The sequence below is a fragment of the Homo sapiens genome, chromosome 14 (assembly GCF_000001405.40).
Source record: "Homo sapiens chromosome 14, GRCh38.p14 Primary Assembly".
Classification (NCBI taxonomy): Eukaryota; Metazoa; Chordata; class Mammalia; order Primates; family Hominidae; genus Homo; species Homo sapiens.
The window spans coordinates 98,697,708-98,769,796 of NC_000014.9; the positions used below are offsets into that span (position 1 = coordinate 98,697,708).

At 42.3% G+C, this 72,089-nt stretch overlaps 1 long non-coding RNA gene across 3 annotated transcripts, besides 3 other annotated features; it reads left to right on the plus strand.

Moving 5' to 3' along the window:
• The first annotated feature begins 13,905 nt into the window (after positions 1–13,905).
• Positions 13,906–20,059, plus strand: LINC02914 (long intergenic non-protein coding RNA 2914). Of its 3 annotated transcripts, NR_161367.1 has the most exons (5): positions 13,906–14,079; positions 14,619–14,788; positions 17,294–17,425; positions 18,410–18,683; positions 19,389–20,059. It is a non-coding gene; the product is annotated as a long intergenic non-protein coding RNA 2914 (long non-coding RNA). The 3 variants fall into 3 exon arrangements; NR_161368.1 differs by lacking the exon at positions 17,294–17,425; NR_161369.1 differs by lacking the exons at positions 14,619–14,788; positions 17,294–17,425.
• Positions 39,461–39,960: an enhancer, noted in NCBI's record as "H3K4me1 hESC enhancer chr14:99203505-99204004 (GRCh37/hg19 assembly coordinates)". NCBI's record gives its function as "activates a minimal SCP1, AML or CMV promoter by ChIP-STARR-seq in naive H9 embryonic stem cells {active_cell/tissue: H9 hESC(naive)}" and the evidence as "EXISTENCE:reporter gene assay evidence [ECO:0000049][PMID:30033119]".
• Positions 42,755–43,255: an enhancer, noted in NCBI's record as "H3K4me1 hESC enhancer chr14:99206799-99207299 (GRCh37/hg19 assembly coordinates)". NCBI's record gives its function as "activates a minimal SCP1, AML or CMV promoter by ChIP-STARR-seq in primed H9 embryonic stem cells {active_cell/tissue: H9 hESC(primed)}" and the evidence as "EXISTENCE:reporter gene assay evidence [ECO:0000049][PMID:30033119]".
• Positions 66,036–66,205: an enhancer, noted in NCBI's record as "experimental_39017 CRE fragment used in MPRA reporter constructs". NCBI's record gives its function as "activates a minimal promoter by MPRAs in K562 erythroleukemia cells, with activity observed for the non-introgressed 14:99230165 variant allele {active_cell/tissue: K562}" and the evidence as "EXISTENCE:reporter gene assay evidence [ECO:0000049][PMID:34662402]".

Below are 72,089 nucleotides of genomic sequence, written 5' to 3' on the forward strand. Positions count from 1 at the left end.
CTGCAGGGTGCTTTGCTCACACCTTCTGAACTTCCTGTCACTCTCCTGACCCCATGGGGGTACACTGGTTTTATCTCCCTGACACAGGGAAATTCTCAACCATCCTACTTGCATTTTGGCTTGCTCACCATTTAATGTCCAGTCTGTAGCACACAGCCTACCACATAGAAATATGTAATGATAATTGAATGGATGGATGGATGGATGGATGGATGGATGGATGGATGGATGGAAGAATATTATAATGGGAATAGATTATTCCTGTTTTTCAGATGAAGAGAGCTCAGAGACGTTGTGTGACTAGTATGCAACCATGGACCAAGAAATCTGCAGAGGTGGAGTCAATAGACAAGTTATTTATTCATTTAATACTCCCTCTCACAGGCTTTGTTAATAGTGCTGCCCACTCTTCTGTCAGCTGGTAATAAAAAGACAGATAAGGCTTCCCACTGTCTTTAAGACACTTATCATGTGGAGAAATGAATCGGCTGGCAAATTTCAGAGTCCAAATTTTAGTAATTTTCCTAGTACATAAGATGAATTTGTGGAAGTTACAAGAATAAAGGTTTTGGTGAACACATAAAGAAGATGATTTTGACATTTCTCTTTCAATGCATGCTTGTTCTGTTGTTGGTGAGTTCCTCTTCTCTGGGAATATTCAAGGTGAGGCTGAATGATCCCTGGTCAGACCCAAGAGAGAGGGGACTCAAGCTCAGGGTAGCCTGTTAGATTGGGTGGGCAGTCAAGGGTAGGTCTCTGCCACCCCCAGGAGTCAAATGCAGTGCAAACCTGCATACCATTTCCCCATTCCCAGTGTGGCCGCTGGCATGGGGTCCTTGCTCTGATGGGCACTGAATATCTGAGCAGACCACTTTCTGAGCAAGCCCAGGGACTTCTGTATCTCCATGAATGGGCACCCTCACCTAGAAAGAGCAGTCAGGGAGCAATCTGGGACTGGGAGATTTCCAGCGTCACTGCAGCACACTCTCACTTTTTCCCTTGAGTGCAAAAATGCACAGGAACCCACGGAGACTTAGTGAGACTCTAAGTAGAACTTAGAGGTGTTGAGGACAACTTCTGTACACTTCATTCTAGAGAAAGAGCAAAAATCAGAAAAGCCCTCTGAAGGCCTCCAATTTCTCTGGTCCCACAGCCAGAAGAACACAGGGGCTGAAGCCAACACCTCCCGTGTGGGATGCCTGCTTCCTATCTCTCCAAAAGGTGACCCTTTAGTCCAGAATACCTGAACCACGGCTAGCATTCACGGTGTGCTTCCTCTAGGTCCACTGCAGACCAGGTGCTTTGGAAACATGAGCAAATGTTCTTCAAACAAATGGGAAGGTTGATCCTCATTTCACAGAAGAAACAACAGGTTCCACGAGGTGGGGTGTATTAGTCTCTTTTTACACTGCTGATAACGACATACCCGAGACTGGGAAGAAAAAGAGGTTTAATTGGACTGACAGTTCCACATGGCTGGGGAGGCCTCCAAATCATGGCAGGAGGCAAAAGGCACTTCTTACATGGTGGCAGCAAGATAAAAAGAGGAAGAAGCAAAAGCAGAAACCCTTGATAAACCCATCAGATCTCGTGAGAGTTATTCACTATCAAGAGAATATCACAGGAAAGACCAGCCTCCATGATTCAATTACCTCCCCCCGAGGTTCCACCCACAACAGATGGGAATTCTGGGAGATACAATTCAAGTTGAGATTTTGGTGGGGACATACACAAACCATATCAAGGGTAACCTGTTCATGGCCACCCAGGTTGTAAAGACAGAAGTCATCGTTATGAGTCTTTCTCCAGCCACTGACTCACTCTCTCACCTTGTTCTCACTATGTTTATGGAGGCCAAATAAAAGGGGCAACTTCAACTAACAGGCTAGAATGTCACTGGCCCTGTATTCTACAATATGAGATGGGCTAACCCATTTAGTCAGTGTGCACTTGGTGGAAATTTACCTGTCTATAAGTTTGTTTCTTCCAATAGACTTAGCTCTTTCATGGTAAGGAAAATAGTTAAGCCATGCTTCTATTTCTAGAACCTAGCTGGGACATGGAACTTAGCTGGCTCTCTGATATAGGCACCATGACATATGAGATGGTGGTTGCATAAATAATTAGCAGGGTCTCTAAACTCTAAATAATCTTCCCTTGCCTAGGCCAGTTCTATACCTCTAGGGCAGCCCTCAAAGCATGTCCAAGGTCATGTAGCTATTCAGTGGCAAAGGCAATATTCAAATTCTGTTCATTCCACTTCACATATCACTGCCTGGCATATCTGTATTATATACAAACCAATATGATAGCCTGAGCCACCCAATGTGCATTGATTGTGCACTTGCTGTATGTCAGTGAACAGTGTCCTAGACTGGAGAAAAGCTTCCCTTACTGACAACTAGAGGACCAGTATCCTAGCGTGGAAACAAGTTGACGGTTTCAACCAAGATGCTGTATTGGGGTGAATGCTGACTGCAAAATGCCAGCAGTGCACCAAATGAGGAAGATATGATATCATATGAACAAGGCCCTAAGGGAGGATGGTACTCCCCATCGTAAGCTGGTGTGACCCTTTGATGGTGTGTGGCCTGCAATGACTTGGTGCTGGAAACTCTGTATTTGCAAGGCCCAGAGAATGGGAAAGAAATTGATGCCTCAAGAGATGTTTCTAGGAGTACCCAAAAGCCCGCAAGTCCTAAGCTGAGTCCTGTGCACACTAAGGCTTGGTTTAGAAACAGAAAGAATACACTGCATAGCCCACTACTCAGAAACACTTAGAGAGACACGGTACAGAAGGACACATGCAGAGTGTTCACCGCTGGGGGCACTGGGAACAGCTTCCAGAGAAAGGTAACTGGAGTTGGATTTTAATGAGGGAATGAAATGCAGAGATGGAGGAAGGCCTTCCAAGTAGGGGGTCACTGCATGAGCAAAGATGTGATTTGTTCTAGGAAAACAAGTCTAGTCTCAGAAAACCTTGCTGAGCACCTGTCAATGCGAGACCTGTGTGAGGCTTGGAGGAGACAAGGAGGGGAGCAGTTCCAGCCTGTCCGGTCCTCCAAAATCTCCCAGTTCACTGGGCCAGGTAACGAGCTCCTCTCACATGACAGGATTAAGGCATATGGTTAAACAGACAAGTGAGAACCTGTAGGTGGAGCAAGATGAGAGTGTGAGGTCTTGAAGACCAAGTTTAGGATAATGATCTATATCAGGGCATCCTTCAGAGCTAGCAAAGTTATGCAATCACCCTATTCCCTAATTGAAAACAAAGGCAAACAACAATATGTATTTCCAAAGAAAAAACTTCTAAACAAATATATTGGGGAGACGGGATGCCAAGGAGCAAAGTTTGAAATAACCATTTGCTGCCCTCTTTGAATGACCTCAGATTTTTAAAATTCATTATCTTCCCTCTAAGGACATTGAACAGATGAAGTCAGCAGGGTGTCTCAGGGCGATTAGCACTATCTACTGAACCAAATTGTGTTTTGTGTTCAGAAGATCAGCTCTTCCGGAGAAACTCCTTTGACAAGCTGTCATGAACATCCATGTGGAGTTGAGAGAGCTTGGGGGAAAGAACAACACGTACACAGGGTATTTTATTTGGGGATTGTCAGGTTTCAATCAAATGCTGCATCTTCACCTGTGATTGATTTTCCTCTCTGTTTGAAGACAGAGATTTAAATCAAATGAGGGTATCATACTCCCTCACTTTCCTGCGCCATCTCAGCTGCCAAATGTGCGTCTCCTGCCTTGGAGCCTCCCTCTGAGCTCTGCACCTGATGCTTACCCTCTTCCCTTCTGGAGGCTGGTGGGCTCCTTACATCAGCAGTTCCAACTGGGAGCTGTCACCTCCCGTGGCCTCTGTCCCCTGTGGTTTGTGACTCTGCAGAGGATACCCATCCATCATGGCTCAGGATAGAAAGTCGGGCCTTTCTTCTGTCTCCTGCATTCCTAGCATCCTAAAGATTTTATCTCTACACTTTTCTTAACTCTAGTCCTTTCCCACTCCACTCCAACTACTGTTCACTCTCTTATCACCTCCCAGCGGCTCTTTTAAAAAAATAAATTTAAGGGGTGCAGGTGCAGTTTTGTTACATGGATATATTGCATGGTGGTGAAGTCCAAATTTTTAGGGTGTTCATTACCCTAATGTACAGTAATGTACATTGTGCCCATTAAGTAATATCTCATCCCCTATCCTCCTCCCCCATGCCACCTTCTGAGTCTCCAATGTCTATCCTTCTACACTCCATGTGTACACATTATTTAGCTCCCACTTTTAAGTGAGAACCTGCAGTATTTGACTTTCTGTTTCTAAGTTGTGTCACTTAGGATAGTGGCCTCCAGTTCCACCCATGTTGCTGATATGATTTCTTTCTTTTTAATAGCTGTATAGTATTCTATTGAATACACGCATACACACACACACACACCCCCCCCACACACATATATATATACCACATTTTCTTTATCCAGTCATCCATTTATGGATACTTAGGTCGATTCTATGAGATACCTGCCCTTGTATGGTTATTGCACCACTATTCACAATAGCAAAGATGTAGAATCAATCCTAGCAGTTCTTTTATTCTCCAATAAAGTCCTCTCAAACTCACTCTTCCTGAGATATGTATTTTCAATGCACATCTGATTCTATGGCCCTTTCTCCCTGCTTAGAGCTCTGCTAGGGTCACCCTGCACCAGTCCCATTCCTTAGCAAAATTTAGAAAGTCCTTCCCCACTTTGACCATGCCTTTCTCTGTGTCCTTGTCTCTTTCAACTTCAGCAACACCGAACAGCTTTCATCCCTCAGCTCAGACTGTACACCAGGCAGACTCGCACCTTTACCTCCTTAATTCATTCATGTCCTTGATGACTCATATCAGGTTTCAGCTCCTTCAGAGACTGCAGATTCCTCAAACCCCATCCCCATTCCAGGGGTTGGGGGCAGTCCCATTTCCCCATGGCTACAGCTTCCCTGGCTCTGCACTTCACTTTTGCACTCACCAAGTCTTGCATAAAATATCAGTTGGGTTTCTCTATCACCCATTGGACTGTGGACCCTTTGGGCTCAATCTCTGTCTACCCCAGCACCAACTTCAGTTCATGGTACTGTCAGTGTTGAAAAAGTGTCCAATAAATAAATAATTAATTAATTTTCTCCCTCAACAACAAACTGCACTCATAGCTCCACAGTCTTACAACTGGAGGAAAACTTCCCCCACCCCCACTTCACAGATGTAGAAACTGAGACCCAGAGAGGGGAAAGCTGTGTAGTGCCAAGCCAAGCCTGCATGAGCCCAGGACCCCAACACTGGTGCAGAACGCCTCTCCTAGCAACAGCACTCCTTTCCCTCCCGCTCTTCTCTGTTGATACTCACCCCGTCCAACCGGAAGTAGTGCTCATAAAACCCTAGCTTACTCTCAATCAGCTTCATTTGTACCAAGAATCGACCTCAGATAAAAGCAGAAACTTGGCTTATTGAGCTTGAAACTACAGTCAGAAAATGTCTACAGCTTTTTGAGACCCTTGCTGTCAGTGACTTCCAGAAGCCAGGACGTTAATTTGAAGCCCACTCAACTCTAAAACCTCATTCCACCCATTCTTATCAAATTCCAATTCTGTTACCTATGGGGGCAGAATTTGACTTACCCACTAGACTATAGGATCCTGGGGATCCCGTTTATCTACCTATCACCACCCCCCTACCTCGAGGCAAAAACCAAGCATACAGTAGGTACTCAGGAAATAGTGGATGAAAGAATTTAGTTCTGACCCTAAGAACAGAGGCAGATTAATGCCTCTAGCAGGCAGGAAGCACCAACCATGCAGCGCTTGGGTGCCTGCCACTGGCTAAGCCTTTAAATTCCATCTCATTTACTCCTCACCATCATCACAGGAAGGAGTCGCTGTTCCCATTTTAGAACTACAGAGACTGAGGCTGAAGGAGGCTGTGTAACCTGCCTAAGACCACCCAGCCATGATCATCAGAGAAAGAATTCAAGCTGAGATCTACTTGACCCCAAACCCTAAATTCTTACCCACCATGTGCTGATATAGTTACAGGTAAACCTGTGCTCCCTTTGCCCACGATTTGTCATTTCCAGGTGTCTCCTGGAGGAATGAGACCACATCATATTCAACCTCATGAGCTTATTTCTGTCAATCTGTGATTTAAAAAAATAAACCAAAAAACCCTGGAAGACAAGAAAGAGACATACCTGAAGCCAATGTGTGAGTTACCCAAGAGGGCAAGGGAGTTGAAGCCCAGGGATGGTGGCTGCAGAGATTTGGATTCCACTTGATTAAGACAAGTTCTTTTTCTCTTATTCTGTTTTTTTTTTTTTCCTTTTGTCGTGGCTGCACTATTGGCTTGTGCTGTCTAAAGAGAAAATAGTTAATTGGTTTATTTAGCCAACTATAGATGTATTCAGTATTATTCTTCATCGTGTGAATTATATTAAATAGTTTATTTACCCCCATGCAATCCATTCAGTTCATTTAATTTAATTTCATAGTTATAATATGGGGAACAAACTAACTAGATTTTTCCCTTTGGGATGGAAATGGGCAAATATTTTGGTTCTGAATTAACAAGCAGCAAAGCTGATATTTATAATAAATCATCCATTGTTAGCCATCCTGATAATTATTCTGTGAATGGTCTAAAACAGACATGGGCATGTAATAGACACATTGTTGGCTTTTACTGCAGTTTAGTTCTTTGTGTTAATGAACAATCTAAACTGAAAACTCAGAGATGATTCCAGAGCAAATAGGTTTGTTTCACAGACATGAATTGAACACCTACTCTGCTCCTGGCAAGGTGAAACAGCCACAAACACATCACACCAACCCCTGCTGAAAACGTGTCTGCGTTTCCTGTCTCCAACAGGAAGATGTCCCAGTCCCTGCAGGACCTCCCCTGACTTGGCCCCACTGGCTTCTCACTCTCAACTCCTCCCCCTTCCTTCCTGCTCCCCACTTGCCCCCAACTTGCTATAAGCTTTTGCAATGCTAAACCACGTGTAGTTGCATAAACATGCCAAGCAGCACAGTGATTATAGGTCTTTGCCTCCTCTGTCCCCTCTCCCTCCTTCTTCCAGCTCTCCCTGGTGAACTCTGACTCATTATTCAAGACTCAGTTTACTTTGCACCCCCTTCTGGGCAGGCTGCCCTAAAACATCACTGGTAGAGTTGATACCATCCTCCGTCGTGGGGTCCATTAAGTATGGCAAGCATCACACCCTAATGCAAGTGGCCTTATTGCCCACGCTAAGTGTGTGGCTTTGGCCATCCCCAGATCAGGGAATGAGCCTTCCCCTACCTCATACTCGCTCGCTCGCCTGCAACTCTCACATCCCTGAAATTGGGCTGATAATAATACCTTCCTCGTAGAGTTGTTTGTTTTGAGGATTAATTGAGGTTACAGTGTGTGAAGGACTAAATGGCAATGTGTGTAATAGTAAACCTCCAATAAATATTAATTATCACTATCTGTTTATATATCACACTGAGTTATGAATTGCTGGAGAATCAAGACTTTGTCCTTTTTTTAATCTCGGGATTCCCAGTGAATAGCACAATGCTTTGAAGATATTTTTTTCTTCCATAAATGCATATTTCATGATTTATGAAGAAGGTTAGAGAATTTCAGATGACAAATAAGGTGCAGCTGGTCAATGGAAAAGGGGAGGAGAAAAGGAAGAAAAGCTTTGTTATTTGAGGAGCACCAAAAATTGCAGAAAAGAGCTCCTTGACTTTTGGTAGATTCTGGAACCTGTCGGAGAGGACTGGCCAGGAATTAGGAAAATGGGTTGATTAGGGGAGCATAGGGAAAGCCTGCTGCCTGCAACTTATATCAGTCAGGAAGCTTTTGAGCAGACGTGCAAATTCCCACTGGAAAAAAAGTGCAAATCCCTGGAGTTACACAGTCTTTTAATCCCTCATCGTCTAATACTCTCCTGAGCAGTCCTTTTCAGGAAAAGGAGCAGACTCCTAAGACAGAGTCTAGGAGATGTTTTCTTTGAATGAGGGGAGCAGATCCAGAAAGAAAGGAAATTCAAAGCCTGATAGCTCTGTGTCTGCATCTCAGCTCTGTCTGTTACAAGGTGTGTCATCTGGGGCTGTTCACCACCTTCCCTGGGCTAATCCCTCACCTGTGAAATGGGGAGGGCAGCAGGAATGTGAAGGTGAGGAGGAGTGGATGGTGGGAAAGAGTCCTGGAGGGAAGAAGAGAATAAGCAGAAATGGCCGGGGTAGGGGGTGTGGTTCTTCCACCCTGGCCCTGCACACACAGTGCTGCGATACTGGCTCTCCAGGCATCACGCTTAGAGCTGCATATCAATTAGTCACAGGCCTTAAAGCTGAATGTAATTAATTCTATAATGCACTGCTGTTCCTGCTACATTCCAGTAAAATCACATCATGAAATTGGGGCATGATGAAGGATTTCTCACAAAGGGAAGGCAAATCTGAGTCAACCCTCCATACGTCCTTCATGTCAGGGTGGGATCCAGGACTGTCGAGCCAAGTGCCGGCCTGTGGGTGTCCTGCTGTGTGCACGAGAAAACAGGGCATCCTTAGCCACATCCCCACACCCCACTGTTCCCAGAGAATGCACACAGGGCAGAGGAAAAAAAATGGTAAGAGGCCAATGAGTGCCTAACAACTTGTCCCATTCCTCCTCAAAGTCCCATCCAATTATTTTTGCCTGCAGATATTGGGAAATATAATTTTAATAACTTTGTTATTGTGATAAAATATGCATAGTAGAAATTTACCATTTTAGTTATATTTAAATGTACAGTTCAGTGGCATTAAGTATATTCACAATGTTGTACAACCATCACTGTTACCCATCTCCAGAACTTTTTTACCATCCCAAACTGAAACTCCATGCCCATGAAATACTAAGTCCCACTGTCCCCCTTCCCCAGGCCCTGGGGACCACTATTCTACTTTCTGGTTCTATTAATTTGACTACACTAGGTACTGCATATAAGTAGAATCATACAGTGTTTGCCCTCTTGTACCTGGCTTATTTCACTTGGCTTGATGTCCTGAAGTTTCATTCATGTTGTAATGTGTGTCAGAATTCCCTTACTTTTTAAAGGCTGAATAATATTCCATTGAATTAATACACCACATTCTGTTTATTCTTTCTTCTATAGACAAATATTTAGGTTGTTTCTACATTTGGGCTACTGTGAATAATGATTCTATGAACACAGGTGTACAAATAGGTGTTTGAGTTGCTACTTTCAATATTTTGGATATATAGACCCAGTAGTGGGATTTCTGGATCATATGGCAATTCTATGTTTAATTGTTTAATTTTTTTTTTTTTTTGAGACAGAATCTTGCTCTGTCAGCCAGGCTGGAGTGCAGTGGCATGATCTCAGCTCACTGCAACCTCCATCTCCCGGGCTCAAGCAATTCTCCTGCCTCAGCCTCCTGAGTAGCTGGGATTACAAGCATGTGCCACCACACCCGGCTAATTTTTGTATTTTTAGTAGAGACGGTTTCACCATGTTAGCCAGGCTGGTCTCCAATTCCTGATCTCAGGTAATCTGCCCACCTTGGCATTCCAAAGTGCTGGGATTGCAGGCGTGAGCCACCATGCCCGGCCCTATGTTTAATTTTTTGAGGAACCTCCTCATACTGTTTTCCACTGGTGACCGAAACAGTTTATATTTCCATCAGCAATGCCCAAGGGTTCCACTTTCTTCACATCCTTACAACACTTGTTATTTTCTGTTTCTTGGAAGAAAATATAATTTCTAAGTTAGGCACATTGCTCCTTCCGATAATGTAGAGGTTATGTTAGTAAGAAGTGGCGAGTGGATCTTGGGAGGAAAGAATTTTTTTTAGTACCTAATAATACAATTCCCGAAACATAGAAAACAAGAGCTCGGCAAAACCACCACAAAAAAGGGACAAATCCTCAACACAAGCAAGAATCTCTAACACACTTGGCTCAGAAAATGACAGAACCGTCATAACACAAGTAAAACATATGATAGGACTGAATATCACTATTGAGACGCTGATGTACAGCGCATATACCAGGATGTGCAGGTAGTGTAACTGATAGATGCAGGAATGTGTACTATATGCTCTTTTTAAGTATGCATGGAAGAGTTATAGAAATTGATCCTGTACTAAGTCTAATCCTCCTCCCTCCTCCCAAAACGGGCATCATACAAACCATGGTCACAGCACAACTAGAAATCAACGACAACAAAATAACCAAAAAGCAAGGAAACTGCTATTGAGTGAGAAAATGCTGTGTCTGCAAGCACCAGAGGAGGATAAAGGGTGGTGGGGAACTGGGACTGCAACAGCAGCCTGTGCCCACCACCCCACATCATCTGTCTCAAGTCAAGTTTCATTCTCTGACCACCTCTGGGTTTCTATTTGGGGTTAGTTCTTGTTTTTATAAATGACAAAGGAGGATGTGCATGTAACAATTCCAGCTGGCTAAATCTTTTTGTTTTTTTTTTTAGTTTTTAAGTTTATTTTTTAATTTTTATTTTTTGTGGGTACATAGTAGGTATATATATTTATGGGATACATGAGATGTTTTGATACAGGCATGCAATGTGAAATAAGCAGTATCCATCCCATCAAGCATTTCTCCTTTGTGTTATAAACAATTCAATTACTCTCTTTTAGTTATTTTTAAATGTACAATTCAGTTATTACAGACTGTAGTCACCCTGTTATGCTATGAAACAGTAGGTCTTATTCATTCTAACTACTTTTCGTACCCATCAACCATCCCCATCTCCTCCCCAGCCCCCGACTACTCTTCCCAGCCTCTGGTAACCGTCCTTCTACTCTCTATGTCCATGAGTTCAATTGTTTTGATTTTTAGATCCCACAAATAAGTGGGAATATGCAATGTTCTGTGCCTGGCTTATTTCACTTATTCAGAAAGACAGCTGAGTGTCCTCTACACCCTTGCCCAAGCAACTGCTAGCTATTTATTTATTTATTTATTTATTTATTTATTTATTTATTCATATATTCATATTTATTTTTCTTTCCTTCCTTCCTTCTTTCTATGTTCTTTTTTCTTTTTCCCTTCTTCCTTTCTTTCTTCCTTCCTTCCTTCCTTTTTCTTTCTTTCTTTCTTCCTTTCTCTGTCTCTCCCTCCCTCCCTCTCTCCTTCCTTCCTTCCTTCTTTCCTTCCTTCCTTCTCTCTCTCTCTCTCCTTCTTTCTCTTTTTTCTTGTTTTCATTCTTCCTAGAATGAAGATTCTATTACTGAAGAAGCCACCACTTGCAACCCTGAGACAACCACGAGCAGAAGCTACTCAGATCCAGACCACAGGCTGTTTTTGTAAAGGCTGTCAGCTAAAATAGTTTCTACATTTTTAAAGGGCTCTGAAAGTTCATAACTTATACATTAGTCCTTTTATCAACAAGTAGCACTGTTGTCCCTTTTTCCCTTTTAATTCTCTTTTTTGGATGTTAATAATTGACACACCAGCCTTCTTTAGGTGAAAGTTTTGCTTGGATATCTCTTTCCATCCATTTTCAATCCTCGGAGTTATTTGTTTATATGTGTTTCCTATAAAGAGCATTTTGCCATATTTTAGTAGGTCTGGTTTTGATGAGTTTAACTTGTTTTATATTGGAATTATTAAAATTTTGGATTTATTTCTGCCTTCTTCATGTTTTCTACTCTACTTTCCCTTTTTTAAATATTTCCTCTTTCTTTCTGTTAGATGATTGAAATTTCATTTAAGAGGTTTTTTTTTATTTCTACTCATTTGGAAATTATGCATTTTCTTTATTTATTAATGGCTGTCAAAAAATTTAAATCACCTATTAAGTGCTTTTTCTGGAAGGCAGAGCTATCGTCAGTGTCTTGGCATCTTCCTGAGCAAGACAATCTTCAGAGTCCACTGCCTCCAAATAACTCTCCTCCCCATTTCATTGTTGTCTAAAATTTAGCTCCAGCTTGTTTTTACATTTTATTTTTATTAATCACTATTACATCATGTATCAAATAATAGACTCAATAAAAATTATTTACTTTCATTTTTAGCATCTAATTCCTTTCTCCTGGGTTCATATTTCTTTTTGCTAAAGTACATCCTTCAGGATTGGCAATTTTCTGGTTAAGGGCTAGATAATAAATAGTGCAAGTTTTGCCAAACATTTGGCATCTGTCGCAGCTTCTCAGCTCTGCCCTTGTATCAGGAAAGCAGCCACAGGCAACGGGGAAGCCAGAGGGCATGCTTATGTTCCAACAGAACTTTACTTATTGACACCAAAATTTGAATTTTATGTAACTTTCATTTGTCAGAAAATGTTAATACTTATTTGATTTCATTTCAATCATTTAAAAAATTAAATCCATTTTTAACCCACAGACCATACAAAAACAGGTGCTGGCTGGATTTGGCCCACGGGCCATGGTTTGACGATGGCTTTAGGTTGTGTTGTTCTTCCAGAGAGCGTCTGTGGTAATGTGCTGGTTTGTCTATGTCTTTAAATTTCTTTATTTTATATTATACTTACTCTTGGAAACTACCTGGAATGAGTAAAGTATTTATGACAGAAAACTGTTTTCTCTTTGAATATATTACTTAATTATTCTTCTGGCATCTAATATTCCTGATGAGAAAATGATGTTAATGTTCATTTTCATTCCTTTGCAGAAAATGTGTGTGTGTGTCTGTGTGTATCTGTGTGTGTTTGTGCGTGTGTTTCTGTGTATGTTGCGTGTGTCTGTGTGTATCTGTGTGTATCTGTGTGTGTGTCTGTGTGTAGCTGTGTTTCTGTGTGTATCTGTGTGTGTGTATGTGTGTGTCTGTGTGTATCTGTGTGTGTCTGTGTGTGTGTGTTTGTGTGTGTATGTGTGTGTCTGTATCTGTGTGTGTATCTATGTGTGTGTGTCTGTGTGTATCTGTGTGTGTGTGTCTGTGTGTGTCTGTGTGTATCTGTGTATGTGTGTGTGTGTGTTTTAATTTTCTCTCATAGCTTGTAGAATTTTCTTTTTACTCTTTATGTTTGGAGGTTTTTCTAGACGACATCAGCCAGTTCTTGGAATATCTAATTGGCACATTTGTAGAGGTCTCCTGTGCTCTCTTCTATTCATTTGCTTTTCCTAGAAACCCCACTGAACTTGTGTCACAGGGCCACCCATCTTCTATGTCTCCTAATTTTTCTAATGTGTTTTCTCTTTGTACTGCTATGGTCTTGGAGGTTTCATCTGTCCAGAACATCTTTAAAGGTACTTTTGTGATTTTCAAAAATTTATTTTTCTTTTTTTTTTTTTTTTTTTGAGACGGAGTCTTGCTCTGTCACCCAGGCTGGAGTGCAGTGGCGCGATCTCGGCTCACTGCAAGCTCCGCCTCCTGGGTTCACGCCATTCTGCCTCAGCCTCCCGAGTAGCTGGGACTACAGGTGCCTGCCACCAAACCCGGCTAATATTTTTTGTATTTTTAGTAGAGACACGGTTTCACCGTGTTAGCCAGGATGGTCTCGATCTCCTGACCTCGTGATCCGCCCTCCTTGGCCTCCCAAAGTGCTGGGATTACAGGCGTGAGCCACTGCGCCCACGCAAAAAATGTATTTTTATATATGGAATTTATCACTGCCTTCCCTAACTTTCTGTTATTATTTCAAGACTTCTTTTCCTCCAGAGCCTTCTTTCCTCCTGCCATGGTTGCTTTCTCTCCTTTCTTTCAGGATATTAAAAAATGTTTCACGTGTCTTTTCAGATTCTCTAAGTTCCCTTCTTTTCACCAGTTATATAGTCCTCTGTGCTGTGTTTTTGTTTGTCTCACTTGGGCTCTGTCTTCCTCCAGTGTTGTGTAATTCTTAGTTGTGAGGTCATCACCACCCTGGGTGATTTCCTTTCTTTGAATTCCAGGAACCCCCAAGATGCATTATCATGGCTGTAAACACAGGTTCTGCACGTGTCTAAGTTCAGCCCCAAACCCACATGAAGAACTTATTTCCAGACAGCTCCTACTCTTATGGTGGCTCCAGACCCTGCCCCATGCAGAAGGCACTTCTCAAGTTCCAGGACCAGGGCTTCAGCCACAGCACTCGGTAGGCAGACACAGAGCTGATACAGACTCTAGAAATGAGTGGGGGGTAGATTTTCAGTCCCCACTGCAGGTTTGCGGTCCTTTGCCACACCTAGATTGCCAGATGTGGTCCCCTGCCCCTCCTAGGACCTGAAACCCTCGACACAGCCTTGTGCATGGCTCTCAGCTCTTTTCCCGGCACCCTCTTGGGCCCTAGTGATTCAGCCCCTAGTAACCATCCCAAGCACCCTCCTTTTCAGGAAATATTTCCATTTCTGGTATCTGTAGATTGCCCATTCTTGTTTCAGGGCCCTGCTATGTAATTAGTATGGCTTACTAATATTATTCCTATCTTCCTTATGTGTTCAGAGAAGTGGGGGAAAGTTGTAGTATTTATTTGGTGCACCATTCTAAACTAAAATTCTCACTGCTTTTTGAATACAATGGAGTAATCATATCCATCTCTCAAGATGGCTTTAAGAACCATATGAGATAAATGCTTTGGAATCCATAAAGTGTCTAAAATATAACAAATATTCATTATTCCGTTTTACATTGCAGCAAAACCCCACAGATACAGTGCCAATGACAGAAATTAAGATTAACTGGGGGCGACACAGATTTCTGTGAATGCCAGTGCTGTCAGATGCTTCCTGATAGTACTTTCTAGAGTAAAAGAACTTCGGGAAAAGTAAAAGCAGCAAATGGTAACACCCTCATGGAGATCTCAGGTACATACCCGTGCATTACAGGATGCAAGAGGCCCTGCTATAAAGGCACTAACCTTACTTTGTTTAGTCATATTTCCAAAACACATTGATCATGAAAGCCTCTTTATGATGTGCAAGAATGAGCAAATCGGGGACTTATTAAAGAGTCTTGATTTTCTGAAAGACTGAATTATAGAAGAGTTCTAAATGGGGCTTTACTGAGGCACAATACAAGCGATAGACCTCACTCAAAGGCAGTCTCAAAATATCATATGAAGTGGTATATTGAAATAATTGCAATCCAAAATATTAGGTTGGTGCAAAAGTAATTGTGGTTTTCACCATTAAAAGAATGGCAAAATCACGATTACTTTTGCACCAACCTAGTAGCTCACTTTATTTAATAATGCGTCATAAGTAAGAACTTGTTTTACACTTAGGAATGACTTGAAGAATCAGTAAGTTGAAAGCCTACTATGGGAATTCTTATTGAGACTAGGGCCCTAAGATGAGCTACGTAGAATGAGCTAGTATTATAGATATGAGTATGAATAGTAATTCCAACTTCACTTAGCCTCAGTGTTATCTTCTATAAAATGAGAATGATTTTATTCTCACATACCAACCACTATGGCAAGTCACAAATATTTGGTCACTGAATAAATAAATGCATGTTTCCTTTTGCTGTGGCCACAGCACCCACCCCAGTGTAAAGAGTCTATTGAATGTGGCTGGGGGGCCATGGGTCATGGGAGCCTGTAATCCCAGCACTTTGAGAGTCCGAGGCAGGAGGATCCCTTGAGCTCAGGAGTTGGAGACCAGCCTGGACAACCGAGCAAAATTCCTTCTCTACAAGAAATACAAAAATTAGCCAGACATGGTGGTGCACTCCTATAATCCCAGCTACTTGGGAGGCTGAGGTGGGAGGACTGCTTGAGCCCAAGAGGTGGAGGTTGCAACCAGCCAAGATTGTGCCACTGTACTCCAGCCTGGATGACAGAACCAGACCCTGTATCAAATAATAATAATAATAATTTTATTTAAAAAGAATCAGCTGGGCTTGGTGGCTCATGCCTGTAATCCTAGCACTTTGGGAGGCCCAGGCAGGTGGATCACTTCAGGCCAGGAGTTCGAGACCAGACTTGCTAACACAGTGAAACCCCATCTCTACTAAAAATGCCAAAAAATAGCTGGGCGTGGTGGTGCATAACTGTAATCCCAGCTACTTGGGAAGCTGAGACACAAGAATCACTTAAACCCAGGAGGCAGAGTTTGCCATGAGCCGAGATTGCACCACTGCACTCCAGCCTAGGTGACAGAGCAAGACTCTGCTTCAAAAAAAAAAAAAGAAAGAAAGAAAAGAAAAAAAAGATTCTATTGAATGAGAACTGTGGGCATCATCCTGCAAAGTTATAACTATTAGTAGTAAAAGAAATAGTTTCTAAACCCATATTATGCCTTAAATCATACTAACAATTCTAGCTGATCTACCACAGATTTTTACAGCTAGAAGTAATCTAATGGGTCACTTAATTAAAGCCCCTAAATTTTGGATAAAGAGCCTGAGGTTCAGCGACAACCTAGGACTTGTTACAGGCGGTGGCAGGTGACAATGAGAACCTCATCTTGCTGGCTCCCCACCTAATGATTTTGCAGGACTCCACGATGCCTCTCTTTGGGTGAAACAAAAGTTTATTCGAGTTCAGGCAAGAAATCTAGGGTTTGAAAAAGGCAAGAGTGGCCGGGCGCGGTGGCTCACACCTGTAATCCCAGCACTTTGGGAGGCCGAGGAGGGCAGATCACGAGGTCAGGAGATCGAGACCACCCTGGCTAACACGGTGAAACCCCGTCTCTACTAAAAATACAAAAAATTAGCCAGGCATGGTGGCAGGCACCTATAGTCCCAGCTACTCGGGAGGCTGAGGCAGGAGAATGGTGTGAACCCAGGAGGCGGAGCTTGCAGTGAGCCGAGATCGCGCCACTGTACTCCAGCCTGGGCGATAGAGCAAGACTCCGTCCCAAAAAAAAAAAAAAGCAAGAGTTTCAACATTTTTTATTTCCTTGAGTAGATCTTAAAACACAAAAGAGAAGCATGAATCATATTCCACCTTTATTTACAACATCTTGTGTCTTCCAATTTCTACAAATAATTGAGAGTTCTGCAGCATTGAGAATGGTCAGCAAAAAGGGCAAATTTTTGCTCCATATCAAATGCTGCTGCCCCTTAACTAGGTGCCTGTCTGGAAGGCTGGCCCAGGAGTTCCCCACGCTGGTCCCAAGGAGGGGCACAAGCTCAGGGTTTGTTTCTGCCACCTGGAAGGCAATCGTCAGAGCCTGCCATGTGTGCATGTGGATGCCTCTGTGTATTTTTAGAACGTTTTTAAAAGGGAGGCAGCCAAAATATTTTTACTACACAGCAGGCACTGTTTCATGTTGGAGTGTTGGAAAGAAAAGCAAGAGAAAGAAAAGACAGGGAGGAGAAGATTTAAGACCAGCGCACAGATTGAAATGGTTAATGCCTTCTAGGGCTGCAGAACAAGCACTTTGAGTGCTGAAGACTTCTCCCATCTCCACGTCCCTAACTGTCCCCATGCAGATTCCAGGATCCACACATCAGAGGCATCTGCCACTGAGCTGGGTGTGAAATCTGAAGACCAGGTAGGGCTCAAATGCAAGACGATACTGGGAAGAGCATTTCAACCAAGGCAGGGGGAGAGCAAAGCCATGCGGCATGTGGGTTGGAATGTCATGTGGAAAGTCACAAGGGATGAGGTTTGGAAAGCAAACCGGGTCTCAGCTGGGGACAGACTCTAAAGCAGGCTCTGGGGTGTGGACACTGCCCATGGACAAAACAGTTATGATGAAATTTCATATTTTGAATAGCTCTGTGTATCTCAGAGTGCATTTTCATACCTCAAAGTCATTAGGTCCCCAAATAACCTCCTGGGTTTGCCCTGTTAACTCTATTGCACAGAGGAAGAGACTGAGGTTCAAGAGGATCACACAGCTAATAAGTATCAGAGTTGGGAATTGAATCCAGATCTTCTTAGACTACCTTCAGGGTGCCTTTTTTGCACACAGGGTGGCTTAAAGATTTTTAAGCAGGGTAGAGACAGGATGTGAGACCTTGGGTGGAATCAGGGTGAGACATTGAGGCTGGGCGAGAAGGTCAATATGAAGAATCGTCTAGAGCAGGCATCTGCAAACAGTATCTGTAAAGGGCTTTGCAGTTGGTCGTTGTTGCATATTCTTCTTTATTTTTGTCATGTGGTTGGTTTTTAACAACTCTTTAGAAATGTAGAAATATTCTTAGCTCAAGGGCTATGAAAACAGACTAAGGGCTGGATTTGACCACAGGCTGTCATGTGCTGACCCCTGCTCTAGAGCCTGGATGTAGGCAGCCATTCAGAAGGCTGTCAAATTACCCCACGTGAGGAGCAGGAAGGGCCCAGGCTGAGATGGAGAAGAAAGATCGAGAGCCCATTCTACAAGGAGCCTGCACGAGTTAGGGGCTGGTGGGGAGGTGCAGCAGGTGAGGGGCCCTTGGAGGAGCCGGTCCCTCCACAGTGCCTGCAACAGGCTGGGGGCCCAGCCCAACACTAGCTCCTCACTGAGCACCCCCTCCATGTCTTTCTTAACCAGGGTGTAGAGGCAAGCACTGAAGGCCCATGATCAGCCGTGGGAGCCACGGGAATCAATTGCTTCCAGTACGACTGGATGCATCGGAAAGAGCCTGGGGCAAGGCTGGAGGCCACAAGAGGAGCTGCCAGGCCACATAAGCAGGGAACAAAGCCGATGATCACACGCCCATCAGTGAGCCAACTTGGTGAAGGGAAATGCCCAAGTTCTCAGCACCTGCAGAGCCTAAGACATAACAAGCAGCATGCCCTGACGCTCACCAAGGCCAGGTGCTGTGGTAAGTATTTCCCATACATTGCCTTGCTTGTTAAAATTTCACTATATTCCTACATGGGACTAACTATGGCTTAGAAAGGCAACCACTGTGGTAGAGAGTGACAGAGACTTGCCAACTCTGCTGTCCCACAGCCTTTTCCCAGGAGTGGAGCCTCGGACAACAGGCTTACTCCACCCAGCCTCCTTTTCTGCCCCTGTAAAATCAAGACCATCATTGCAAAGTGAGGGAAAGGGGAAGAGTCAGCCAAACACTCCAACCAGCACCTGGCACCAGGTACATGATTGACGTTTGCAAGGATGTCATCGGGGTTCTTGTCCCGTATCACACAGCTAGCAAAGAGTAGAGCCACGACCTGAATCCTGATAAATCATTAATTGATCATAGGAAAAAAATGGACAATTCTAGGTTTCTAGATTTCCTCTATGGAAAATGAAGCTATGAGTCCTTTTGATCTTCAAGAGAGGATAAAATGAGATAAGCATTTGATAGAGCAATTTACCATAGCAAGGAGTGCTTCTGCCTGGTTCAAAGATGACTGTAGCATGTACCTGGGGGCAGGAGTGAGGTCACTGTCAGAGAGGAGCTGGCCCCTACGGATGCTAGAGGCAATGTGCACTTGGCAGAGAGGGAGGCGGGGAGGACGGTGAATATCCACAAGAGGCTTCCCTGTGTCCAGCACCAATGCATGTTTCAATCCCCCTCCAGGTGAGTGCTCTACCTGTTTCTGTACAGAAGAGAAATCAGAATGCCAGAGACATGAAGAAACTTCTCCAGGGTCATGTAATCACCAAATAATGTCTGCTTCGACCATCTCTGCATTTTGTGCTACACCAAGATTTAAGCAGCTGTTCAAAGGAACTGTAGAACAGATGTCACAGATGTAACTATTCTTGAAAGGAAGTCAGATTTCATAGATGGAAAGACTGCCCTTTTCCATTTGCCTCCTCCAGACCCATAACTTTGGATAGGGGGGTTTTATTGTCCGTGAGGCTTATGCATATGTCAGAAGAATGTCCAAGCAGAGGAATCTAAGTGGCAGACCCCCCAGGATAGGAAAGAAGAAGGACGCTCGTGCTGACACTTCCAGAACACTCTTCACGTTTTGTGACATATGTGCTTGTCGAGTGATCTTAAGACAGCTGGATGTCCGAACCATGCAGTAATAGCAGAGAACCTGCGGAAGGAGAAGCTTCCCAGGACGTTCTGAGGGCTTATGCCGGGTGCAGGCTTTCCTTCCCGCAACATCCCTGAGTCCAGAGAAGAAATAATCCCCTGCCCTGTGGGCCAAGCACTTACAGCAACAGCACTTTGAGTTTGCTGTGCTTAGATTCACTTGTGGAACTTGTTAAAAATATAAAATTCCAGACCCCACCTCCCAGGAATTCCCCAACTTTGCGTTTTTCTAAGGCTTACTGCCCAAGTGATTTGGAGCACATTTGAAGAGACATTGTCTCGGGACTCCATCGCATCCTAGAACTCATTAAACAATTGCAAGTGCCTAAAGAGCTCCTAAGAAAGAGTGGGGGGTGGTGTGGAAGTGTAGAACAAAGGGATGTATCAAGGGTAGGAAGTCGCAGAAACATCTTATGAGAAGGTCTCATTTCAGCTGACTCCTGAGCCAGGAACTGGGAACAGTCAGGGGAGAGTCTTCCAGGCAGTGGAGAGTCTGGTCCAGCGCAGGTTTGGAAGCAAAGGGGATCACAGCATATTAGAGAACCTGAAGGAACATAAAGTCGACTGAGTGCGGTGGTAATCCCAGTGCTTTGGGAGGCCGAGGTGGGCGGATCACCTGAGGTCAGGAGTTCAAGACCTGCTGTGCCAAAATGGGGAAACTACGTCTCTACTAAAAATACAAAAATTAGCCAGGCATGGTGTTGGGCACCTGTAATCCCAGGTACTCAGGAGCCTGACGCAGGGAGAATTGCTTGAACCTAAGAGGTGGAGGTTGCAGTGAGCTGAGATCGCACCACTGCACTCCAGCCTGGGTGACAGAGCAAGACTCCATCTCCAAAGAAAAGAAAAAATATATATAAAGTCTAGTGTGGAAAGGGCAGGAAGAGAAACTGGAGACATACCAGGGATGGAGGCAGGGGTCTGAACAGGGAGGCACCTTGGAAGCTGGTTAAGACATTGGATTCTATGCCGAAGTCCGTGGGAAGCCGCAGGAGTTTTGAGCAGGGGGATTACATGACCAGGCTTGTGTATTTAGTTATTCTCCATACTTTGTGGGATGTGGCTGGGGAAACGCGGCGTTCCACTGAAAGGCTTCCTGCCACAGTCACCCAGGTGAGAGAAGAGAGTGGTTTTAAATAGGATGGGCAGTAGAAACGGACAGAATAAACAGACATGAAGGTTATCTAGGAGGTAAAGTCCACGGGATGTGGGAGAAGTTTGTGTGCAGGAGAGGAAGGTGTCAACATGGCCTCTCAGCTATTTAACCTGTGCCGCAGTTATGTCACTGGGGACATTTACCCAGATGAGGAGTACAGGGGTAGACCAGGTGTGAGCACCACCAAGTCCAGACCAGGACCTCTCACTGCTGCCTCCTCCAAATCCTACAAAAGGCCCAGCACATGGGAGAGGCTGAACATGACTGTGAGAATGGTAAAGAAGAATCCAGAGATATGTGTAGGTAATGTTGCATTTGCGACCCCTGTGACATACCGTAGTGAAAATGTCAGGTGGAAGAGGTGTCTGGACAGGGGTACCTGGGTTACCTGTCTGTCCCAGAAGAGAGGGCTGGGGGGAGCTACAGGTCCCTTGGAGTCATCAGGATACATAGACGGTAACCTAAACCATGGAAGCACTTGAGATAATGAGGGAGTGTTTTGACTAAACTGTAGAGAGGAAGGGAAAAGAAGGGGAGGAGAAGGAAGAGGAAAGGAGGGGAGAGGAGGCCAGGGAAGGGAGGAGAAGAGAGCATAGACTCAGAGTTGAAAAAGCCAGAGATGGAGAATAAGCCTGGGAGGGAACAGAGAGTAAACAAACCAAATTCAAGGTGAGACTGGATCTTGGGACCCAAGAGAAGCCCAATTATCAGAACTGGACTCCATATCAAGATAAACCACAAAAAACTCTGTCAAGTTTGCATCTGGATGAAGCTACTATTTATTATAGAGCATCATCTACATTTTCCCTTAACTTTGCACATTGGAAAGGGCTAAGGGTAATTTATAGACGACCTACATGGTGCCAGGCACTTTAATAAATGTTATCTGTAAGTGAAACTTTGCAAGCCACTGTGCTAAGCATTTCACAACATTATCTGATTTAATCCTCACAGTCCTCCTGTATGGTGGGTATTATTATCCTCACTTTTCAGAGAAGGATGCAAAATGCGAGAGCGTTTAAGAGACTTGCCCAAGCTCACACAGCCGAGTGTTCCAGCCACAATTTCAACCTGGTTCCCCAGGTCCTTCACAACATGTCTGTCTTTGCAAATGTTTGTGAACAATAGAAAAGGAAAAATTTCCAATGATTAGAAAAAGAGAAACTCAACAGTGCAAAGGCAAAGTGTTCATTCTTTTGTGGATGAAGAAATGGAGCCTTCGAAAGCCCGTCCCTTTCTCCCACAGGTTGATATGAGCTCAGCCCTGCCAGGACCCCAAGTCTTCCTTCCTGGGCCTCTTCTGAGATCTGCATAATGCCTGCTCGGCTACCTGAGAGCTTTCTCTGCCTGATTTATGGGTGTGTTTCTTGTGCTTAGATCATAAATCTCCACCCCCAGGACATTTCAGTTCTGGTATTTATTGACCAAAGACATCTTGTGTTAAAAAATGTTTGAGATTTTGCCAGCTAATCACTATAGAATATTTAAGAAAACACCGTATCCTCTGGTAAATGAAATTCCACAAGTAGTTGATTTTGCTGCTGAGGCAAAATATCTTCCCTGTCTACTATTTTTCAACCTTGTTTTATTTTGTTTTGTTTTAATAGAACAGGCAGATTTTTCCTATGTGTCTCTTTACCTCCTCCCGAACTCATCAAGGGAGAACGGAGAAGAGGAATTGTCAAAAGACATTTCCCTTGGGGCCTAGAAGACTTTTTGATTCTTTTGAACCAGAACTTTTGGCCAAGTGCATCTCAGAAGCATTCAGGTGGCAAAACACCTGGAGAAGAACTGTGAAAGATAGATGCCTTCGATGTAAAAAAAAAAAAACCCAAAGATGTAAATGTGAGCCCAATCTGCTGCTGACGGCAGATTCTAGTATAGACAAGCTTAAGACTTTAAAGAACATTATTGGAGAAAACGTTCAGAAAACTCATCAATAAGCTTTGCTTAGCATGAGCACATGTGTGTCCTTGTGCATGGCTGTGAAGACTTGGAAAATACTGTCAATGGTCCATGTTAATGATGCTTTATCCACTTTAAAGAAAAATAGTGTTTCTACCTGGAACATAGTTGATAACCATTGCTTTAGATAAAGGTTTCAAAAATTCTCAAGGCTACAGGACTCAGGAAGGTAAGAGAGGTAGGGTTGGTATAAGAAAATACAGAAATCATTAAGAGTCACCCTAGGACTTTGGGGACTTGGAGAACAGGTGTCTCTTTTCAGAGACAGCCACCTATTAGGTCCAGGGGTCTCCAACCCTGTTGACATGTGAACTCAAGCTTTGTCAGATCTTCTGGTCTCTCAGTAGAAGCAGAAAATTCTCATTTTAATGTGGCGAATCCAAATGTTAAATGTTTATTACTAATTACAAAAAAAAAAAAAAAAAAAAAAAACAGTGTGAAGGCCAAACAAAACACATCTGCAAGCCAGACCTTACAGAGCCTACTGGCTCTGGCTGTGGCCAAGGTCAGACTATGATTGGCTGCGGAATCATGGTTCATTACTAGCAGTTGCTGCTTTGCAGAGTGAGAGGTTGGTCCTTGACTTTCTATAATTATTCAGATTGAGTGCTTGTGGTTTGTTCAGAAACCTGAAGCTTTATGAAAGCAAAAGAGGAACACTGGAGTTCAGTCTCTGCTACCTGCCTCCTTTCTGCTGGTACCCTAAAGCCTGCACTCCTCCACAGGGGCTGCCCTGACTTTTGCTTTGCTTTGGTGTTAGGTTTTATGTTTGCTCCCCTTATGATGATAATGATAACAACAGTAGCAGGTTCATTGAACACCCGTCACCTGTGAGTTGTTATGTTTGGTTCTTCTCCCCATCATCTCATCCAGTCTTCACTTAAGATTAATGTTAAGGTTACCTTCCTTCCACAGATGGTGATATGATTTGGCTGTGTCCCCACTCAAATCTCATCTTGAATTGTAGCTCCCATAATCTCCACGTGTTGTGGGAGAGACCCAGTGGGAGGTTATAGAATCATGGAGGTGGGACAGGTCTTTCCTGTGCTGGTCTCATGATATGAATTAGTCTCACAAGACCTGATGGTTTTATAAAGGAGAGTTTCCCTGTGCACGATCTCTTGCCTGCTGCCATGTAAGACATGACTTTGCTTCTCCTTGCCTTCTGCCATGATTGAGGCCTCCCCAGCCTTGCTGAACTGTGAGGCAATTAAACCTCTTTTCTTTATAAATTATCCAGTCTTGGGTATGTCTTTATTAGCAGCATGAGAATGGACTAATACAGATGGGAAGCTCAGACAGGTTGAGATGCCTGCCCAAATCCACTCACCTGGTGAGTGGCAGATCCAAGATTCAAAGCCACCTTTGTCTTTCTTCAGGGTCCATCCTCAGGTCCTGCCATACTGCCTGTCTCTGCACACAGCTGTGCTACTTTTAACCAGCTTCCCACTGCACCTGCCTGGGCTCCACAAGTCCCCTGCAGCCCAAATGGCCTCTGTGCACTCGGGTCTCCAGCCTCAAGGCTCCTCACTGTTCTTAGCTTTTAGTTTTCTGCCCCAGAACGGGTGACTTGCATCAGCCCTGCCCTTGATGGGCATGAGGCATCCCCCATTTCTGTGTGATATATCCTCATTTGGGGGGCAGAGGATGCGTCCCTTGAATTCTCTTGTAGTTCACAGAATGAGGCCCTTTGATCAGTTGTATGAGGTTCTCCACCAACTATCTCTGTGACTTTGCATTGCTATTCTTCTAATGGTAGAAGCTGAACCTTAGGACCCAGATTTAGACAATTCTCTGTCCTTCATTTCCCACCCAATCTAATCACTTTCCAAACCCTGTGGATTTCTCCCTGCACATCTCTGACACCTAGCAGCTTCTCTCTAGGACCACTCAGCAGCCCTGGCTCCTGTTACCTTTTGCCTGGCATGTCCAAGTTGTCTATCTTGTCTCTGTTCATCTAATCTTGACCACTTCCAACACATTCACCATACAGCAGCCATCATGACGATTAAAGTCTGATCAGGACTCTGCTCTATATACAATACGTCCATGGCTCCCTACTGGTCTGAAGGTAAAAATCTCAGCCTCCACTCTCTGCAAAAGCTGATTCCTACCTACCTCTCTCTTGACTTTCTCAGATTTCAGTTCAAAGGCCACTTCCTTCACTACCACACTAACTCAGGATGTCTTTGTTAGCTACTACTGAAGTTCTTGGACTTATTCTTTGTGGAATCAATCGCCCCTTTAATTAAATAACTGATTGCATAACTGGGATAATGTCTGCCTCCCTTACAAAAATGTAAGTTTCACAAGGAAATGAATGGAGTTGTTTACTGTTAGATTCTTAGTGCATGCAAAGTGTCTGCAGAGAAAAGAAAATGAGGAAAAAGGAATTCCTTCTTCATGATACGAATGAGAAGTATAAAGTCCTTTTATGAAAAGTGAATTGTTTCACTTGTTCACTTGATGCTTGACAGATGTTGGCAAGCAGCAAACATGGCTTCTGGAACCTCGTAGATGCTTACAGATGAGAGCTATTCTTGTTTTGACCCCAGATCCATTGCTTCATTAAATCACAGGCATAGGCTCAACTCACTGCATTTCTCTTCTTTGCAAGTGTGATGGTATCATTATATACATAAGCCCCATGTCCAGAATCATCTTTCCAACCAAATGCTAGTGACATTTTGAGATTTGGAATCTTAATCTTTGGAAGGTAATATCAGTTCCTTCATTTGGGGCATTTTTTAAATTTGGATTTCATTTGATAACCATCATGAAATCCATTCCCCTAAAGATGGGGACATCATCCATTGGGCACAATATACCATCTCTTCCCAGAGCATGCCCATCAAAGGGTGTTGGGAGGAACCAGCAGGCAGTGTGTGTTGTATCACCTGCCACATGGCTTGATGCATGCTTCTCATCACCCTACTTTTTTCAAATTAATAAATGAGTGATGAGAAGGTACACAGGACTTTTCAGGGAGGCAAAGAAAACCAATTAGGATGTGCTCAACTCTGGCTAGTTCCACACATTGAAGACTCTAAATGAGGTCAAAGAAAAGATAACCCGAAAAATAAGCTTCCATAGTGATGCTTTTTCATGCCATGATAGTCATCCCTCCTTTCATACTATAGAATTGTCTGAGCTGCTGTGACCCCTGAAAGAAGAGGGGGATCAGGATCAATTCTCACCAAGGCTGACTGGAGACACCTTGTTTGTTCCTTTGTAGTTAAGGATAGTGCACTGCCTCATATGCAAAGTGGGCTGTGGTCATGAACATCCATGGAGTGGGAAGAGGCTCAAGCTCCCATTATATGGCTTTAGTATGCATAAGAAGCTATTGTTTAAAAGAAAAGTCTTCTTTTTCAAAGTACTATTTGTTGGAGGCTCAATAGGTATTGAGTGCTATGCTAAAAGCTTTACATGCATCATTTATTTAATTCTTTTTTTCAGAATAATATTTTTATTTATTTCTTTTTCCCCTCCAACTTCTTTTTTAGGTTCAGGAGGTTGTACTTGTGCAAGTTTGTTACATAGCTAAATTGTGTGTCACTGGGGTTTGGTATATACATGATTTTGTCACCAGCCCAAGAAGAAACATGTCCTTTCTCAAGAATACAGCCCTATTTTTGACATAATCCAGTAAAATAATAATTCCTAAAAAATAAATTTATTTCAACATGAACAAGACAGCATACCTGCAAATTCAATCTGTAAAACTAAAAAACTTAAATTGTAGTTCTCACTGTTTAATTCAAATAGTAATCAGTAAGCATAAGTTTATGCTTAAATTCAAGTTTATTTTGCAGTTGTCCTTAAAATTACAACTGAGTAATTTGTATGTCTTTCTATTTTTTCAGTTTATTTGAACCAATAAAGTAATTTCATCTCTTTCAAAAAAATAAATAAATGAACTTGGATACCTTGTATAGATTCTGTTCCTATTAGTAAATGTGGGGCCTTTCCCCCTGATCGCCTGCCTGAGAACTCAGAGTTGCAATGACATAAAAGCAATTTGCTTGAGGATTACAAAGGAAGGGACCAAAATCTATCGTCTGAGTGCGTGTGTGGGGCTCACTTGATAAATAGCACCATCTTCTTCAACTTGTAGATGTTACAGCTCTGATAAGTTTGTTCGGGAGAGGAATTTGGAAACAGGCTGGCGTTGAAACGCAGGGAAAATGCAGAGGGAGAGAGACAGGACTGCTCATCACCCAGAAAGTCTGCATACCCAGGCTCTGCCATTACCCATTAACAGGAGACGGGCGTAATTACACAGCAGCCTGGGAGAGGTCTCTGACTGAAACCCACAAATAAAACTCTCTGGTTCCTGGTGAAGCTGTCTCGATCCCTTTCCAGAGAAGGCTATGCATCTGAGTAACCTTTTAATGCGCCTCTCTTCCTCTTGCTGATACACTGGATAATTATTTATTTTGTTGTCTAATTAGTTAATTAGGCTGGCGTTGTGTTTTAAGTCGAAAATCCTGTTGTTTAGTTACTAGAAAATGGCTTTTTGTCTGTTTGGGGTATTTTGCAGGGTAATGGGGACTTATTAATTGAGTGTCTGGCTCTGGGTGAAGCTGCTCAGGGACACAGTGTGGAATTTCTGGGAGTAAATTACGCATTAGCTGCGGAAGGCTGTGTTCAAAACAAGAGCACCTGGGTGCAGGCAAAGTGCTGGTGGACAGTTTCAGTTGTCATTTCATTTCCTCATGTGTATGTGGCAATTTACAGTTTGCAAAGCCCGTTCACTTAAAATAGCTCATTTAGTCCTAAGTAAAGAGCCTTTGGAATGCATTTTATTACTTCTAATTTACAGATGGGGCAGCTGAGGGTCTAGACAGTCTGCGGCTGGCTCACGGGCCTCGCCGTCCTGCTAGGTAAGCTGTCTGTTAAATTGGGCAGTAAAGAGGAAAACAAAATAGGGTGAGCCCTGGACTAGAAGGTCCTAGGTTTGAATTCAAGTCCCTCCACTTTTATTTTAACCAACAGTCAGGATGCCACTAGCCAGTCGTCTGTCTAGACCCAGATGCTGTGCATGGATATCACGGGACCCCTTGCTGCCCGGGAGGACTGGGCTGACTGGCATCCCTGGGAACTTTAGCAAACCCCTGGCAAACGGGAGAAATTCCATTTACCTTGAAAGACTCTTCCCAGGTTGAGAGACAGCATCTGTCAAACACCGCAGGTGGCGTCTGGAACCTAGTAGGTGCTTAAGGATGAGAGCTGTTCTTGTTTTGACTGCAGGTCCATCGCTCACTTCATTAAAACACAGGCATAGGCTCAACTCCCTGCATGAACTAGGTTTTTGTCAGGGCTCCTCTGCAGCCTTTGGGTCAGCCTCCTGCTGTGGTTCCACATGCTTTGCTCTCTGCGCTCCTTCGTCGCATCCTTCCCACTGGGCTCTAGTGGTTCTCACATGCTCCCTTCCAAAACCAACTTCTTTCTTCTACTGGTAACTTGGTCTCTCATGGCAGTACCTGCACTAAGTGCCAAGCAATTCACCTTCCGGCTTTCATAGCATTCCATCTTATTTTCACACAATGCAATAAGGTGGCTGTGTTAGTTTTCTAGGACTGTGTGGAACAAAATAACACAGATGCCTGACGAAAGAAACAAGATGTCTTCGACAACAGAAATTGATTTTAGGACGGTTCTGGAGGCTGGAAGTCTGAGGTCATGGTGTTTGTAGGGTGGCTCCTTCTGAGGCTGTGAGTGAGAAGGTGTTTTCCGTCTTCTTCCTGACTTCTGCTGGTTGTCAGTCATCTCTGTCGTTTCTTGACTTGTAGAAGCATCGCTTGATCTCTGCCTTCCTCTTCACATGGCGTTCTCTTTATGTGCATGTGTCCATGTCTAATTTCCCCCTTTTGATTAGGATGCAAGTCCTATTAGATTAGGGCCCACCCTACAGCAGTGTGACTTTGTCTTAACTAAGAACATCTGTAAGGAGCCCATTTTTGAATAAGGTTCCATTTTTGAGGTCCTGGGGCTTAAGTCTTCAACATACGAATTTTGAGGGGACACAATTCAACCCATAACAGTGGGTCTTATTTTTTTTCACTGCTCAGGTAAAGTAAATAAATAAATAAATAAATAAATAAATAAATAAATAAATCTCAGAGAAACAATGCATGCCAGGTCTGGGAACTAGTTTTTGGCATGGCTGTTCTAAACCAAGTCTCCCCAACAATTCCAGGGAGCAGAGTCTTTCTTTTTTGACAAACAGCCTCTCTAAAAACCAGAGAGGCAAGGCGGGCATTGGTCTGGAGCTGAAGGAGACTGGCAGCAGGTTTCCCCAAGGCTGGCATTTGCCATCCCCGCTTTGGAGTATACCTATGAATGTTTGAGGCTCTGCTTCAGAAAAGCATTGGATCTGTCTTGACATGGCCGGGAGGCTGGTTTTCCCTCTGGTTTCATCAGGTCTTTGAAGTTCATGGACAAGCTGCTTCCCAGGAGCCCAGGCCCTCTCTGCCTCAGGTGTGTGTTCACGTGGCATCTGGGCCTTCTGGGCTCTCACCACACCTTACATTTGATCTTCCTGAAATATGGCCCACGTTGGCGCATCCTGGGGCCCTGCTCAGGCTATCCCTGAGCCTGCCGACTGCTCTGTCTTCCAGAGTGAGCTAAACACAGTCTCTTCTCCTTCGCAGGCTCCAACAACTACTCCCGCAGGCAGCGTGAATGCTTCCTTCAGCTTTCCTTTCTGCTAAAAGGCTACTTTATATCACCACCTCCATGGATTGCCATAGAATTATTTTGGCTTCTCTTCTTGCATCCACCCTTAGACTACGTCCTGCTTATAGAAATACATTGACTTTGAGTTTATGTCCCCTCTGGTAGGTTCATCTTTGTCTTCCCAGCACCAGGCATAGGTAGACTTTGCAAATAACAGGGGCAGAACAAATGACATTCAAGAATGGTTGTGTCTATACCTGGGCACTGATCTTCAATATGGATACTGAAAAAAAAGTTTCTGCTTCAGAGAGGTGTTATCGAAACCATTAGAGAGAGAATTCAAACTCAAGTCTTAGGAAGGACAGTTGAAAGAAGGACCAAATTTCAGCCTAATAAGCTGCTCAAAGGGCCTAAGATCACAGGCTTCTGATTGAAAAGGCTGTGCTAGGTCAGACAGAGTGAATGCAACCTACCAGTTACTCTATCCTGCCAAGAGGATTCATACACAGAACTTAAGTGAGTCAGGTTTTAGTTCAACATGCAGGAGAAATTCCTCATGGAGCTGTCAAAAAATAAAGTAATAAAACAATAAAATGAAACGAGAAGGCCATGTTTCCCCAGTCTAGAATGAGTTCTCTAAATCTAGGGCAGAAGTTCTCAACTGGGGCAATTTTGACATCCTCATCCCCCCACAACCAGGGGATTGTTGCCAATGTCTGGAGCCTTCTTGAATTGAAACACTGTTGGATGGGGGGCTGCTAATGGCTTCCAGTGGCGGATGCCAAAAATGCTGCTCAAAAGCCTACAGTACACAGGACAGCCCACAAGAAAGGATTGTCGGGCCCCAAATTTCTATAGTGCTGAAATTGAGAAACCCTGAACCAGAGGTATTTCATCCCAAAGCGGACCATGTATTGGTAATGTAGCATGAGTGTGAGAGTTTATCATGCCTAAGACTCCCCAGGTAAGCTGGTTAAATGTCCATACTCTTGGGTTCCAGCTCCTAGGGATGTTATTTCAGTGGATCTGGAGTAGGCTTGGGAGCCGGCTTTTCTGTTAACAAGAACCCTGGCGACCCTAAGTAGGAATTTGGGGCCCCCACTCTGAGAAATATTTTGCCAGATGACCTTTGAGGTCCCTCCAACCCTGTAATCTCCTGACTTCAAGAGAGAAGCAGCAGAAAAGTTAAAGGCATTTATCTGATTCCCACCTTCAGAAAATACTGGTTGAAGGGCTCAATTAATTAGGACTTTTAAAAAACTTGGAGATCTATTTTTTAATAAGAAAATGAACATAAGTGCAAAGCATCATGACTACTCATTATTTAATTTAACGATTTGTGAAGATTCTGTTGCCATGGTGACTGAGCACTATTTATAAAAATTAAGAACATAAATTATAAATAATAATATTATTACAAGCAGAAGGGACTCGAACCTCTCAATCAGAGGGAGTAATTTCCAGATGGAAAACAAAACAAAACAAAAAACAACAAAAAAAACAACATTGTTTGCATCACATATGGGGAAGGGTGCTGGCGGATTTGTATTTCCACAGTGTTCTAGAGGGAGAAATCAGGTCAAGATGATGATTTCATGTCATTTGCATGACAGTCCATGTCTTTGTATTCTGTGGGGTGTATCAGATCTGCTGTGTGATTCAGGACAGCGAAGGTGGGGCTAATAATGGTGTTAGAGAAAGCACAGAGGCAGGGCTGAGATGTCACCTCTGAGATGTCAGAGTCAGCACTTGGCTACTCCACAACCCCCTCACCATGGTGATACAAACCAGCTTCCCAACTTTTCCTAGACTCAGGAAGAGTCAGGTCAGAATGTCTGCATTTATTGAGAGGCAGGCAAGTCCTCCACTGGATTGCAGTCAGTTTCATTCAATCCACGTGTTCAGGCATTGTGTCCTAGGGTAGCTGAGGCCAAGGGAAGTGGGCCAGCCAAGGAGGTTGAGACAGAGGCCAATGGGGCAACACTGCTGCCCTCAGAGTTTGCAGCCAGACTCTGCTGCCAAGTGATTAAGGGTCTCCGTCATCAAGTGTGGGATCCCCAAATTAGGGAAAACTACTTCCATCTAGGAGATCCAGGAGAGGAACTGAGACCAAGTGTTCAACTAAGATCGTGTGCCTTGTGTTGGTGGTAAAGCAATATCAGAGCCCCGGTATGGTAATTCTCAATCTAATGCCTGTCTATGTGATCAGGCTTCTCCCCTTGTTGTCCTCCCAGGGCCCTCTGCAGACCAGCTACCTCCACCAGTTGCTAATAAGCACTCCTGGCCGGGTGCAGTGGCTCACGCCTGTAATCCCAGCACTTTAGGAGGCCGAGGCGGGCGGATCACAAGGTCAGGAGATTGAGACCATCCTGGCTAACATGGTGAAACCCTATCTCTACTAAACATACAAAAAATTAGCCAAGTGTGGTGGCAGACACCTGTAGTCCCAGCTACTCGCGAGGCTGAGGCAGGAGAATGGCATGAACCCGGGAGGCGGAGCTTGCGGTGAGCCGAGATGGCGCCACTGCACTCCAGCCTGGGCGACAGAGTGAGACTCCGTCTCAAAAAAAAAAAATAAAAAAAAATAAGCACTCCTGCCAGGGTCCAGGTGCTGTTTTGACAATCATCAGTGTGTTCTGGCTAGAAACAGGCTGGATTGCCCTAAGAGATTGCTCTGGTGGGGCACCATACAATGCCAAATCTAGTTACACCATTTGTTTCCTAACACAGCTGATTGTTGATTACTAACCATGTTTACACTAGGGATTTCCGCATTAAGGCTCTTCTCCTTACCCATTGCGTGTCCAAACTCTGTCCATCCCACAAGTAATAAAGTAAGCCAACACTGACTCCAGAAATCCTTCCCTGATGCCCAAAACCACCCCTTGTATTTTGAGGCAACATGTTGGAATCAGAGGTCAGGGTGCATTTCTGACGACAAAGCCATTGTGCAGATAAGAAAGTTCTGGCTTCTGCTCTTGCATTTGAATTGGTTCTGGACTAGCCTTGGCACACCAGCCTGCCTCGGGCAGACATGTGGAAGGCAAGCTCGGACAGCTATCAGCACAAACCCCCAAAGAGTGGACCCCAATATAATCCTCTTGTCCACTGAATTACTTCAAATTAAGGTGCTTTGAAGGATTCAGGGTTAACCAAAACATACTCCAGGCACTGATAGCAAATGGAATGTTTACAGAATATAATTGCCTTTCCTAGACACGGCAAAGGGAATTAGGTCTCCACAGAGCCAGTGCTAGGATGAATACTTGTACACAGATGGGAAGCATAAGACGAGGCCTAGCAAAGCAAGTGGGTATATATTAAGGGGGAAAAAAGTGCTTGAGCAATTGAATTCATCCCCTTTGACTTCACTCCTAAAATGTTTATTTTATTTCTTAAAAAGGTAAGTTAGTTAAGCAGTGAAAATGGGATATGCACTGTCCAATTAAAAAGTTAACAAACATTTTTTGGCATAGGAGAGGAGTTGTTCCCACCATAGTGACTCAAGGGAAAGAGATGGGGAAGGAGAAATAGCCTTTTCTCCCAAAGGTCATCTGGCCACAGAAGCCAGAGACGTACTGACTGTCCTGGTGTGGGTGCCAGGCATCGGAGCTGACGAGCAGAGCATTAAGGGCATGTGTGCATGCAGCCAGCTTCCTTCTTGCTCTTTGGGTTGTAGAGGTCATAAGTGATACTGCTTTGGATCCAGGTAATCTCTTTAAGGCTTTGATGGTTATTCTCCCTCATGTCTCGCTACAAAACTTTTTTTGAGGAGTAGGAGAAAAATGGAGGTTATTTATACCAACTTATAAATGAGGACCTTGACCTCCAGAGAGGTCAGAATTACCTAGAAAGCTGTCTATCGGATTGTGTCCAGCGTGACCTAACACCTCAGATTAACCATCCTTTTCTCACCATCAGATCTGCCTTTATTCTCAGAGTGGGGGAGCTTTCAGCCAAGCCAAGGCCATGAGCCTATCACTGTCTCCTGCTTTGCCACCTGCCTCCAAACCTGCTGTATCGATCTCCTCACCTCTAGCCTAATCGATTGCCTGGCGACGTTCTCCCACTCCTTTCCAAGGCTGACGAAAAACACAGCCCTCTCTGCCTGCACACATCTTGGGCTTCCAGGGGCTGCATTCTGCATTCGCCCCTGAAAACATGTCTTTCTGTCTTCTCTCTGGAGGAAACCCCAAGCCAAGTCTTGCTCTAATGACTCTACCTGCATCTCCACTGGATTTGACCATGAGATACAACAACCAGGACATTTGTTCCTGGTCTTCTTGAACCTGTATGAGGAAAACAGCTTCCTAAGGATCTCCAGGCCAATGTGAGCCCTGGTGACTCAGTGTCTACCCTGGGAAATTCAAGCAAAATAGTTCTCCTACATTTCCTTGCTCTGTTCTCATCTACCTGAGTTATCTATGACTAAGGATCAGACACATTTTATGATGTTGATTATTTCTTCCAAATGAGAGTAGGTAGAGGAAAAAAGAAAAGTTAAGGAATTTGACATTTGACTCATTGTACGGATGGATTGTATGGCAGGCAGTAACACCCCACTTAAAGGACAACCCACAGGCCTGATAGCTGTGCAGCCATCTGACCGCAAGGACTCTATGGAGAATCATGTGGATTTCCTTTGCAGATTTGGCCTGAGTCGGTTTCCTCCACAGGGCTTTACCAACAGTCATTGAACCTGCCACAACCTGAACCCTTGTCTGTTCAGATCTGGGTTGGGTGAACAGGGAGAGATTTGTTTTTATTTTTCCTCAAGGGAAAAGGAGGGGCACGGGGAGGGAAAGAGGAGGATGGGTTTGTTGGCTTGTTTGAGTCCCATAAATACTAATTCATCAAAGGTTAGAAAATAATTCGTTTTCCATGGAGATACTGCAGGCTTCTTGCCCAGTGTTCAGATAAACGTTTATTTAGGCAGATAGTTTATGAATTATACAGTGCTTTTTAAAAATGGGGTGATGGGGAAAAAATATAACATCCTGAAGTGCTTCCTTTGGTTCCATCAGAACCAAATGAAGAATTCCTCTGAAAGAGACAGGTATTCCTGCGGTCGAGCTGCCCCCACCTCCACAGCCACTCTTGGCCACCCATGGCCTGCACAGCTAAGGTCAAGGACTCTTGGACTCACAAAATAGCAGGGCTGAAATGGGCTGTTTGAAGAGCTGTGGACCTTCCTCCTAGGAAAATAAGTATATGCTTACACATCCAACAAGTTTTCCATAATTCCCAATGTGCACAGGCTACTAGAAGCCCTCCAGGAACATCCTAAGAGTCCTTGCACTCCAGTTAAAGGGTCCTGCTTCAGCTCAAATGCCTTATTTGATAGATGTGGGGATCAGGAGCTAAGCCCAGAAAGAGGCAATTCAAATTGTAAGTCCACGGGCAGCCACATCGGATGTAGGATGGAGCCTTTCTTATTCCTGATCCTCTTCCACCAAGAAAACAAAGAAAATCCAAATCCGCAGGTGGAGGTCTAGCTGGTGGAGTCGGGGGTGGGGGGCAAAGTGAGGCCTGAAACAGAGTCACCCAGGTGTTGGTAATTGAGAATCTGGAGGGACTCAGTGCTTGTGTTGAGTCTAGAGACACCTTTGCATCCTCAGTGCACAATGCAACACCTGCTGTTATCATTTGGGGAATATTAGTTCAATTAACTCAATAACGTAAGCTAATTTCTGTTCCATGACAGAAACTAAGGACACAAACATGAATAAGAAACAGTCTAGTAAAGAAGTCAGATAAAAAGAAAGGAAAAAAAACTAAATAAATTAGATCTTTATAGTTTGTTATGAAAGAGGTTTAATAGAAGACATGGCAGTAAAGAGGAAGAAACTATTATTTCTGCTGAAGGTGACAAAAAGAAAAGCCTCATTTAGGAAATAAGATTTCACCCAGGTCTTGAAATACAAGTAAAAGAAAGGTCAACATATTGATTAGGATCCATAACCAATTTAAATAATGAGAAGAAACGAAGAAAAATAAACAGAAGGGAGGAAGAAAAGAAGAGAAGGAAATAAGAAGAGAAAGGGAGGTTAGGAGGAAGTACCCAGATAGGAAGATAGAAATTAGTCCAGGTGCTTCAATTGGAGGGAGTCAGATATCGGGAATTGGTTACACAGGGCCACGGAATTTCTGAGGAGTCAAATAAGAGAATAGTGAGAGAATATAGGAATTAGTAACAGCTGGAAGCCAATACCACCAAGAAAGGAGATGGTGTTATCAGAACCCAGGAGCAGAGGCCATCTGGTGGGAGCTAGAGCCACAGGAGACACTTCCCAGTAGGAGCTGGAAACACAGAGGGACATGACATTGGAGAGCAGGGAAAGCACACAGGCTTTTCCTTCCCCTACCCTCTGACCTTCTGGCAGTGTCTCCCAATAGTCAGCCCCACTCGGAAGCTGGAGGAGAGTCGGGCTGGGTAAATGCAATGCCTCATGTTGTAGAGGATGATGCCAAGACTCAGAGCCATTAAGCCACCTGCCAAAGGTCATGAACACAGCTCGTCCTATGATGGTGCACACAGGACACAAGCAGGCCTCTCTTCCCCAGAGACTTTGCTCTTAACCTTTTCACAACACCGCCTCCCAATCTTTAGCCTTCACTAAATATTTTGCTCATTTAACTTCCAAAAAATGCTTGCTATTTCTATCTTTCAAATTAGATTTATTTCTCAAACTTAACTTACCAGGGTCTTTGTTCTAATCCCAGATTGTATCAACTGGCAATTACTTGCTTTCAGGAGGTACAGCAAAATTTAATCTTTTGATAAAAACATTTAAAACAACTATTATTTGTGATGCTTTTTTCAGATAACTGAGTGAAAATCAGTTTTATCTTAAGTAACAGTTCTTATCGTATTATGAGAATTGTATTTCTGGCACTAAAAGCAAAGCTCTTATTAGACCTCAGGATTAGTGATCTTTGGGAAACATTTAAGGATCATGAGCCCAGATTGCAAACCTAGGACCTCATGCTAATCTGAGATCCTTTCTATTGACAAGAGTTTAGTCATCGCCAGAACCCGAAATCCAGACCGTTCCAAGCCCCTTTGGCAAAATAGGTGCCTCTGTTACAGGTAATTTGTGCTTTAAGGTTTCATCTTGGTCATTACTGCTGCTGCAGCTGATTTAAATATTTTAATGAATGATGTTATTGTCTCTGTGCCTGGGGGTCTTTTCAGCAGAGGTCGCAATTTGAAGAAGGAAAAAAATACAGAAAAATAGCTCTAAATAAGTCAGTGATGATGGATGACTTGTTGTTGGGTAGCAAAACCTAGGCTAGAATGTCACCACGCACGAGGCTCACTTGCTAGGAAGGGATGCCCCAGTCTTGGAGGGGAGGGGCACTGAGGCACAGAAGTGAGTCATTGGAGGAACTAGGGCCATCTTCCAAGAGCATCTTCACCAGATTGAGCCAAAACTAAGGGCATGGGGCAGGTAAAGTGTTAAGAATAAGCACAGGGGTATAGCATCATGTGTAAAGTTACTATCAACATGTGGCTTCAGGGGCAGGTAAAATGTTAAGAATAAGCACAGGGGTATAGCATCATGTGTAAAGTTACTATCAACATGTGGCTTCAGGGGCAGGAGAAAATGATCACAGTGTTGATAGTTAGATCAAATAGCTTGGGAGGGTTTGTCTATGATTTCACTCGAAGAGAATGTGTCCCAAGGTGTGCATGACTTGGGCATTGTGGCTTCTTTTACTAAATGGGTCCCAGTTCCAACACATGTGACCATCTTACCAAGGAGGATGTGATTCTGGTGCTTATCGATGGGCATGTCTCAAGCAATGTGGATCCAAAACCATGGCCTAGTTCTGCCTCTGATCTTCTACCAAAGAAACAATAGAATGTTCTACCACTGGAGAAAACTAGAAGGGACAGGGTGAGAGATGACTTATCAGCCTCAATATGGTGGCCTCCAAAGGGATTTCAAGATGTCATTGCCTTGTTCAACCTTCACTTTCCGTGATGGCTTTGGACCCCACCCCTGTAAGTGGTATGCATGATGGCCAACATTGACAGGGATCACCATGGTCACTGTGGTCATTTGTTCACTTAGTTATGCATTCAGCAAGTGTTTATAGAGCATCGTCTCTGTTGCAGGCAGTGACCAGGAGATGCTGAGATGCAGTGAAGATTGGACAGTGAGGGGCTTTGTCTGCTTAGCACTTGCATTCTGATGAGGGAGACGGACACTAAACCAGAACACAAATCAATAAGTATTGTAATTCCAGGTAGAGATCAGAGTCATGGAGAATGAGGAAGTGCCTTAAGATAATAGGGTAGGGGTGTAGTTTTGGATATTAGGGACAGGGGGGCCAATGAGGGTAAGCAGGCACCCAGATGATGTGAAGAGGGAAGTCATGCACAGATCCAAGGAAAGAGAACTCCAGAAAAAGGAACATCAGAAGGAAGGAGGTGGTCACATTTGAGGAGTAACTCACAGGACTCCTCATGCTCGGTGTGATCCTCCCAGAGAAACAACGGGGTGGCAGGGAGGTGTGATTAACCCCATTTTATAGATCCAGAACCCGGGACTCATGAAGTCCCTGCCCAGGGTGTGGCCAAGCCTAGCAGACAAGGCAGATGTGGATGTGGCCAGGGAAGGCATTTCTGGGTAGAACCCAGGGATAGAGCTGATAAGAATGCAATTGAACAGAGGCGAGGCTAGAGAACTAGAATCCATAGTCAGCCAAGGGTCAGGCTATGGGCATCAGCACAGATACTAAGACCCCAGGTTGAAGGCACTTATCAAATATCAGTCCGTGCCAGCGAGTCTGTGTGTGGCAACGTAGATTCTAGAGTCAAGCGTGTGCAAAAGCACAAGGATAAAGTGCAAAGATCTTTTCAAGAGCTTCTAGGAACCTGGCTTTCTGAGATTTTTATCTTGCTTACTTCTAAATCTATGTGCAACAGCTTATGGTTAGATGCACGTGCAAAGAAATTGTTAAAATTGTGCTTTAAAAGAATAATTAGAGGTCATCTGGAGTGAGGAAAAAGAGAAATCCATTGAGGCTCTTGTTTAAAATGGCTGCCACAGTTGAACCTTGGGCAGAGTCCATGGCAGCCCAGGCCAGGGTTGTCTTGTGGAATTGCTGGATGGGAGAAAAGAATGTTTCCTGGGAGATAATCGTCCAGCTCTAAGTTTATTTTTTGGATCCTCACATAAAAGATTCCTTTTTTGTGAGACAGCATTTGTATGGCAAAACCTAGGTCAGTTTCTACTGGGGAGATATGACAGATACTGTGTGCAGTTGTCACCTGTCAGTTTGGGTAATTCCAGGGTGTGGGTAGGATGCCGGCCAGCTTCTGAGCCCCACCTGTGTCAGAATGCTGCCTTTTTGTTAGCCTTCAATTCTCCCCTAAACAACTCCCAGAGCACAGCCAGACAGGGTGGCTGCTCCCCACTGCCATGGAGCCCTTGGGCTTGCTGTGGCCAGTGTAGACAGGGAGAGCTCAGGAGCAGACAAAAGAAGCACCAGCTGCCACCCACACCCTTCACATTGCCACAGAAATTCCCTGCCTTGAGGATCTGGTCTTGAACAAAGCAAGCAGTGCGAGCCCATCGTAATTAAAGTTTTCAAGATTTCTGCTTCAGTTGTTTTACTCAAAAAGCATAATCTCTTGGAGGTTAAGATGATGAAACCTGGTATTTACAGAAGCTAAATGGCCTCAATCCTGGGCCTTAGTGGGGCAGCCTGGGAGGAGGCAGGCAGGGAAGACGGCCAGAGAAGCACAGGAAATGCTTTCTGCTCTGAGAAGGTTCTGGCCGGCGGCCTTCCGCAGCTCACACGAGCCTTGGGATTTCCGTTCCACCACTCTCTGCCCCAGCCACGGTGCCGCCATATTCCCTCCCAGGCTAATCCAGAACGTGATCCAGTGAAAAGGTCTGGAAATCCCACCTCCCTTTTCAAGCATCCAAGGTGCTCAAGGAACTCTGTTCTTCTCAGGGCCTCTCACCAGGAATGTGTGTCTGCATTCACATAGTCACTTCGTGTCTAGGGAAAACCTGTATCATCGGTCCACTGATATGCATATGTTCCCATCAGAACAAAGAGGGAGAGTCAGGAAAATCACACACCTATAAAAAACATTGTGATTAGATGCAGGGGTACTCAGACCAACACAATTCGGTTTAATAAATATCGGTTGGATTGAGTCTCATCTATGCAGAAAACTCTGCACCGGACATTATGCTAAGCTCCAGTAACAAGAACAACTGACAACTTCTGGGAAGTTACAATTTAATAAACCTTTCATGACCATTGTCTCATTGATTTATGCTACAAGCCTGTGAGGTCTTAATTATCAATGTCATTTGACAGAGGCCAATGAGGATCAGAGACATCAAGCCACTTTCTCAGGGTGACACAGTTACTAAAGCAGTAGAAATTGGGCTTGAACCTAAGGTTTCAGACTTTCAATTCTGTGTTCCTTCCTCTACATTGGACTTCTGGTACAGATACAGGTACTTTAGAGAATTGAAAGATGAATACCTTGTTTAAATAGAATGGAAATAATTTGTATTGACTCAGACCAGTATGTACTGGTCTCCTACAGTGCATTTGCCACCAGGGTTGTAACTCTTAACATCGGTAAACAAGATGACCAGTGCTGACAAAATCACAAACACACACATGCCCACAGTGATTTATCTATGCTAAACACTTTACACACATCATTTATTTAACCTATACATAATCCTATGAGGCAAATACTTACATCATCCCCACTTTACAGAAGCTAAAAGAAATGAAGTAACTTATCTGGTGGTCACATAACCTGGGAGGGCCCAAGAGCTGGAACCCAGATTGATCTCTCTTCAGAGTTCTAGCCATGATGCCACTCATATCTACAGCACCTGCCAAAGTGTGGTAACAAGGTAGCTTAAAACAACAGAAACTTACTCTCACAGTTCTGAAGGCTAAAAGTCAGATGTGAAGGTGTTGGCAGGGATATGCTCCCTTCAAGCTTCTAGGGGAGGATCCTTCCTGGCCTCCTCAAGCTCTGGTAGCTTCAGCCATTCCTTGGCTTGTGGCCACATCACTTCAGTCTCTGAACTGCCTTCTTTTTGTGTCTCTGTCTCTGTCTCTCCTCTTTTTATGAGGGCACCGATCAGATTAAATTAGGATCTCCTTTAATTCAGTATGATTCCTCTTGATTATATCTGTAAAGACCCTAATTTCAAACGAGAGCACCTTCACAGGTACCAGGGGTTAGGATTTTAAGGTATCTTTATTGGGGACACAACTCAACCTATACAATATCCGTTGTCATCACCCCTACCCCACCCTCATGCCAGGCTCCCTCTCTCTCATTTAAAATGAAAGTCATCTTCCAGAAGTTGACAATTATGAAGGGTTCAAAGGTTATAGAAGGGCAAGTTGATCCTCAGGGAAAGGAAGTGATCCCAGAATGTCAGAGATCCAATCTGAACCAGTTCCCTTACTCCAATCCACCAATTCTCATGCTTTTGTTTATGTTTATTTTTATTTTTATTTTTTGAGACAGAGTCTCACCGTGTTGCCCAGGCTGGAGTGCGATGGTGTGACCTCGGCTCACTGCAACCTGTGCCTCCTGGGTTCAAGCAAGTCTCCCACTTCAGCCTCCTAAGTAGCTGGGATTATAGGCATCTGCCATCATTCCCAGCTAATTTTTGTATTCTTTATAGAGATGGTGGACCATGTTGGTCAGGCTGGTCGCAAACTCCTAACCTCAGGTGATCCACCCGCCTCAGCCTCCCAAAGTGCTGAGATTACAGCCATGAGCCACAGCACCCAGCCCTTTTTCTTTTTTTTTTTTCAGAACTTGATGAGCTTCCCCCTCTAAACAGGATGTACTCATGAGAAATGGAATTGGCCATGGCTAAGTCTTTGCTAAACCAGACTTCTGAAGCTTCCATCTTCAAGAAATTGAGGAAATATTTATTGTGTGAGCTGGCGAGAAAAGAAAAATCTACATTTACTTTGCACACATAACTTCCATGGTCCTAAAAATGATTAAGTCTTGCATCCAACATCTTTTGTGATTAACAGAGTTGTCTTTCACTGTAAATGTTGCTGTTTGTCTTGCCTGAGATTATATTAGTTAAAGTCATCATATGGAAAGCCAATATCCTGATATAAATGTTGAGGAAAGTGTTTGCTTTATCCCCTTCATGGCTATTTAAGTATCTAGCAGTGATAAGGTTATATGAAATCTCAGAGTGTGTACGGCCCAAATGATATTAATATTCAGAAGTAACTCTGAGCATCCCAAGTCGCTCAAAATCTACACAGCCCAGGCAGACGCCTGGATTTCCAAAATAAATTACTTATAAAACGTAGTGTCTCGATGAAATATTCAAGTTTAAACCCATTTTGTATTCCCAATTTTAAATACAGACACAAAGTTATGCCGCAGCTTCTGCGGCCATATCTGAAAGTGAGCAGGCGCATTGAATCAATCAGCTGGAGTCGGCAGAGAGAAAAATAATCCCTCCCCGTCAAAGTGAACTGCAGAAATCCATAAATAAAAACCAGAGCTACAGAAAATCTCAGTTATACAGGGAAGTTTGTACATGTGCATTCTAAGACTTAACTTCCTTTCCCCCCAGCTTGGAGATTTAAGGGTCCTGTCTTAATAGGCAAATATGTATGAACTTGACTTTCACCACAAACCTGTCTACAATTGCACCTGCATGTCTGTAGTTTTTAACCAGAGTTACATTTGGAAGCAGAAAATTGTTTGCACAGCGAGAGAAGAGGAATTTAAAAATGTTGTTGTCTCAGGATTAGCTGTGTACCTGAGCAGGAAGAAGAGGAGGAAAAAGCCAATTTCCATAAGCTCTCCTCCCTCTCTCTCAGGCAGCCTCCCATCTCTCTATGCCTGGTGACCTGTTTTGCCACTGGGGAAATGGGAGATAAGAGAGTTTTGCAGCCTCACGCCTGTAATCCCAGCACTTTGGGAGGCCAAGGCAGGCGGATCACGAGGTCAGGAGATCGAGATCATCCTGGCTAACACAGTGAAACCCCATCTCTACTAAAAATACAAAAAAATTAGCTGGGCGTGGTGGCAGGTGCCTGCAGTCCCAGCTACTCGGGGGCTGAGGCAGGAGAATGGCGTGAACCCGGGAGGCGGAGCTTGCAGTAAGCCGAGATCACGCCACTGCACTCCAGCCTGGGCAACAGAACAAGACTCCGCCTCAAAAAAAAGACTCTTGCCCAAGATCCTAGGGTGCCAGAGCTTCCCCAGTCCATTTTCAGGTCATTTTCTTTCTGGAAGATTCCATTTCTCCAAATCTGCATGGCTCCCTCCCAGGGGAATCTCATTCTCTTTAGCACAGATAACTCCTGGACATAAGCTATAGGCTGCTGTACCCTTGATTGTCCAAGGCCAACTTTCCACTTCTAGCAGAATGAACCCAGCTTATCATGCAGCATCTGAGCCTCAGTTTTCCCACTTTAAAATGAGCTTTGCAAACCACACCCTCAGACTGCACCAAAGCAATATGCAAATATAGACACTGATTTTTATAAATTGCTATAATTGGAATCACTTTCATATCACCAAAACAACTTATGAAACAATCTGCTTCATATTTTCTCTTGATTTGCTAATCAACATCAACGGCTATGGCCTCCCCACATATTAGGCACTGTTTTCCCCACTATTTTTTTCTGGTTTTTTTCCCCTTTGATTTTCTCTTTCTTGTTTTCTGTTTACTTCTTTGTTCTTCTGTTTCCATGTTGAAATCAATGGTCTTCTAATTTCCAGCTCAAGTCTAGAAGCCCCAGGGCTTTCTGTTCGCTGACATTCTGTTCCATGCGGCAGTTTAGGCAGGAGGAGCAAGATCCCAGGCTCAGACTAGGAAAGAAGCATTGGATGCCTTAAGGAGGGAGAGGAGAGAGCGGCGGTAGGAGGGGAAGGAAAAGGAAGGGCTGGCCAAGCACCTCGTTACGCATCCCCCAACTCCCCTCTCTCTCAGTTCCCAACCCTCCAGACATTCCAAGGCAAGCAGGTCACAGGCCATCTTTCTGGACAGCTTGTGCTGCAGATACTGCCGAGGTCAAGGGTATGCCCACCAGTACACCGTCCCCAGCTCAATCCCAATCCAGTTCTCACCCACCCCCAGGAAAGCCCCTCCCTTTTTTAAACTCTATTTACAATTTCTTCAACCAAGACCCAGCTTTTCAGACTACAGTATCGAAAAGGAGATGTCTGGCTGGTGGCAGTGGCTCACACCTGTAATCGCAACATTTTGGGAGGCCGAGGTGGGAGGATCACTGGAGCTCAGGAGTTCAAGACCAGCCTGGGCAATATAGGGAGACCCCGTCTCTACAGAAATAAAATAATTAGCCAAGCACGGTGGTGGGCACCTGTAGTCCCAGGTACGCGAGAGGCTGAGGCAGGGGGAATAGCTTGAGCCTGGGAGGTAGAGGCTACAGTGAGCTGTGATCGTGCCACTGCATTCCAGCCTGGCTGACAGAGAGAGACCCTGCTCAAAAATAAATAAATAAATAATAAATACAAAAAGGAGATGTCTGAAGCAAAATTCTACACTAGAGGAGGCAAGTCAATGAAGTCCAGCACAGAGTAGAGGCAGACGAGCTGCTGCCATGTGAGGGTTTCAACTCAAGGATGGGATCCAACCACACTCCTGCCACCCTTAGTGCTCATAGCAGTTCCCCCATCACGTAGAGGATGCCTCCCTAGCCCTCAGCCCACAGGCTCCTGTACTTCCCTGAGTCTCTGCCCCGTTCATCCTTGCCCCCAAGCTTCACGCTTTCTAAACCACATTAGGTTCTCCAGAGTGGCTGCACTTCCTGGATAAACAGAGCTCTTGATCTCCATCTCCTCTTAATTACTGCTTGGTCCTCCATCAGCTGCGACAGCCCTGCCCCTGATCCTGAAAGACCGTCTTGACTGCAGACATGCATGCGCGTGCACATACACACACCTTTATACATTAAAAAGCATACAGACCCCTTAACTACTGTGCATGCATCTGTGAATGTGTGGTGAGTGTATGTATGTCTCTGAGTGTGGCTGTGTGTGTACGTCTATACATCTGACTGAGAAAAGGCAGGGAGAGAAAACAGAGATCTAATAATTTATTCTGAACTTGATCCTAAGGAACAGCCATGTCTATTTTAACACCGCAGATTCACTAGCACATTTAAACATTTTAGGGTCTCAACAGATATTGAAGGAATTAATGACTTCCCTCCACAGTCCGCACCTTCAATAAGTTACCTCTTCTGAATTCCCATAGCATCTTCTTCTCACCTCTACCCTACGGGCTAGGAAATTTGTCTGGCCGTCTGTTCCCATGCCTGTCTCCCTCCCTAGACTGTGAGTGCTTTGAGAACAGGACTATATCTCATTTGTTTCTTCTGTCTACAGCATCCATCCCAGAGCCAGGCATAAAACAGAAGCTCAAAATACAGATGTTCCTCAACCTACAATGAGGTTATGTCTTATCTGGACAGATAAGGCCATGATATATTGAAAAATATCATAAGCTGAAAATGCATTTAGTACTTAACCTATTGAGTTTCATAGTTTAGCGTAGTCCATCTTAAGTGAGCTCAGAACACTTACATTAGCCTACAGTTGGGCAAAATGGCCTAAAACAAAGCCAGTTTTATAATAATGGGTTTTGGTGGGGGGGCGGGGGGACGTGTTTTGTTTGTTTGTTTTGGGTTCGTCTTTTTTTTTTTTTTTTTTTTTTGAGATAGGGTCCTACACTATTGCCCAAGCTGGAGTGCAGTGGTGCAATTTTGTCTCACTGCAGCCTTGACCTCTCTGCACTCAGGTGATCTTCCCACATCAGCCTCCCAAGTAGCTGGGAATACAGGCATGGTCACCATGCCCAGCAAATTTTTGTATTTCTTGTAGAGATGGAGTCTTGCTATGTTACCTAGGGTGGTCTCAAATTCCTGGGCTCAAGTGATCTGCCTACCTCAGCCTCCCGAAGTGCTGGCATTATAGGCATGAGCCACCACGCCCAGGCCAAATGTAATAATTTATTTTATATTTACATATATTTATAATATAATACAATACAACATATAATCATGTTGTTATAAAGAATTATGAATCAAAATTCAAAGTACAGTTTCTATTGAACAGTTTCTATTTTGACTTAAGTCAAAAATCCCAACTGCACCCATGGTGAGTCGGGGACCTTCTGTAGTTACTGATGAATGAGCATGAATGTGTACAAGGCCCCAGCAATGGGCATTTGCTCTAAGAGACCATAAAAGTCCTTCTTGTTAAAATATCTCGTTTCAGTTTGTCACACATTCTGGGGCAAGGAGTCTCCCCAGTCCCTCCCCACTGCATCCGTACTCTGAAGATGGGTCCAATCAGCCGGGGCGTAGGCAGATACGACCAAGCCAGCAGGAGCTGGAGATAAAGCATGCCTCCGAGGGCACCTGTGAGGGATGAGGTGAGCAGAGTCCTGCCGCTGCCTTCCTGAGCAATTTTTTATCTCCAAATATAATGTAATAAGATGTGATAATCAACACACCACATGGGGAAACAAATCATTCCTTCTCCCAACTACTGTCTTGCTCACACTGGCTTCTATAAAAGCATGAAACAAACATAACCTTTTCAACCAAACCACATTTTTAAAGCTAAGTGGTTACTTTTTAAAAATGTTAAATGATGGTACCAAAGAATATTAGCATTTTCCTCAAAACAGCCAACAGCAGCTGCTTAATAGTCTACAGGTACATTCGGGAAAAGAAAGAAAGAAGAAAGAAGGAAAGAAAGAAAGAAAGAAAGAAAGAAAGAAAGAAAGAAAGAAAGAAAGAAAGAAAGAAAGAAAGAGAAAGAAAGAAAGAAAGAGAAAGAAAGAAAGAGAGAAAGAAAGACAGAAAGAAAAGGCACAAGGAACGGTGCTTTCACTATCAGTCCTAAAAAAAAAGTCCTATTTTAAGTTCCTTTCTTGGTTGGAATTGGACTACTTTGCCTTCAGTTTTATTAACATTAAAAAAATAATAATCAGACCAGTCCTCATCTTCTTTTTCTCTGAAATCTCTCAAGTGTCCTTTAGACCAAGTATACAGGATAATAGATCATAACAATTTTTGCAAATACAGTCCAATTAGCACCAAATGGGGGAAAAATAAATCAAAAGTATGTAGGATGGGAAAACAAACAGGGCTCTTGCCACGCTAGGGTGTTAGCATTATTTATTTAACCACAACGCCCCCACTGAGAGCAGCTCCATTTTCAAAGCCTTTCCAATGAGCAAGAAGGCAATTTATTTTGGCAAATTTTATCATAAAATAGCCCTACGTCCTTTAGCCTTCCGCCTACTACAACCAGAACACAACTGGATCCACCAACCGGAACACAACTGGATCCACCGTTCATTGTCCCTGGTCTTAAAGGGAATAGAGAAAGCATCCACACTGAATTTGGACAAGGAAGCAGTCTCACGTGATGATTTCAAGATCACACAAAGTGAAGATCTTCTGGTTTAGGGCTTTGCCACTGCAGCAGCATCTGTTACTCTCAAGGGTTTTTTTTTTTTTTTTTTTTTTTCAGAAATGAAGTTCCCACGTACACTTGAGTGTCAAGTCGATCCCACCAAGACTGTGGGGCTCAGGGTCCACGGAGGTGTTTCTTACTTGCCCATAATGCAATATGCAGTTCAGCCTGGAGATCAAAACAACTATCAGAGCCAAAGGGCATCATCTTGAGCTTCCACAGTCCTCCTTTCATTAAAGGTAGCATACAGTGTACTCCAACAGACCCACTGCTTTTTTTTTTTTTTTTTTTTTTTTGGCATCAAAATTACAGTTGCCATTTCCAGGTTGGGTCTAAATATATCTATCAAAACACCCTCTGAGGTACACCAACTGGAGACTTTTTTTTTTTTTTTTTTTTTTTTTGAGACAGAGTCTCGCTCTGTCACCCAGGCTGGAGTGCAATGGCGCGATCTTGGCTCACTGCAAGCTCCGCCTCCCGGGTTCGCGCCATTCTCCTGCCTCAGTCTCCCGAGTGGCTGGGACTACAGGCGCCCACCACCATGCCCGGCTAATTATTTGTATTTTTAGTAGAGACGGGGTTTCACCGTGTTAGCCAGGATGGTCTTGATCTCCTGATCTCGTGATCCACCTGCCTCGGCCTCTCAAAGTGCTGGGATTACAGGCGTGAGCCACGGCACCCGGCCATAACTGGAGGCTTTATGAACACAACAGGACTGCTTGCAAATGAATGAAGAATGAACCCACAGCCCAGAGTGGCTTCTCCCTGAAGGTCACCCAACATCAACCTAACCATGAGGCAGACCATGGACTCAGAAGGATCTGATCAAAGGCCCAGTTCTTCCTCCTTGATACAAGATAATCAAGATTCTCTACGCGTGGTGCAAGTCCTGCTGTGTCTCTCTGGGAGTTGTCAATGTTCTTGTTCCACGCCCTCTGCACCTCTGCGCTGACATGCTCTTATGCTTGGGTAGAACTCTTCAGTCTGTTCTGTAAAACATCTGGAATCCTTTGGATCTACCAGTGTGGAAAGTTTCTTTTCAGTGCTCTGTCTTCAGCAGTTGTTTCCTGGGGAGGGTTCTTTCTTCATTATAGTTTACAAAAGTCAACTTGATGGCTCATGGTTAACCAAGAGATAGCTCCTGTCTGTCATGTTGATACGCTTTGCCCTGCACCCTGTGCCCTGCACCTCTGCTTGCTGCTATGAAGGAAGGAAAGTCTTAGATGCTTTCTGTGCAGCAGGGTTATTGGGGTTAATAAGAGCCATTGTCCCCTCATATCCCTCATCCAAAACCACACAGAACATGACATGAATAGCCTGGCACTTGCTTGCTGATTCCCCCTGCCTGCCTGCTTAGTGACTTCAGTGTCCAGTTCCACACAGGCCACATATTCCAAACAAACAAACAAACAAACAAAAACATAGGATGAACAAGTGTTCTTTTCCATATCAGCTTTGTCCTGCATTTCCCCAGAAGTGTCATGGACAACCCTGCCTAGAAAGGTAAATAGAAAAAGAAGACCAGAGATGCCATACAGCCACAGGCAAGCTGAAGCCACACACACACCCTTGCTCTTTGGAGGTCCACAACTCCAATAAGAAAGCACTGAGTCCATGACCCCAAACTGAAGTCACACCCAGGATCTCAGCTCCACATCCACTCCCTCTCCTCTTGTACAGAAACACTTAATAAATGTCAGATTTCATGATCAGACATCATGTCATGTCCATTCAGGGTCTCTTCCCTTCTCCAACCCAAGCTAAGAAATCATCCCAGCTACTCTGTCCCACATACACGCTTCTACCACACCATGCACACTACGCCCCAGAGTGTACCACTCATCAGCTGCCCTGTCCGTTCCCACACTGCTTTGTGAATTCCTTGTGCAGTCACTCTCTCGTCTTCCTTCCCTCCCTCCCTTCTTTCATCTCTTCAATTATTCATTAAATAAAAATAGACTGCTATCCTGTGGCATGGCAGGCACTGTTTTGAGATTTGGGGGTAGAGTAGTGAAAAGGACAGATAGGCTCCACCCTCATGGAACTAATATTTCAGTAGAAGGAGAGCAGGGCATGGTAAAAAGCGATTGAGCTATGGACTCAAAAAGTAATAAATGTAAATGCAATTCCTAATTCTGCAATTTACTAAAAGCAGCATTGAGGCAAATTACCTAACAGCTGTCATTTTTGGGTTCCTGATGAAGTAGAAATGATTGTACCTACTCTATAGGTTTATCATGAGAATTAAATTGAATAATGCTTGTAAGGCAACTGGCACACAGTAGGTGCTCAATAGATGTACTTATTTTTATCATGGAGCCCCTTGTCTTAAATAATGGTGTCAAAACGTTTTTGGAAACAATAAGCATGCTTTCCCTATATATGTGCATATATTTCATGTTGTAAATTATAGATATGTGTAAATATTAGCCTATATATAAAATTTTAAAGAAAGTTTAAATTTTTTCTTATGTTTTAGATAAAAACAAATATAAATAGAATCTCAAATATGTCTAAATCATTTTAGGTACCCCAATGAGCAATCACTTCACTTTTAAGATCATCAGTAGAAAATGTAGGCTTCAAGGTTATTGATGAGTGCAGTATCACAGGAAAAGAAATACCTTCCAAAACGCCACGCTTTTCATCACTTTCTTAGGAGTGGCATGATGACAAAGATATTGCCCAAATCACAGAAGAGAAACTAAAATGGCTAACAAACATTTGAGATGAAGCTCAGCCTTGTTAGGAATCAGGGAAATGCAAATTAAAACGATGAGATACTCTTTCTCAAACATCAGACTGGCAAATATGAAAAAGTCTTCAAATACCAAGTACTGGCAAGGGTGCAGGAGATGGGAATTCCCAGCTATCACTAGTGGGTTCATCAAATAATTGGTAACATCTTTTATTAGAACAATTGTCAATTTCTACTAAAGCTGAAATTGTAAACACCATGCACCCTAGCAATTATATTTCCAACACTTACGTCCTAGAGAAGGGCTTATTCAATTTCTTTTTTTTGTCATGGACCCTGTTGACAGTCTGTGATGCTTATAAATATACATGTATGTGTAAATGTTTGTATGTGTTTGTATATGTGTGTGTGTATATATATCACATTTAAGATATATATGTATACAATAAAATACACAGTATTGAAATGAAAGCCAATTGTACTGAAAACATCCATAAATGTTTAAAAAACAAATCTTTGATATTGTAACATATGTGCTACTTCTTAACCCGTTAAAATAGAGATCTAGTAACGTTCACACAATTACTGTAATTTTGAAGTGCTGATGCTCCTGAATAATATTTGAGATATCTTCAACAACTGTAACGTGATCTGAAATTGTACTTTCCATTGCTTTCAAAGCCACAGCACTGCTAATGCTACTGAAGTTGGTTGCCTGCATTCAGAGTCAGAGGAAATACCAAATTTCAGGTAAATATTTAAAAACATAGACTTTTTTCTTCTTTTAAGCCCTGAACCCCCAAATTGTTACCCTGCCCTATAGAAGACTTCCACAAATACTCAAGAAGGCATAACCAAGATGTCAATTCCAGCACAGTTTCTAAGCATTAAAAATTAAAAATAGCAAATGATATGAATGGATAAATGTAGCACATTCATAAAATGGGATATTGCAAAGCAAAGCAGGTAAAAGAGATTAAGTTGTGCACATAGAGCTCTCAAACATACTGCTGAGGGTATAAAGCAAGGTACAAAATAAGCAAAACCACAGTGCTCTTCTATTTGTGTATATATTAAAATATGGCACAAGACAATGCTGTTTACTACTTACTATGAACAATATGTTGTTTATGGATTTTCTTGTAATAACTCATTAAAGTGTAGACCAAAGGGATTCACAGGAAATGCCTGATAATTGTTGCCTTTGAGAAAGGAGGGAGAAAAATTAGAGCCATGCAGGATAAAAAAGTGATTGAACTCGTACTTATATGTATTCCAGACATAAAATGGATAATTAGATAGATAGAGATATAGATGGCAGATAGAGAGACAGAGAGATGTTAGATAAATAGATGATAGGTAAGGAATAGATAAATAGATAAATGATAGATGATAGATAGATAGATAGATAGATAGATAGATAGATAGACAATAGATGATACAGAGATAGAGACAGACAAGAGATAGATAGATGACAGATGAAAATAGATAAATAGATGATAGATAGATAGATGGATAGATAGATAGATGATGGATAATAGAGAGACAGAAAGGTGGATAGAAAAATAGATTACAGATAGAATGAAAGAGAAAGACAGATGATGGATAGGTAAATAAATAGATGACAGATAGATAGATGATAGACAATAGATAGATGATAGAAAGATAGATAGATGGCAGATAGATAGACAGAGATAGATATATAATAGATAAATAGATGATAGCTAGATAGATAGATAATAGAGGCTCTATAGAGAGATGGCAGATAGAGACAGAGAGATGATAAAGAGATAGATGACAAGATAGATAGACAGAGAGATAGCGACCTAGAGAGAAAGATAACAGATAAACAGATGATCGATAGACAGATAGATATAGAGATTAAATTCTAGATGTTGGGTATAGTTATCATTTTTAAAATTTGAATATTTATGTATGTATGCATGCATTTATATGTATATATATGATATGCATATATGTATATGTATGTATATATTTCTGCTCATCAAGAGTTCCAAGAGGATCATCCCCATGGCAATATTTTCTCAATTTTAAGCCTGTTCTTAAACAACTACGTAGAGCTTTTTTAAGCTCCTCCAATAACAAGGAAAAAAGAAAATAAATATAGATGCATAAAATTTATTGCTTTGATATCCAGTTTTTCAATAATCTTAACATAATTTTTGGAATAATATTATAAGCCAAAATTATTAGCAACAATACTTAGTATTATTATATTCATTTTTGTAACTCCATGATAAGTTAGTTGCTTTTTAATAAACATTGATGCAATATGGCGAGATGTAAAAATACAAGTTAGGAAGAAAATAAAAGACCTCAGTATTTGGTAATGCATCAGAAAAGCAGGTTTGGGTTTTATTGAGAATGTATTCGTAATGTTGCAGATGGCATCAACCTTGGGAAATGGCCTGGGGAGTCCCCTGGTCTATCACAGCCATGGTGCCAGGCAGTGCCTCTCTTTGAATTGTTCTCATTACTTTGCTTCAAAGTAGAATTTGGTGCCTGCTGTTGCAAAGGTTGATCACAAATATCTCAGAAACCACACAAGATAATGCAGGTGAGGAATAAATCTTTAGAATAAAACAATATGGAGAGATTATGAAAAAGCTATTTCCAGTCATTAAAAAAAAAAAAGTCAACCTGAATAGAGAGAGCAGGGTCTGGATGGAGCATTGCCCAGGGCAACCATGCTGCTGGTTTTAGAACATTCCGGAAGGCTCCAGCACTGTGACTGTGACCAGCTGTGTCAGTCTGCTGCAATGCACAGGCTCCCAAAATCCCAGTGTCAGAGAGGACCTTAAATAACACATTATCTGCACGCCTCCAATACTGGGATGAAATCAACGATGATTATGATGATGATGACAACTAAACACTGTAATATGCCAGTCACTGTTGAAGCACATTCCATTTTTTAAGTGGTCTAGCCAAGACACCACTGAGTCACTGCTTGCATATCTCCAATGACAGGGAGCTCATCACCTACTGCCAAAGTTCATTTTATCTTTGGAGAACTCTGGCTGGGCAGCTTTACATCCAGCTGAAAACAGTGTCCCTTGGCTTTCCCCCAACAACTCTTCTTCTGTCCCTAAGGACTAACACCTTCCTTTGTGATCTCTCTTTGCATATTTGAATTCCACCCTCATGTGTTCTCCAAGACTTCCCTTCACACTAACTCCAGTGACCATCCTTTTGCTTGCACCAGCATTCCCATAGGTTCTGTCGCTATCTCCATGCCTCTCCAAGGAACTATACTTGGCCACTTCTCATTTAAGAAACCCAAACTGAATGCATAACCTAGATGTGTTCTGATCAGCATAACAATCCCTCCCCGATCAAGGTACTTTACTTGCATCCATGCAACCTGACTTCAGTTTTGTATTCTTGGAAGCACCCTGTTATATCCATCCACAAGTAGAGACCATGTGGAAGAAAATTAGGGAAAATAACACTGGATAACACTGTCAGCAACTCCTAAGATGCCACCTTAACTTGCCTGGGCATCATCCTCAAGTCACGGAATTCCACTGACCCTTCTAACAGAAGAGTAACAGCATAATCAAATGCTGATGATAAAGATATTGCTCAATTCACAGAAGAGAAACCTGATGTACAGTAGTTACTTAGCTAATTTCTGTTGGATGGGTGGGTGAAAGAATGGATGGATGGATAGGTAGATGGATGGATGGATGGATGGATGGATGGATGGATGGATGGATGGAGTGGGTGGATGGATGAATGGATGGGTGGATGGGTGGATAGAGGGATGCATAGATGGAAGAGTGCAGAAAAGGCCTGGAGAAGGTAGGAGTGGGGAGCAAGGAAGCCAGGCAGATCATGTCCTGGGAACATGAAACTAGAGACGAGGAGTGCCTGGCCAGGTTCATGAGAGGGAAACTTGAGAGATCGCACACTCTGAGGTCAGCAGAATGACCGTGGAAGTGTGCGAAAATACCAACTGCCAGGCCCTGCCCTAGATCTCTAGGTGGGGCAAGGGCAACTGCATCTTAACAAGCCCTCCTGGTGAGTCGCAGTTGAGAACGACAGGGTTCTAGAAACATAGGGAGGAGGATTTTGTAATGAAGAAGAAACACGAGCGATAAAGGAGGAGGGAGCTTGCAAATGAATCTGGGACATTTAGCCCTGGATACTGGATAGGAAAGCTTGCTGATATAAGAACTAAGGAGACAGAGGAGAAGAGGCAAGATTGAAAGGGAAGAAAATTATTTTTCTTTTTTCATGCTGAGTTTGCATGGTCTGTGGGACTTCCAGCTAGAGACATCCAGCAGATGCTTAGTAAACAAACCTGGAACTCAGTTAGATGAGATCTATTTGGGGGTGAATTTCTTTTAAATCTACAGAATATGGCCTTTCTTTTTCAAATTTAAATTCAAAATACCATCTTTGAACTATTTAAATCCAAATTCTCAATTGGGATGAAGGTTCAAAAGAAAACCCACCTGTTTAAGTCAGATGCTAAAATGACTAATATAAAGTCACTTTTGATTTTAAACTTTTAAATAACTTTCTATTTTTAAAAAAATTGCCTTCAAGGAGTGCAAGTGCTTACACACAACAGGCAGTCGATGATAGTGGGTATTGAAATATCAATGTGTTTTTTCACAGGTGCTGAAAAATAAATATAAGTCATGAAAAAAGTAATGAATCAACTTGAAAACCCAGTGGGATGTTAACCTCCTGGAGTAATAATAGCACACTCTCTGTCAGGGCAGACTGCACGTTAGAAAGGTATTTGCACCCAACTTTGTTCCCATGAAAAGCCTCGAAGTACTCAGTAATAAGAGCTGCTGGCAGGATCCTGACAATCTTTAAAAATATCTACCCTCTGAAAGAGCTTGTCATGCCGGAGTTATCTCTTCTAGAGACAGCTGTTGAAAGCACCGATGGGCACAGGCTGCATAAGAAAACCTGGAGTAATCCAGAGGAAAGTGGTGTGGGGAGAGGGCCCTTATCACTGCTGAGGCAGACCTCCACACCAAGAGGCCAAGGAGACCAACACTGTCATTTCTATATTTAGAGATGGATAGGGACGGAAGTGCTTTGGGCTTTTCATTTTTATTTGCTCTGAAGAAAGGTGCAAGAGGATGTTGTAAGGTGGGTTGAGTGGTGGTATTATTCATTTGGGAAGTCACCTAAAATCTGTTGTCCCCTCATTCAAGGAAGCACCTCAATGTACTTGAGTGTCTACAGATTGTCCCACCCTGCTGGCTGCATCAGGCTTGTGGGATCACGAGGAACCAAATGTTGGGACTTTTATCTTGAGAATCTTGTGTATCCTTAGCACCTTGGGCCAGGCCTGGTGTACAGTAGTTATTTAGCTAATGTCTTTTGGATGGGTGGGTGGATGGATGGACAGGTAGATGGGTAGGTGGGTGGATGGATGGATGGATGAGTGGGTGGATGGATGAATGCATTGGTGGATGGGTGGCTAGAGGGATGCATGGATGGATGATAGGGTGGGTGATTGATAGATGGATGGATGGATGGGTGAATGAATGGATGATGGAGTGAGTGGATGGATGGATGGAGGGATGAATGAATGAACAAATGAATTAAACGAGCTGCCTTGGAACATAAGGCCAGAATGGCCAAAGTGCTTAGATCTGAAGGGTTGAGCTTGGCTACAGTGAAATCTGTAATAAACAAGGTTTGTAAACACAATCAGTATGTTCCAGGAACTATCTAAGCAAAAAAGTTAGGAAATAAGGTTTGGGAGCCATGACAGTTAAAGGCTTTAGCATTGTCCCTGCCTTCCATTTTGCACCCCTGTCTGGTTCTCCTGGAGCCAAGCACTAATCTAGAATCCATATGAACATATGCCTGCACAGATTTTTAAGTTAGCCTGCATTAGTTCAGCTTTTGAAAGGGCATCAAACTAGCAGTCTCTGGTGGAATTTCCTTCAACTTCTTACTGCAGTCATTCTGAACACAGAATAGTAATAGTAAGGGCAATAGGCATTTTTGAGCTCTGATATTTTTGATCCAGTCAGTATGATAAAGGCTTGGCACAATTTTCACTTGAGGCTGACAGCTCCAAAAGGGTGATATTATTAAAATCATTAGTCCACTGAAGAGAAATCAGAGTCTCAGAAACATGGAGAAAAAAAAAATCTCACCAAATCCTCATTTACAGCTAGGAACTGGAAAATCTGGCCAGAATAAGGCTGGGTGCAGAACTTAGGAGCAGGACTAAACATCGCCATTCTTAGCCTACCTTTACTGTGCCACTGCTGATAAAGCAAACCCACTTACCTGAGGTTAGGAAGAAAGCCCCTGCACCCACCCTCCAGGGTCCTCTGGGACAGAAATACAAGATCTGTCCAAAGTGGAAACCACACAGCTCTTTCATTTTAGTATCAGCACAACTTTGGGTGGTAATCTCCCTGCTGTTTCTTGCTTTCTCCCTCCATCAGTTGCCCTTGCACTCCAAAGAAGAGAGGCATCAGGACAGCAGGCTCCACCTCAGTGTATTTAGCTGTGAAATGGGAACATAAAAACCTTTCTCTCAGAATTTTTTTGAGTATTCATAGGACTCATATAGATGGAGCACTTCCCACAGTACAGTCCATATCATAGACTCAAAAGAGGTCAATTATTCCCACTGTTACCATTCATATTATCATTTTCTAGCTTTTCACAGATTGTAACTCTCAGAAATCACGTGAGTCAAATCCAAGACACCCAGTGGTCATATGACAGGTCCTGGAAGACATGATCTTCATCATTGAGGCACATCAAGTAGAAACAGAGGGTGGAAGGTCCTGGTAGCAGTGTATGCTGGAAATGATCATTTTTCACACAATCTGTGTGCTGAGTCTAAGCCCAAACGGGACTGTGAAAAGGAGTATGTGAGCACACAGTCTCCCTGGATGACTCATTCCATAGCATGTGGTGGGCTAGAGGCCAGATTCTGCAATCTTGGCTAGATGGTCAACCTCAGTCAAGCTCTCCACTTTGCCAGCTCTTGGTGTCCTCATCTACAAAATCCCTTATGACAGATCATGCTTCCCTGGCAGGGTGGTTTGAAGCACAAAATGAGCTCATGTATGTAAAAAAGAACTTAGCATATTGAATGTCATGTGTTAATCCTTGATTGACAATAGGTAGTGTTGCTATTTCTGTTGTGTTTATCCATATCATTACTACAGAAGACACTTGACGCTGAGGAGCTCAACTTACATATAATTTATGAATTGGGAAATAGTAGAGAGAGCACATGTAGAACACATGTCTTTTCTTTGGTCAGCCCAGGGTCTAGAGAGCTCACTCCTCATATGAGGATGAGTCAACAGGAAAAGGAGCTGATGAAAGAACAACACTGCACAAGAAAGGAGGAAGAAAACAGTAGTTTCAATAGTCAATGAAAACTCAGGACACAGAGAACAATTTAATGTTCAAATTTTAAAAAAAGAAAATTATCTGGCATTATTGGACATCTTCATCAGGGGCCAGCCAGAAGTCAGAAGTAAGAACAATGTCAAAATCAAATCAACTAAATAAGAATAAAAAGAAGAAAAGTGTGGTAAGGAAGGATTGCCTGAGCACTAAAGATGCTGTATGGAAGGTTTTAAAGAGTGGAACTAGCACTGTAAAAAATAAAATCAGTGATGTATAGAGAAAATTTGACTAGATCTTTTAGACTTCAGACAAAGAGACAAAGAATTGTAAATAATTAGACGATGAGACAAGGTAATGAAAACAAGAAAAATGTTGGACCTCTTGAGTTAAAGGTGATCATGCATAAGAAGTCAGGCCCACAGGAATAGAAGGGACAACTGGATTCAGAAGATACTAGGGCATTGCAGTCAGAAAGCCTATCTGATTTAGAGGGAGAAAAATCAAAGAAAAGAGAGGCTAATAGCAAAAATGATGAATTAAAAGGAGAAGAAAAAAATGAGTTATACAAGTATCCAAGCATACAATGCAGATCACTCAAGAAGAAGTAAAGCTCAGGATTATTCTACCTTTTTTGAGATTACATGACCAGAGATCATGAGCTAGACTCTACGTAGATTTGGGGAGCAAAATTTGTGACCCAACAGTATTATACCCAGCAAAATTGTCTTTCACGTGTGAATTAAATAGACAGTCATTTTTTCTCAGCTAGATAAGGGGTCAAGACACATATCAATACAAGCCTGTCTCTGAAAATTTAGTTAAAAATTTATGCAAAACCATGGCAATCAAGCAAAATTAAGGACTGAATGATAGCATTTAAGAACAGACAATAAGCATTAAAGCCAGTAAACCCTGGAGTTAGCTCCAAATTGCTTTTGTATTTTGGCCATAGACCTATGAAGACTGTGTAAGATGAGCCCAGTTATTGCTGAAAAACTATGTAAATGGAAGCAATTTTTCAGAAAACCAATTTGGCAATTTCTACCACAAGCCTTAAACTATCTATATATATTGACTCTATTAATCCATTATATCTCTATTAATCCATTAATCCAAATCCATTAACTTTCATTTTAAGGAAACAATCAAATTGCCTTCAAAGCTTTAGGCTGCAGTGTATTTATTTCCTCTCTGTCAATAATATTATAAAGGTAAATATTGTCTAAAATGTCCAACAAAATAAGAATAATTTAATGAATTATATGACCATATGATGAAACTTTAATTTTCTTTAAAAAAATTGGCATACTATTCTCATGATATAATGCTAAGTAGAAAATAAGTAAAGAACAAAACTGTATAATTATATTTAATTTTTAAAACATACTGATAGCTATTGATAGGTAGGTAACTATTCAGATACATGCACAGGACAAAAATAAAGAAAATGAACAAAATATTAACCTGTCTAGTGAAATAGGAGCAACGTTTTTCTATGTCTGTTCTTTATTTAAAAAAAATTCTATAGTGAATTAGGATGTAGAGAAATTTTTGAATTTCTACAGTGAAATTTCAGGCAAGGCATGGGAAACATGGAGATGAAATTTCCTACCATGGAATTTAGAAACCACAGACAGTAAAAGAAAAAGTAAATAGATAAATAAATAAATAATATGTTTTAAAGGAAGGAGAGCACAGTGGTCTCAGCTTCAGAATCTACAGGGGAATGAAGCACTAGGGAAGTCCATTCAACTTCTTGCCTGCGTTCATGTAAGCATGCATTCTTCCGCCCATTCATTCATCCATTCCCTGCGGATCTATGGATCCCTAACTCCTGTCAGATTCTAAGCTAAGCATAAGGAGCACAGAGATGAAAATTCCAGATATGATTGTGGCCTTCATGGAGTTCACAAACATGCAGCCTTGTCTACGCCAGTCGTAAGGGAAAGTAAACACAAATGAGGCTGGTAGTAGTTACTGAGGGAATGAAGGACTGAGCCCGTGGGCTTGTGGAGAAGATGGACGTACCACGCCTGAGGACATAGCTGGGAGAAGCCCCAGGCACTTCCTCACCAGGCCTTAGGCATTGAGGCAGCATGATGTGCTTTTCCAAGCATTTTCAAGTCTAATACCACATGGATTCCTCTTTTCAATATGGGGTCAGTGGTGTGGGTCTGGATGTTGTAGAAACTGAGGCTCAGGTGTATTCATTACAGATGGGAAAACCAATGGCAAAGAGTTTAATTTTTCCCCTGCACATTCAACACAAGTCTACAGGGCGGGGGAGCTGAAAACCAGGTCTCCAACCTTATGGTCTTGCTCACTCTTCGCTGCCATGTCCTCCTCCCATTCCCGTCCCGCAAGATCCAACTCAAAGGTTTCTTCTGCTGTGAGATCTTCCCAGCTTCCTCATGCAAGTTGGTCATGACCCCTCGGGGCTCTGAGTACTGGCCTCTAATGGTACGCTCTTGACATTCAACTATGTTATCTTTCGTTTAGCAAGTATGCAGGTAGGAAACTTTTATGACTATCTCCAACTACAGTGGGAGATCCCTAGGTCAGGAGCTGGGTCTTTTCCTATTTATTTTTAGTTTGTTGATTCTAATCACTATTTATCTAGGCCATTGTAAAGACCCTGATAAATACGTTTGAGTTCTGTTGGATTCACTGGAGTTAGTGAGGAGAAAAACATCCATATGACTATGTGGTTTATACATAAATTATTCATAACTACAAACAGTGACTCTCTGACTTCTCTTCTAACAGATAAGCTGACCTCAAAGGTATACCCTGTTTCCTTAACTGCTCTCTTTCTAAAAGGCTTTGCCTCCCTGCTCCTACTTCTAGAACCTTTTTGGATCCCTAGATACAAAAGCAAGTCCCAAGATGGGTGAGGACAAGAATGAATATTTTTTTAATGCCCACTGAATGCTAAGCATTGCAGCCTCACAGTCATGCTCTGATTGAAAAAGGATTGTTCTTTAAGAGCCAAACATACACACACACACACACACACACACACACACACACACACACACACATACGAAACCTTGAAAAATAATCCATCCTGTGTCACACACAAGTAGTAAAAGGAAGCAAAACTGAGATTAGAAACCAGGGCTGCCTTTCTCCAAAGCTTGTGTTCTTTTGATTAAGTGAGGACTTCCCAAGGAAAAGGCAGGTCTAGCTCCACACTACATCGCTCTCTCTGTAGGTTAATAAAAAAGGAAGGGCCAGGCGTGATGGCTCACGCCTGTAATCCCAGCACTTTGGGAAGCCAAGGCAGGTGGATCACCTGAGGTCAGGAATTCGAGACCAGCCTGCCCAACGTGGTGAAACCCTGTCTCTACTAAAAATACAAAAAATTAGCCAGGTGTGGTGGCCCATGCCTGTAATTCCAGCTACTTGGGAGGCTGAGGCAGGAGACTCCCTTGAATCCGGGAGGTGGAGGTTGCAGTGAGCCGTGATCGTGCCACTGCACTCCAGCCTGGGCAACAGGAGTGAAACTCCGTCTCAAAAAAAAAAAAAAAGGAAGATGGAGAGAAAAGAGACAGAGAACTTTCTTAACACATTCAGGCCTCCTTACCAAGGCACCCACCCTGCCACCAATCAGACAGAGCCAAGATGGGAAAGCCCTGACCACTCTCTGCCCTAGGGAGTGGCACAGCTCCACACCTTCTTCATTTTCCCATTCTGGTTGTCCTCCTACCAGGACCCTCCCTGAGTGTGGGGTGGGCAGGGGTGCTGGGAAGGGCTTGTGTGGCCTGTGGGAGTCCTCCCTGCCATACACCTGTGAGCCCTTCAGCCTCCTCCTGGTGACAGCTGCCTTAGACCTCAACTTTCACAGATCCTATTCTTTTGCAGAAATTGCATTAAACAAAGACCTGGAAACACTGGTTGACAAAAATCTAAACATTTACCACTTTCATGAATTTGCCAAAAGAGGCTCTAATCCTCCTGTTAAAACATTAGCAAGTGCCTGCAAATGTAACCATGTCTCCTTCTGGAGTCAGCTCATCCGTGAGATTCCCTTGACCTCAGGTAAAGTCTAAACACTTCACCTGGATCCACCAGGCCCTGCATCACCCTGCCTTGTAGTTCTCCAGCCTCACTGACCTTCATTCTGACTAAGTCCTTAGTTCATTATCCTCTTTTCCTTCCTTCCTTTGACTTTCCACCTTCCCTGGCTTCCTAACTCCTTTTCCATCCTTCCTCCCTTCCTTCTTCCCTTCCTCCCTCCCTCCCTTTCTTCCTCCTCTTCCTTTCTTCTTTCCTTCTTTTCTTCTGTCCTTTTTTCCTCCCTCCTTTTCTTTCTTCCTTTTTCCTCATTTTTCCTTATTTTTCCTTTTCTTTCTTTCTTCTGTCTTTTTCTTCCTGCCTTTTGTTCACGCCCCCGCCCCGTCTCTCTCTCTCTCTCCTTCCTTTCTTTTCTACTTCCTTTCTAATAAATATTGATCACCTGTTCACTCCTGAGCTCTTAGTCATGTGCTGTGGTGGCAGCTTCCCAGGTGAATAGGCTTTGTCTCCATTCCAGGTACCCACCCCACCTGAATAAAACCCTCTCATCCTTTAAATCCCAAATCAAATGTTAGGGTGTTTTGGGTTTGAGGGTTTTTTTGGTTTGTTCGTTTTTGTGTGTGCGTGTGTGTGTGTGTGCGTGTGTGTTTTTGACTTGTTAGTTTTGGTTTTGTTCTAGACTCCTCTCCTCTTTTCAACCTGCCCTCTTGGAGTTGGGGTGAGATGCCCCCTCATTATCTTCTTTTCCTGCCCTTTCCGTTGCCCTCCTCACCTCTGATGGAGCCATCTGCCACTTACCTGCATCCTCAACTAGAGTACAAGCTGCTCAATGTAAGGGCGCTTGGTGTCATTCGTGGCTTTGTTCCCCACAGCTAGCTCTCTCCTCGCACCTCTGTGCCTTCCAAGACTTCCAGGCTCATGCTTAGGAAAGCCTCTGTTTCCTCTCAGAGAAAAGAGAAGTCACAGGATAAGAAGATCCTCCACTTCCAGCTTCCAAATCTACACACGCCTGTATAGGCCCCCATTTTTCCTCCTGAGCTCCAGATCTGTACACCCAACAGTCCACTTAGACTCTCCTCTAGGGCAGCCCACAGGCAACTCAAACTCAAGATTCTCTTGGACAAGCTCCTCATATTCCTCTTCGAACTGTCTCACCTGGTGCTCTAGAGGTCTCGTGAAATCGTCACCTAAACTGAAACAAATGAATCAACACTGAAGTGTCTTCCTTCCTCACCCCACATACCCACATAGCCACGGAATCATGTTGATTCTAGAACCTAACTCGATGCATGCCCTCCTCAGCCTCTCCATGGCCACCACGCTTCTCCATGTCTCTGTCATTACCTCCAGGAATTCTGAGCCTCCTACCTTGTTCCTCTGTCTCAGCTTTCTCTCTTGCCAGTCCGTGTCTACACAACAGCCAGAGTAATCTTCTTAAAACATAAACCAGATGATGTCACTCGCTAGCTATAAACCCACAGATGCCTTCCCATTGCCCCAAGGATAACGCCTAAATTTCTTGAAGAACCTACAAGGCCACTCAGATCCCAGCCCCTGCATTCCTTTCTGGGTCCCCTTCAGTCACTCCTCCATTATGCATTCTCCAGCTACATTGAACCTTCAATTATTGAGACTCACCTTGCTCTCTGTGGCCTCCAGCCTGTTATAGAAGTGGCTTTCTCTGCCTGGAATATTCTCCGCCCCCCCCCTCCCCCATTGCCTGGTTGGTGTGAATGTCACCTCATTATCACACACCAGCCAAACTTGCCAGGCAATGCCGTGACGGGAACCCTCCTAACATCCCTTGGCCCCCCACAAAGCCTCAAGTGCCATGAGGTGGCCTCCCCCAGCCCACCACAGCCCAGATGTTCCCCAGGATCTGCAGTGAGGAGCATGGAGGGTCCTGGTGCACCCCATTATCACTGCACTGGTAAACAACAGCAGCAATGACATCAGTCTGCAAAACCAACACATGCATATTTCATCTATATAAACAGTGCATATAATATGACATTTCTTTTCAAAACTCTCTAACTGCTCAGAAATTCAAATGAGAGCCTGTACCACCCTTGGACTGGAGACTAATGAGGGCATCATAAATATTTGATTAAAGCCAGGCCAAATTCTTGGGATTTTCACCTCACAAAATTTTCAGGAGCAACTGCTCGAAGATTTCTTGAATATCATAAGGACTTTGGGGAGACAGCAAAAGGCAGCTTCCTTCTCAAGAAATTTTCCAAATGCTTCTGCTGTTGCATAGATGGGTGGCTGATATTTCTCTTGAATATTGTTGGGCATGCAGATCCCTCTGAGCTTTAAAATCATCTCTTGCCTTGGCCTCTTGGTCAATGGGCTTGTGTTTGTCATTAAGAGGCAATGAGACGGGGAAAGAGTACGAATCAGACAACATGGCTCGTAGGTTCACTAGCCCAATTTCTGGCTGTCAGCCTGGGAAGAGGGGTTGAGCATTCCTTGGCCCCAGTGTTTTCCTCTATAAATGATGAGAAAATAAATGGTTGGCAAAGCAACAACAGCTTTTGCATACTAGAAATTGATAAAGAAAATGTAGTAGATTGGGAATACTAGTTAACATGCCAGGCTAAACAGCCTGATCACCTCAGGGAATTCTGTGTTGAAACTCTCCAGACAATACTATTGATCAGATTACAAAATGGAAAACCCCATTTGCAAAGTCATCTGTCTCAAAAGATTTAATTATGTTTATAACTTTAGTCCTGTAGATCACACTTTTAATAGAAATGAAATAATGCAAACTATGGAGAAAATAATTATTTGGAATATTTTTTATTACAGTATACTCTAAAATAGTAAAAGTCTCAGAAGCAATCTAAACAGCTAATAATAGGGTCAAATAAATTATGACATATCCCACAAGAGATTATTGTGTAGAAAAATAGTCATAAAGCAAAGTCTTTAATAGCAAGGTTACACACTTAACATAATGTTAAGTGAACATAGAATACAAAATCAAGTAAACAAAAGTTTAAGTGAAATAAAGAATTAAAAAATTTAAAAACATCGAACTCTCAATAAGCTAAAAGAAATTACCAAACTTTTATCTATTCCCTAAATAGGAGAGGGATTCCTAAGACTTAAAACAAAGAAAAAAATCACTGAAAAATTTAAAAATCAATTTTACTACATGAAAATATAAAATTCTGAAGTAAAATATGTCATAAAGAAAATTAAAGCAAACAGAATGACATCATTTTAACAACTATGCAAATATATCACTCTTCCTATTTAAAAAAACACAAACTGAGAATAGATATGTTGGATAAATGGGTGGAGAATATGGGCAGATAATTCAAACACACAAAAGAAAAAAATCATTTTTTAAAATAATTAAATCTACCAGTAAATAAAGAAAATATACCATGATATTTGTCAGCTGATAAAGAGATTTTGTTGTTGTTGTTGTTCTTGTTTAATACAACTGGTCAGTGTTTGGAGAGGGAAGATGAAGTAATTCTGACACATTCTGGTACATTTTTGGAAGAAATGTAAAGAAAAATTTGTAAATAGCAATTTCTAAACATAAATCAGAAGCCTGAAGAATGTTCATATCTATACCTGGTAATTTCATTTGTAGGCATCTGCCCCAAATAAAGAACCTCTTATATGGATGAAACATTATACCTTAAGATTTATCACAGAATTATTTAAAGTCCAAAATGAGAAACAACACAGCATTACAAGAATGATTAAACAAGGAGGGAGAATGGTCCATTTTAAAAGTGTATCGTATAGGTGCTTCAATCTTTATTGTTTCTGAAACAACATAAAATAAGGAGACTGAGAAAAAAACAAATTGTATCTTCCATAAAGCCAGGAAAGATGTTTTGAAAAGAAAACTGACCCAGCATACGTGAGGATGTTGAGACAGGACAGCTACCATAGCATAGCCAGGAAACCACGTATTCTTCAAAAAATAAGGAGGCTGAGAAAAAAACAAATTGTATCTTCCATAAAGACAGGAAAGATGTTTTGAAAAGAAAACTGACCCAGCATACGTGAGGTTGCTGAGACAGGACAGCTACCATAGCATAGCCAGGAAACCATGTATTCTTCAAAAAATAAGGAGACGATGGGACAGTCTCCACAGGCAACAGATCAACACTCAAATTTTTCCTCCCACCCTCAAGCTGACCTCAAGTTTACCTCCCTCTCCTGGCCTTTCTCTCACACATATTCCAGCAGCATGTAGCCCATCCAGGAGGAATGACCCTATTTGAAAACAAGGGAAAACCAAAGAGAAATAACCAACAAGGCAATCCTCCAAAATCCTAGGTATGGAGTAAGAAAAACATGGCAAAAGAGAGTAGGCAATAAACATACTTCAGAAAAAATTGGGTATTCAGGAAGACAACAGTGGACCCTAGCATTGACTCTTTAAAAGAAATTATGGCATTTATGAAATAAAAGATCAAAGCAGAAATATAAGAACCAAATTACAATAAAAGACAATGAAATAAAATTGAAAAAATGAATTGGCAAAGATCAAGACAAAATAGAAGAGAAAAATAAAAGTAAAATTATCAAATAAGTAAAGGCCATTTTGGAAGCAGTAAATAAGAAATAGACTTTGCCACAGCAATGATTTCAGCATGTAGGACATGCTTGAGGAAACTGAGGAAAATAAAATAGAAAAAAAGTTACCAAAAGTTTAAACTTATAGAAAAGAAAATGATGGATATAAAAATTGACAAAGGAGAACCAAGATATGTGAAATTGGTGACTGGATTAATGAGCAAAACAAATAGAACACTAAAATTACTTAAAGATGTGAAGTAAAGAAAATATTTTTGAAATAAAAATTTGAATCTACATATTGAAAGAACCAATTCCCAGATGAATTGAGGCAGATCCTTGAACAGAGAGGCACATTTTATACTTATTAAACCTCAAAAATACCAACAAAACTCTGTAGCTAGAAAGAAAAAGTCAATTCATCTACAAGAATAAAAACTAATAAGAATCCGCCTTTAAACTTTTCCCTGAAAGATTCAGTGCTATAAAAGAATGGAACAGTGTCTTCAGAGTCCTCAGGAAAAGTGTGATGCAATAATTTTATACCTAGCCAAAATGTTCTTATAGAGCAAGGCAAAAGATAGTCATTTTTAAACATTAACAACTCAAGAAAGAGATTCCATGATCTCTTCTTAGAGAAATTATTAAAAGCTATGCTGTCACCAATCCAGGAATAAAGGAAGACGATATTGTAAAAGAATTAAAGATTGTTATTAATTTAACCTAAATAATTAATTTTTAAAAATATTACACAGCTGTGGGGAAATTTTGCTATTGAATACAGTGTATACTCTCAACCATGACATGTAAACTATCAAAAATTGGAAGGAAAAGAAAGAGGGGGACAGATATTATATGAATGCCAAGCTCATCATCTTTTTTGGGGATGGTTGGACAATCAATATATATAATTTTAAAGCTAATAAATTCAGAAAAACATATAAATTATATTAAAAGTGTAAAGCATTCACTTGAAGAAATAAAATTATAGTACAACTAATCAAAACTAGTAGTACAGGAAGGAAGGGGGGACGATGGTGATTAGGGAGAGAAAATCAAGAACACCACAGTGTGTGTGTTTGAAAGGGGAAAGTCAATAAATTCTGCCTATAGAAGTAAAAATCCTGTGTGTTCTATACATTTATAGCTACAAACATAACTACTAGAAGAAATGAAAACACACAATAGTCCTTCCAAATGATTACTAATAGAAGAAACACAACCATATACAGCCACACTCATGCATACACACTCCAAGGCAGGTACTAACCTTAAAATGTCAGATAACGATAAATTCAAGGCACAGAGTTTTAAAGAAGTTAATGTAAGGCAATTTTTCTTGAGTAAAGAAGCCACAACTTTGGGAGGCCGAGGCGGGTGGATCATGAGGTCAGGAGATCGAGACCATCCTGGCTAACAAGGTGAAACCCCGTCTCTACTAAAAATACAAAAAATTAGCCGGGTGCAGTGGCGGGCGCCTGTAGTCCCAGCTACTCGGGAGGCTGAGGCAGGAGAATGGCGTGAACCCTGGAAGCGGAGCTTGCAGTGAGCCGAGATTGCGCCACTGCAGTCCGCAGTCCGGCCTGGGCGACAGAGTGAGACTCTGTCTCAAAAAAAAAAAAAAAAAAAGAAGCCACAATGAAGATGTGGCAGTTTTGAATAAGTATGCAACAATTAAAACTGCAGCAAAATCAATCAACAAAGATATAAGAAGTGTAAGAAGAGACAGAAAAAATACCGTTAGGAGATTTTAAGGCATCTCTCTCAGCCCATAAGAGTAGAAATTTAAATCAGATAAAGTAAAATAAAATGAAAGTAAGAATCTGCAATCATCTAAAATTAAAAATCTTTAAAAAACTAAAAAAAGTCAGTCAGGATACAGAAAAACTAAATAATGTAATATAATTTGTGGATATTTAATATACTATATATGAAGTGACAGAATTTATAGAATCGATTCGTATGCTTCTAAAACAGTCTGGGTTCAAAGCCACAACAACAGAAGCTATCTCTGGTTGATGAAGTACAACAAGGAGCTTGTTTGATAGTCAGGTCACAGAATTGCAAGCAGGTCTGAAGAACCACACTAGTGGACATGCTTACAGGAAAGATCCTCAAAATGATAATCATAAAGTGACCTGATAAAGAAATCTTCTTTCTTACCACTACAAATTCCACAAGCAGAAAAGCCCTTTCTGTCCCAGAAACTTTCTCTGCCTCACCTACTAGTCTCACATTCCTCCAATGGCTAACTTTTGCATTTTAAAAAATTTCTTTGATTTAAGGAATGCTCACTTCCAAACATGTATTTTATGAGTGATGCTTGGCCCAGATGCCTGAGTTTCAGCTGCAAAATACAGAATATCTATATAACATAAATTACAATTATACAAACACCAACCAACAAGCTATTGTTAAAACTACCTTCAGAACAAAATGCCTTAAAATAATTTAATTTTTTTATATTGCAAGGATAAATTAATAAAACTATAGGAAACATTCAATTGAAGAGGTAAGAGAAAAGGTAAATGCAAGAAATCTAATAGAAGCTGAGGCAGACAAAAGGAATGCAAATGATAAAAACAAAAAGTAATGAAATTGAAAATAGAAAATGATAGAAAGAATAAGTACATTTAAGAGCTTAACAACCAATAATTTTTTTAAAAAACCTTAAATAAGATAGTCAAGAATACAAATCTTTCTTTGAAAGTATAAATACCTACATGAAAATATGAATATCAAAAAACCCAGAAAAATAATAGAAATTAAAGACACATAAGAAAATAATTTGCTTAATGCTATGCAAATAAGCTTGAAATTCTTTACGAAATAGGTGGTTTTCTAAGAAATCATAAATAAACAAGTTGATCTCAGATGGATAGACTTTCTGCATATAAATAGTTCCGTAAAAGAAATTGAAGACTTTTTTTAAAAAGCTGCTCCTCCCAAAATCCCTGGCTGAGATAGTTCTACCAATGAAATCCTCAAATTTTAAGGTATGCATTACTTCAATGTTCTTTGACTCTTTGGGAGCATAGAGAAAGAAGAGAAGCTTCTAAATTCCTTTTGTGAAACCAGTCTACCATTGATTTTAAAACTGACAGAGAGGATAAAGTAAAACTACAGACGAATCTCACATATGAATATTGATGAAAAATCCTAAATAAAATATTAGCAAATAGACTCCAGCAGCACACTAAACTAGTTTGAAGATGGCAATCTGAGCTTCCCCCTCCCTGCACCCAATCCATAGAAATGATAGTAAAGCTATTTTGAAAACAAACAAATAAATTCATGCACTCAAAAACACAATGAGGGAGCTCTCAGACTTCCAGAGCAGAGTGAGAAAGCAAATGGAGAGAAATGCTGCTTCACCAGGGTGACTTGGACATGTTCCTTCCTGGAACGCCACTCCAATGACAGTGAAGTAATGTTTTTAAAGGCATAAGCCCACAAGGACAAAGAAGGCAGGCGTTGGGTTTATTACTGTGCAACTAAGCCTCCAAGTCTCAATGACTCAACACAAAAGAAGCAGATTTCTCAATCACAAAAAGTAGTGCTGGTGAAAGTGGGGGACTCAACTCCCAGACCTGCAGGGACCAAGTCTGTTGGGGGCTCAACAATCTCCGACATGTGACTCCCAAGGGGGCTCCGGGATGGGCATTCAGTGTGCAGATGAGGGAAGGGAGAAGGGAAAATGGCAAATAGGAAGTTGTGTGAGCCAGCTGTGGAAGTGATGTGCATCTTCCCTCCCTGCAGTCTACTGACCTCTACCCAGCTGCAGGGCTCTAAGTAGCTGCAAAGACTGCAGGAAAACAGAGTCTAGCCATGTGCTCTGGGAAAGGTGTGTGGAACACCTACCTAGTCCCAGCATGCTCCACCTTTCTGTACAGCTAATACCCATTTCACTTGTCTTTGCATACATAAAATATACTCAACTACACTCCCAGGTAAACAATCTCAAATCCAGTATACTCAATCTTTCGACAGTATGCTGAGACTTAGTCTTTCTACTCTTCAAGTTCAGAGATGGGAAGCTGAGGAGAGCCAAGAAGCACGCTCGTTCATGCTGCAGAGGCCCCAGAAAGGTGGGGGAGACCCCCCTAAAACAATGACTCAGAGAGGGATAAGATCAGAGATTTAAAAACTTCATTTAACAAGAGTGTACAGATTAAAATTTCAAGGCACATGAGGAAAGCTGACATCATAAAAGTTACCTAAATACAACTAAGGGAAGATGTATTTTCATAAGGAAATAGAAATAATTATGTAATTGGGAAAAGACTCTAAATATAAGAATAAAGTTCTCAAAGTGATAAGAATGAATAGCATACAGAAAGCTAGACAGAAGACTAAAAGAAAACAGACAGATTGATATGAACTGAGAGGTAGTAAGCAATTAGAAAACCCACAATTGTAAAATATAGAATTCTCATGGAAAACCCAATATTTAAATTGCACACAGGACACAATCAAAAAGGGAATTTTTGAAAGAGAATATAAGGCTGAGGAATTAACCAGAATTCAGAGAGATGAAGAGATGGGAAAATTAAAATACTTAAAGGAAAGTTTGAGAAGTTCCAATATGTGTCCAACAGGAGTTCAAGATTGTGGTGGAGAGGAACGTTTAAAGAGACAGTAGCTGAATGTTTTCAAACATTAAGAAATATATGAGTCCCGAGATAAAAGGTGTAAACTCAGTACAAAACAATATAAGTAAAAGTCCACATCTGAATGCATCACAGAGAAAGGGAAGAATATCATGGACAAAATTAATCTTAAAGGCAAACAGCAAAAACAAATGACCTTCAGAGGATAACATTTAGATTGACAGTGCCCTCAGTGGAAACAATAGATGTCAGAAAATTAAGGTAATTTGTTCATCACGGACAATTTTTGAAAAAAGACTGGTTACATTCTGGTATTTCCATGCATTGAAATAACACAGCTATTTTGAAAAGAATTCAGTAAATCTGAAAGTTCAATTCAGAATGATCTCCAATATTGAGGGGGAGAAAGCAGAATAACAGAAAAAATGCATAAAGTGTACCCAGATATATATAGACAAATAAAAAAGAGCAAGATAGACATGGGTGATACAAGATGCATGCCCGGGTAGGCAGACACTCCTGCAAATTTAAACATCAACTTGTAAGAAATGTCGCAACTGGTAGGTGAACAGGTTCAAGGCCAGAGGAAGAGAGATCTGTCTTTCAACGTATACTCTGTGTACTACCCAAACATTTAAAATATGTTTATACAATGCCTTTTGAAAAATAAATTTTAAAACATTGTGAAATTGCATCATAGGCCATCAGTGAAATGTAATGAGATAATATGGAGGGAATATAGACGATATTTTATTCTCTTTGCACATTGCATTTAAATTTCCTACAAAGATTCAATAATGATTGTATAATCAGAGAAAATAAACTAAAATAGAAACAACTTTAATGCAAGTGGAAGCGTAATTTTTAGATAAGTAGCTTTTCATGTAAATATAGGAAACTAAGAGCTTCAGCCTCAAGAAGCATAAAATCGCAGTGGATCTCAACCGACGCAGCCACGTGGAGACATGCTTGTGATAGAATGTTAAGTGGAAAGGAAGAGACACATTTAAAATGAGAAATACGTTCCATTTAGAATTGCTTAGTCACAGTTGCCCCTCTGAGCAAGAAGTGGTTGTTGACATGGCAGCAAAATAGCGGGTCAATGTTGAGGACAAAAATGCATCAAATCCATCGTGTGGCTTTACACGTGAGTAAGAAGCTGCTGATGTTTGGTTTTGCTTTGTTTTTCTTTTATATAGATTCACAGAAATCCTTGTAGGAACGCTCATCATTTTCTTACACGAAAGAAATCTCAGAAAACCTTCCTGGCCATAGATGCTAAGGAGGGCAATGTTCAGATGCCTGAACAGCACCAGGCATGCAGTGAAGTCTCAAACGCGATCTGCCTACAGAGGCTTCATCTGCCAGCTCCTTATACGGAGCGTTGGAAGGAGCCGTTAACTCCAGGAAGGCATTGCTTCACCCTCGACTCCACTCCTAATGCTTTCCGGTAACTAAAACTCCTCTGAGTGTCCTCATTGAGGAAGTATTTGCTGTTCCCTGGCCTCCACCCATTATGAGCCGGGTCTCCTGACCTGTTCCAGTTCCCACTGCCCAGTGGTTTAATCCAATACATCCCTTCTCACCTTCTTTAAACACTCCCCTTACTTCTTGACCATCTAAAACCTGGCTACTTCTGGAATAACACCACTCTGCCTTCATTTAGGCATCT